Source organism: Phragmites australis, chromosome 3, assembly GCF_958298935.1.
Source record: "Phragmites australis chromosome 3, lpPhrAust1.1, whole genome shotgun sequence".
NCBI classification, from domain to species: Eukaryota; Viridiplantae; Streptophyta; class Magnoliopsida; order Poales; family Poaceae; genus Phragmites; species Phragmites australis.
In genome coordinates, this window is record NC_084923.1 from 24,814,502 (window position 1) to 24,886,590 (window position 72,089).

The 72,089-nt window shown below is 44.5% G+C and overlaps 2 protein-coding genes across 4 annotated transcripts; one reads left to right on the plus strand and one right to left on the minus strand.

Moving 5' to 3' along the window:
* The first annotated feature begins 17,172 nt into the window (after nt 1-17,172).
* Nucleotides 17,173-25,770, plus strand: LOC133912713 (F-box protein At5g39250-like). 3 transcript variants are annotated; one of them, XM_062355591.1, is made up of 4 exons: nt 17,173-17,495; nt 23,644-23,689; nt 24,425-24,550; nt 24,783-25,770. In XM_062355591.1, the coding sequence occupies exon 4, from the start codon at nt 24,844-24,846 to the stop codon at nt 25,594-25,596; it is 753 nt and encodes a 250-aa protein (XP_062211575.1). In that variant the 5' UTR covers nt 17,173-17,495; nt 23,644-23,689; nt 24,425-24,550; nt 24,783-24,843; the 3' UTR covers nt 25,597-25,770. The 3 variants fall into 3 exon arrangements, with proteins under 3 accessions (XP_062211575.1, XP_062211573.1, XP_062211574.1); XM_062355589.1 differs by lacking the exon at nt 24,425-24,550; XM_062355590.1 differs by lacking the exons at nt 23,644-23,689; nt 24,425-24,550.
* Nucleotides 25,771-33,835: 8,065 nt separating this feature from the next.
* LOC133911109 (acyl-[acyl-carrier-protein] desaturase 4, chloroplastic-like) lies at nt 33,836-35,578 on the minus strand. The gene is made up of 3 exons (XM_062353320.1): nt 35,395-35,578; nt 34,496-35,102; nt 33,836-34,408 (listed from the first exon to the last, which is right to left on the minus strand). The coding sequence occupies exons 1-3, from the start codon at nt 35,508-35,510 to the stop codon at nt 33,836-33,838; spliced, it is 1,296 nt and encodes a 431-aa protein (XP_062209304.1). The 5' UTR covers nt 35,511-35,578.
* Between the last annotated feature and the right edge of the window lie 36,511 nt (nt 35,579-72,089).

A 72,089-nucleotide genomic window follows, 5' to 3' on the forward strand; every position in this document is an offset into this window, starting at 1 on the left:
AGTATATTTCTATGCTCTTGTATGATTCCGAAGAGAATTTTAGTGTCGTCTTCCTGTTGTTCTTTGAATACACACCCTCGTTGGTTATTATCGAGATGTGTATTTGGATAACAGTGGGGAGATGCTACCAAAATTTTCTCTAAAAATGTACAAAGGCATAGAAACCTACTCAGGCTACAAATTATTGAATGAGATTAGGACCTATCTTTGCCTATGTAGAAAGTAGCTAGCTAGGATCCTTCACCTTAGATAAAAAATTGGCTTAATTTAGTTAATTTTAGTTAGAATTTTTATGCCTATTCAATTGTATGTACTCTATCATTTCTATTAATAATGGATATTTTTTGAATTTGTAGATGGCAGACTGAAGCTGGATGTACATGATTGTCGAACTTGTAACGAGTACATGAGCAGGGTGAAATCTTTCACAAGTGTCGCGGTGAAGGATATGGAAGGTTGCGGTAAACGACAATGTGGTGTCCATGTCCGGATAATGTGTATGATCACTTGTTAAGGCATGAATTCAAAGAGAGATATCACATTTGGAACAAACACGGCGAGAAAGGCCTTAACGAAGGGGAAATGGATTAGGTCCTCCTAGACAACAGTATGGATCAAGGACTACCGCCAGCCAATGATATGGATGATTATCTCAGGGACGCATACATATTAGAATTCAATGATAACTATGTTGATTTGGTGGAGAATGTGGACCAAATGATGCACAATGCTGAGGGGCACAATGAGTATAGTGATGGCGAGTATGCCATCTTCTAGAAACTAGTGTGAGACTCGAAGACACAATTTTATCCTGAATGTAAGGAGAAATAGATGCTCCTGTTTGTGGTGCTTACACTTCTACAATTGAAGGCAACCCATCGTTGATCTAATATGAGTTTCAAAGTATTGTTGCATCTACTAAGGGACATGCTACTAGAGGGATGTTGACACCAATCTTGGCATGATCCCAGAATACGTGAAACAATAAATAAAAATACCCTCTGAGATAAGATTAGGCAAAAAAATAATTTAATTGCAAAATAAATATTAATATGAATTTTGCATGTGCCACAAAAGCAATGGATGCGTGAAAATGAATTGTGAAATACCCATAGCATCAACAAGAAACTACGGCTTATTCATCAGAATACGTGGCTCACCAGTCAATTACTCCGAAAATAGGGACAATATATGAAAACAAAAATATTTAATTGACTAATAAAATAATAAGTCAATTAAATGGTATAATCTATATTATCATGTGAGTGACCCGAAAAGAAAAGAAAAAGGAAAGCAAAGAGTGATAAAAGGAAATGGATGAACTTGTGCATGCAGATATCAGTTTGGTTGCATGAACTTGTGCATGCAGATAAGCACCTCTTCAAATGGTCAAGTAGTTGACTAAATAATAGGACCCCACATACCAGCCATGTGCGGTGACGTGTCCTCAAGTATGCATGTGTATCATTAAGCAAGTCAGACAAATTAAAGTTTTGAAGAAACAATGTCGCCAGTTGTGCCATGCGGTTGCATGAATGCATGTATTTTCTCTTAATCAATTACTTGAATCATGATAATGACCATGGCCCATCCGCCAGCCAAATTGGATAGGACTTCGTCCTCTCTTTAATGACCGATTAGCAAATAAATTAAGAGAAAAGGAGAAAGGAATGACCAGGCCTGCACAATGGGAGTAGAAACCTCCATCAACTCCACGTCCTATGCTCAACGTGTGCTCCAACTGCTCCACATCCTACTACTGTTGCTTAAATCTTAATTAGAGAATAATAAACAAAGGAATAAAAATGAGAGGTGGGAGGTTACTGCGCTCATTTGGCTCTATAAATACAATCACTATGAGCATTGTTAGGGGGGATCGACATAGAGAGAGTCAAGCAGGACAGCACCTTGAGGCTGCTAGCATGATAGCTAACACCCAAAAGCAAAAACTGATAGAAGAGAGGCTAGAGAAGGGAGCGCTACTGCGCTAGCAAGCGCTGTTGTGTGCGGTTGTCCAGAAGAAGGTGATAAGTCTCATGGTGCTCCTCTAGTCCCCAGGTTATGGTTATCGGGTACAAATCAAGGGGCTTGCTTCCTCCTCCGTCCTCCCCTCATTTCTTTTGTTTTGGCCTCCCTCTGGTTTGGTCTGTTGATACAAATGAAGGGCAAGCACAGGGCCTCATTCGCTGGTATGGTCCATTGATACAAACCACGATGAGATGTGTGAAGGCCCCAATCTTCGACTTGGTCCGTTGATACAATGCAAAAATGGGAAGAGCCTTGTCTTATAAAAGCTAATTAAAATACGCCTTGGCTGCACTCCACATATGGGTTCTGTGATCATCACAAATACCATGCCATGAGTTTTAGTGGGCGTTCCCAAAACAAAACCAAGTGAATCAGGCGTTGCATCCATAGCAAACCATGCATCACCGTGTCAAGATCAAAAGCTAGTAATATTTTCCAGATTGCATTGTGCATGCATGCACCATGCCACGAGCCTAGCTAGCACCTGCTTTGTAAAATCAACAAACTACATGTCAAATCCTATGTGTATTGCATCTTGCATATAGGCATCATTCTAATAAACACCTAGTTAGCAGCATTAAGTATAGGCGAAAAGAAATATGAAATTAAATAACTTTCACTTCACAAATGCTCAAGCACATGGGTTCCATTAAAATAACACTATGTTGTAAGAAGTAATATCAGTTAGTAAAATTAACCCAAATGTTTTGAAGCATCAGGATCATATCCATAATGGTAATATGAGGAACCCATATTGCCCATGATTAGCGTAGCAGTGTCATACCCAGAAACACTGTAATAGCACATGAAAAATAAATAAATAGTATGTTAGTCACATTGTGTCTCTGAAAGTGCATCCAGCGCATATGTATCACATCATATTAGTGATATGTCATGGGAATAATAGAACTGAACGGATCATGCATCCTCATTTAGTCAAGTCAACCAGTTAATGAATTTCGCATATTGCATTTTTCATATGAGTGTCACTCTGACGTTCACCGTTCCTAAGCAGTATGCCTGGTTCACATAAACATGGAAATGAAAAGCTTTCTACTCACTAATATTCAGCCATGGGTCCTGCTTATATGGATAGCATGTCATGATGTGTGACATGGACTTGGTAGAAATCAACAAGTCGATCTTGATCTGGTTATGCTCATGGGAACTTTCTTCCTCAATAACATGTCATGGTCGGTAATACGGGTGATGTAAACATAGATGCATTCCACTGTATGTGCATGAGATCTTGAAAGTAATGAGCTCATGTTAGGTTTCAAGCAAGAAAATATATTTTCAACAAGCATTCATCGACAATGACAAGACTGAAGATTTCTTTCTTTTCTATTATAGTTTTGTAATAGCTAGCCATATGCTGTAATTTTTCCCTTTTATGTTGGAACTCTTAATCAGGGGTTTTCTCTTTGGAGATGTAATTAACATAATTTTTTATGCAAATAGAATAATTATGGAAGTATGTACTCGCAATACCCGATTTCCTTTATTTTGTCCATGTTAAATTCAAATTAAAATCAAACTTGTCTCTTTTGATGCGGAGGTGGGTTCACCCGTCCGTTTCCCCACCATCAAGGGAACAAGGTGCCCAAGACCATCTACGACGCGAAGAAGATAATTTGTTATTTGGGATTGGAAATAGAAAAAATGCATGCATGTAAGGAGGATTGTGTCTTGTTTTGTTGAGAGTATGTAGACCTGGATCAATGTCCTATTTATAAAACCCATCGATACAAGTATAGAAATGACGGTGGCGACATGGAGGAAGGCAGTAAGAGAAAAGGGCATCCTAGGAAGGTGATGTGGTATTTCCCAATAATTCCGCGTTTGAAGTGTTTGTTCATGAATGAAAAGGAGTCACAATTGCAGCAGTGGCGCAAGAAGGGTCGTAAGAACGACGCATTGGTATGACACCCCACAGATTCAGCTCACTAGCGAACTATTGATTCCACATTTGGTTGCTATGAGCACATATAGCATGAATCCAATCGGTACCATGAGTACCTCACATAGCATCTAGCCTGTTGTACTGTCTATCTACAACCTTCCACCTTGGCTTTGTAAAAAAACAAAAATACATTATATTATCGACTTTAACTCCTAGTTTGAGACAACATGGCAATAACATTGATGTGTATCTCAGCTCTTTGATGGATGATCTTAAAGCACTCTAGTCTGAAAATGTTGAGGTTTAGGATCAGTACAAGCTAGAATATTTCACTCTACATGCCATGTTATTCATCACCATCAATGATCTGCCAGCACTTCAGAACTTACCAGGGGAGAGTAAAAGCAAAAGTGAAGCTTGCCCCAAATGCTTAGATGGCACTAAGAGTATGTGGTTGAACGATTCAAAGAAAATAATATACATGCGGCATCGATATTTACTTCCCAGGAACCACCTGTACTAGAAAAGAAAGTATTAGTTTGATGGCACGATGGAGAAAGCATCACCTCCAAGGTATTTCAGTGGGTAAGATGTCTATGATAAGGTTAAAAATATCAATGTTGTCCTTGGCAAGCAAAAATGATCCTCCACGAGTGATGAAAATGGAATGTGGAATAAGAAATCAATTCTCTGAGAGTTTGATTATTGGAAATACTTAGACGTTCTTCACTCTATTGACCTAATGCACATAGAGAAGAATATATGTGACAGTATCTTTGGTACAATGCTCAACATGAAAGGGAAACAAAGGATCATGAAAACGCACGAGCTGATCTTGAAGAAATGGGTTTAAGACCAGAGCTTCATACCAAGGATACGGATAAAGAAAAATTCCTACCCCATCTTGTATCACCCTATCAAAGAAGGAGAAAAAAAGAATTTTGTGAGTTCTTACACAATATGAAAGTTCCCTCCGGTTACTCATCCAACATTAGAAGACTTGTTACGATGAAAGAGCTGAAAATGGTTGGAGACATGAAGACTCATGATTGTCATGTGATGTTGATGCAGATGATTGAGGTTGTAATTGAAAACATGTTGCAAATTAGTGCTGGAGAGGCTATCATGAACCTGTGCTTTTTCTTTAATGCAATTGGTCAGAAGGTACTCGATCCAAAAGCGCTAGCCGAGCTAGAAAAAAGACACTTTGAGACTCTATGTCTTCTCGAGATATATTTCCTACCATCCTATTTTGATATAATGGTCCATCTTAACGCTCACCTTGTGAAGGAGATTTATTTCCTTAGCCTCGTATTCCTGCATCAGATGTATGTATATGAGAGATTCATGGGTGTTTTTGTAAGGAATCGAGCTTTGCCTAAGGGTTGCATCGTGCAGGGTTACTCTACGGAGGAGGTAGTGGACTGATGCGTTAATTACACAGACACAGATAACCCAATTGGTGTGCCTAATTCTCGCCACAAGGGCAGACTCATAGGTCAAGGCGTTCTAGGGAAATATACAATTACTCCTGAGCCAAAGGCATATGACCAATCTCACTTCCTCATGTTGCAACAAATGAGCAAAGTATCCCTATATATCGATGAGCACAAGCAGTTGATTCTTCAAGAGAATTCAAGGTGGACCAAAGCTTGGTTAACGAAGCAACATACGTAAAGGTTTAACACTTAGTTTCAATATCGAATTAATCAATCAAGTACTCATACAAGTATTTGATTATGAAACTAACAGCGGGCCCTATATATACAATGACAACATATCAAGGGTGCAATATAAATGGTTACACATTTTACACGGTTTTCCAAGATCAGAAAAGTTCATACTAGAACAACAGTGTCCGTATAGATGCTTATGATAACAACATGCATAGAAGCACATACTATGGTCGGATAGAGGATATTTGAGAACTGGATTAAGTTGGGATTCAAGGTACCCCTACTTTGGTGTCGTTGGGTACACAAGACAAATGGCATTATGAAAGACAAGTACAGATTCACTAGCATTAATCTCAAACTTGTCGGATATAAGGACGAACCTGTCGTACTCACTAAATAAGTTGCTAGGTGTTTTATGTGACTGACACGGCAAATAAGAAACTTCATGTGGTTCTCACTGGAAAAAGACGGATTGTCGGAGTTGAAAATGTGGTTGATGAGGACGAGTACAATCAATTTGATGAAATACCCCCTTTTGCTATTGCAATCATGGCACAAGTTGCACAAAATAAGAAGACTTCATACCTGTGTTCCGACCATAACGAAAGGATCCATGTCAAGAAAGCACAGAAACAGCGGGTATAGGCCAAATGATGTATAAATCAATATAAACTTAAATTTTTAATATTTTTAATATTCAATTAAGTCTGAATTTCTTGTGGATTGACACCCTAAGTTTGAATATATGATTTTTTATGAATTTAGATTAATTTTTATTAATTTTGATAATATTTTAGGAATTTTGATGAATTTTCACGAATTAAATTGTGCACAATCGTAATTTTACAATTGTAAATAAATTCATAAGGGAAATAATTAAATCAGAAGGGAAAAAAGAAATTCCATTTTTTAAATAAAATATACCAAAATCCCTCGAAAAGTCACTAATGACTTCATGTTAGTGACGTGTCATAAATATAACGCTTCACTACTAACTTTCAGACCACACCTGTCCAGACCACAAGTCCCGACCACATGTCCAAACCAATCATTAGTGACGGGTGATATTAGTCATTAGTGATAAGTCATCTTTATAACCCATCACCAATGGCTTCATCATCTAACAAGTTCATTTTTTCATCATCGGATTATCTGGCATGCATATCTTAATGTTATTTTCCCCAAAATGGTATGACGTTCATCTCTCGCAATCACCGGATCATCCTGCACTCATATCTTCAAATCGACTCTTTTTTAGTCCTCCTGGACTTTAGTCCAGTGTTTTTTCTTGTCATTAGCGGATCATCCGCCATTCAAAAATTTTGTTGGGCCCACCTGTCGTATTTGGATTTGAGTTGTGGTCTCATTAGTGACGGGTGATAGGCTCATTAGTGACATGTGTATTGTTTTTCTCATCACTAATGTAAAGGTCATTAGTGACAGATCGAAGCAACAACCCATCACTAATGACCTGCCTATATAAAAGGGTGCCGGAACCTTAGCCATGATGCCTCCTCCTCCACAATCATCGCCCCTCCTTCTCGATGCCAGCCACCCAACATGCGACGCCACCCCCGGGCCCCCCCTCCGTCAACCCCGGAGCCCCGATCACCCTTACGCTGCCTCCTCCTTGACGAGCACCCCGACGCTGAGGAGGAGCCCACGCTATTGTGCTTTGCGCCATCGTCCACCGCCGTAGTCACCGAGGACTACCACCCTGATGCCGAGGAGCCCGTGTTGCCATGTTCTGCACTGTCATCATCCTCATCCTCATCCATCAAGGTAGGCCTCCCGGCTCCCCCCCCCCCCTCCTCCTCCTCCCCTCCGATTCCTAGGGTTCATTCTGCTTGATGATACTAGGTTCATACTAAAATTGCCAGTTCATACTGCTCGATGCTGCTAGGTTTGTATTGAAACTGGACTTGATCTATTAAAATGGTTGCTGATGATAGGTTCATTTTGGAATTAGACTTGATCTGTTAAATTGCTTGATGATGCTTCCTGTGTAGATATCAAGTAATGTTATCGTCATTACTTGATTTGATCTAATATGTTGATTAATTATCTGTTATGTTGAGTCCAATTAGTGATGTATTGGAACCTAGCAGTTAGGGAGCAAGATTGAAATATATCTTGGGGGCCAACTGCTCATATATGACTGAGAGCATATGGATCGATTACACTTGCAATTCTGTTTTTCCATATGCTATTATTTCACATATGTTCCATTGTTCCATATGTTGTTACTTCCTAATGTGAGTTTCACCTTGCCGTCTCTTCCATGTTTTGTTTTATTCTTGTTTATCTGTTATATTGAGTCCATTTAGTGATGTATTGGAACCTAGCAGTTAGGGAGCAAAATTAAAATATATCTTGAGGTTAACTGCTCCTATATGACTGAGAGCACAATGATCAATTACACTTGCAGTTCAAAAATAATTTTCATATGCTATTATTTCACATATGTTCCTTTGTTCCATATGTTTTTATTGCCATATGTGAGTTTCACCTTGCCGTCTCTTACATATTCTATTTTATTTATGTTTATTTGTTGTTATATATTCTTGTTTATATATATGCATATTACACAACAAGTTGATGATGGCTAAAACTAAATTTGTAAGAAAATCCTAAAAGTGAATCCAGTTTGCGTAATCTACGTCTCCCATTCAGGAGTGTTTGATTATAAATATGACTTGGTAACTCGCCATATTTATAAGAAGATGCTCCCAAATTGTCCAAAAACTTTAAACAGTTTGAGGATATGTGGTCCAAGTAGTAGGTTTTTATGCTCTTGTATGGTTCTAGTGAGAATTTTGATGGTATCTCTCTATTGTTCTCCAGATACACATCCTCTCAGGTCATTGTCGAGACGTGTATTTGCAGAACAGTGAGGAGGTGCTGCCGAATTTTTCTTTAGAACCGTACAAGAGCATGAAAACTAACTCGGACCACATATCCTCAAATGGGGTTATGACCTATCTTTGTGTATTAGAAATTAGCTAGGATCCTTCGCTTTAGACAAGAAATACATCATATTTTCATAAATTTATATAAAAATGAACATAGTTACTAATACTTATACAATTGTATCTGCGTATTCGTATCTATTAGATGTCTGCCAACGAGTCTTCATCAGGATCCTCTAATGAAGGACAAGCTCCCAGTTAGACATCTGCGCAACCATGTCCCAGTAGAGCAACATTACAAAGGCCAAGGGCAAAAGCAAAGTGGCCAATAGACAAGATTACCATCATGGAAATTGATGATGATGGCATGCCTACAGAGAAGAAGGTCCTGCGGAGGTTGTGGAAGCTCACATGCCTTAATGCTCGGGAGAGGGTGCCACTGACCCTTCCTAAGTTCGATGACCTCACTGTGGCTCAAAAGGATGTCTTGTTCAATAATGGCATCAATACGTTTTTGGAGTTCTCGGAGAACATAAAGGCGAAGGGTTGCAGGGCTACTATGAAAATAATCGCCAAACTTTGGAGAAACCACAAGAGCAAGCTTATGAACGAGTATATGGAAAAAGGGTTGGAGCTCTTCAGCAAGTATCTATATATGAAAAGGGAGGATTGTGAAGCTTTTGTGGGGTTGAAGAGCTCAGAGGCGTTCCAAACGGAGAGTTCAGCAAAGAAGCAGCTTTGGGTAAAGAACAAGCAGAATCAGAACCTAGGCACAGGCGGGTACGTGGGGAAAAGAGATAAATAGCATGTGGAGGATGAAAAGTTAGCTAACAAAGGCTGCGATAATCCTTGGTTGCAATACCCGAGACAATCATAATCGTATATGCAAGAGAGGGGTAAGCTGTCAGATAAGGGAGAAATTACCTTCAAATCTAGTGAAACCGAGGCAGACGCTGAAAATGATGAAAAAAATAGCAGCACAATCCACCAGAGGTTCATTCACTGGGGTTAGGGAACATGACAAGCTCTCCACTATGCTGGAAAACCCTGAGAACCTAGGCGCGTGTGAGATGTGTCCAGTTTCCAGGAATGGAAGTTAGGCTTCCACCGAACATGTTGGGATGTATAAGAAGAGGAAGAGGTTAGGTCTAATCGATGTGCAAGAATTGACCCAGTCAATCATGAAGAGCATTTATCAAGACCTAATGCAAAGGTTTGTATCATAGGGAGTCATAATTCCTAATACAGTAGCAGATGATAGCCCTATTGCTGGATGTAGGAGTAGTCAAGCCTCCAAAGAGGTGGAACAAACTGTCTTCACTCTATCCATGGAACCAGATACTATAGACCTTCTTGATGGGCCCACATCATTCTCACTGGTCATAAGACCCTGTGGCTACCAAATTGTGGTTCCAAAGGGTTAGGTGCATACAAAGGTCCATATGTTACATATGGTCTCGATACATCCTAGCTATGACATGGTCTTGGTGGATTTTGAATATACCAATGTCGTGGACACAGATTTGCCCGTCCTCCCTGCCCTCCCCCCATGATGAGATCCGCAAATTGGATGAAGCTCGTCTTCAAAGGATCCAATGGAAGAGAGGGACATCTTGGTACACACGGAACCATCTAGGAGCGATCCACCTATGTTCAAGTGCACTGAGTTCCCTACCCCAAGCTCATCCTCTAGATGAGTTAGCTACGTCACCTTTGCCCACTCAGCCATCTCCGGTTAGGGAACTTGAGGGCAGCCCAGAGAAGAAGAAGTCCAAGCCAGGGTCCAAGAAGCAGTTGACAAAGAAGTCCAAGTCCTTTGGTAAGGACTCAAGCACCGAGAAACGCATGATAGGACTAGCTTGGACTAAGGCTAACCCAAAAATTCAGCTTGGGAAGCCCTTGCTGATGGTAGATCTATTGCGGAAGACAGGAGAACCTTGTATCGAGTTGCATAATTACTACATGCAAGCTAGCTGAGCGAAGAAGAATTTCGTTGTCGTCTAGTACCAAAATCATCACTTCTTGAATGAGGACGGTTACTTCCTCGTGGGCTTCAATGACTTATTCGACCTCTTCAACCTCGATGGCCTAGACGTGAGGTTATTGTGATGCTTTATATTGTAAGCCCTTTCAAACTAGACATTCATTAATTATTACCACTAATTCTCCAATGTAACTACCTTCTAATCTGTAGACACTTGATGCAAGATATGAGAAAAAAGAAGCCCTTCGGATTCCTTGACCCCTAAATTATGATGATTTCTATGATGGAATAAGATATGGAATCCATTGTGGGATATGTGGCTAGAACAATGATCCACTTTTCGAAAAAGGGCTACCTGATGGCCACCCACAACACGGGTGACCATTGGATCTTACTGGTCATTGCTCCCTAGTGGAACTTGGTTTGGTACCTCGATTCAGCAAGGCCAGTAGTAGGACGTAACAACGAATAGGGAGTATGTGACTATACTTTGGTCAAACAAATCCTTGACGAGTAAGTTCTTCATGACTTAGGTTACATATTGAACTTTTCAAACTTTTTTCAAATGTTAGCTAATGAATCCCTCTTTGCATGTAGGGTTTTTGACACGTATATGCGCTGTGATATTTGAATGAGCTCCGCACACTAACACATAAGACAACCTTCAAGGTATGTGCCAATAGACATAATTGCAAATACTCAACTACTGCATCTTTTTATTTCAAAGTGATGGTTTCTTTTCTCTCCAGTGCCACCAACAACCACCAGGCAATGCATGTGGCTTCTACGTTGCGCGTCACATGCTGCTAGCCATGGTAGCAAAGGATATGAAATCCCCATATGTAAGATAATTGCGTATATTCTTTTCATAACTGCTTTCATTCATTTAATATCCGATAATAAATGATTTTGCTCAAGCTAATTGCATACTTTTTTCTATTACTATTTTCATTTAGCAGAAATTCAGTATACCAGATGACAACATTGAGGAGTATACACTCTTCAACATTCAAGGACGGATCCCCTCGTTCATAATGATAGAAGTCATCTCTTTGAAAGACGAGTTCCATTGTTGGGAGGGACATACTGGCTTATGTAATTTGTGATTCTATTTTTGACTCATGTAATTTGTAGTTTCATTTTTAATGTAGACTTACGCCGTTGTACGTTTTGATTATGTATATGTTGATATGTCATGACTTTGGTCCCTACAATGTGGATATCTTGAAATGCACAGTGATTATGATATGAATGTTATGAGTGGTTTCGATGTCGATATCTGTATGTGTATTACCTTGTTTGCAGGAGGAGACGGATGCCAAATCCTAACATTTTTTAAGGATGTAGCTAGGAAATTGGTAAAACCCCTCAGGGGATGAGCACATTAGTGACGGGTGAAAATATCACGCGTCACTAAAGAGGTCATTAGTGACAGGTTGTAACCTCACACGTCACTGATGACTTGGTCATTAGTGACAGGTGCATTTACAACCCGTCACTAATGACCGAGTCACAGTGACGGGTTCATTTACCATCCATCACTAATAATGAAGCCTCAATGATGGGGTGAAGTTAACAACCTATCACTAGTGACTGAGTCATCAATGACTCATGAGGTTATCACCTTTCACTAGGACTTAGTTATTAATGATAGGTGGTAAATGCACCTATCACTAATGACTATCATTAGTGACAGGCAACAAGTCTGCTCAGGCCATTGAAGACGCACATTAGTGACGGATCTCAACTGTAACTCGTCACTAGTGACGGGTCAGCACTCGTCATTAATGGGTCATCATTAGTGACGCATTTGGAGTGACAAATATGAGACCCGTCACTAATGACGATTATCACCCGTCACTAATGTGCTATTCTGGCATAATGAATCCTATATGTAGTGTTGGCAATTTGTATAATTTGCCTTTTTCCTTGGTTTATGACGATCAACATACTCTTCTTCCATGTCCAACTTAGCAATGTCATACTATTCGCAAAAGGAATATATTTTCTCCAACAAATATTCCCAACCATCATCTCTAATTTGTTAAAAAATTTGCTTGGTTGACTTTACCTCAGACGTGGTGTGAGGACCCGTCCAAACAGTATTCAAATTAATCATCAGGCGGATCATTATTCATAATCCAACCTCGACGATTAACCTGAATACTATTCCGGCAGTCTCGGCACGTGTTTTGTGCCCAAGGATCGGAACACATGCCTCCAACATAGTGCATCACAACATAGCCTAATAAGGAGCAAGTAATAAACATTTATATTACAAATATTAAGCATGCAACTGATTTCAACAATTTACAACAAAAGCGAGCTAGGAGGAGACAAAACCCCTCAACTCCTAACTAACAAAAGAGACTACGCAGCGGAAGAAAAATAAACTATACAACAAAAGGATATGGAGCCACATGCCCTTAGATTCCATACCAAAACACTGAGTTCCGAGTAGAGTGTGCTACTCCTGCCCGCCACCTTGATCGGCAGGCACAAAGTAGCCAAACACCGCCCGCTCCTCGCTGACCTGTGAACCTGTATCAACTTAAGGGCAGCACCCTGAGTATGAAGGTACTCGCAAGTCTTACACAATATGGGTATATAATATCCCAACTCCAAGGATTATGCATTGAGCTGTTAGCAAGAGTAGGCCACAAGGTTAAGTAAAACATATGCGGTAAGCAACCTAGACATATGTGTGAGCAACTAACTTAACCAACATATATGAAATTACCCTGCAACTACCAATTGATCATATAAAACTGAAACCACATTAGTATCAATGTATAACAAGTACCATCTCGACCACCTCTCACATATTTGAACCACAAACCACATATCCGAACCACAAACCATATATCCGAACCATACAACCGAACCAACCACGAGAACTCTACGACCGGGTGCAATTGAAACAATAGCATGCTCATGACCGAGAGCGCGACAGTTCGAACTGTTTATACACCCTGCAGGGGGATACTTTGGACCCACACGACTCGAGGACCATACGGCTTGTACCACCCAATAAAGTGCACACAAGAGGTACCCATGTCAACCTTTCCCAATCAGCTCCAACCGTGTGCGACATGCAACGCTCGGCGTGGCGGTACCAGAACTACTCCCGGAGCAAACTAGTACCGCTTACAAGCCCGCCCGCTCACACCGTCGTTGTTCAGGCCCCCACAAAGCCACAACTGCGAAGGTATTCAGCTCGCCTTACCATTATATCAGCATGTGGTGAGTAAGGTAAGTGCTAAAGCCAACTACCCCGATGATCGACCTTAAACGATGCAAGCGGTCTACGGTGTCTGGTCTTCCTCTACCGGCCTACCCAGGGGAACTCTACATCCGGACAGGACAAAACACCATCCTAGCACCGCCCACATCTCGTCTCATACTCACCACTCATACAACCAACACCAACAACCCAACACGGTAACTATTGTGAAAGTAATTTAACTTATAGCTCGCGAACGATGGGACGTTCCACCACTCGACTTCTACCGATGACCTATGCATTGCTAAGCATCTAGCATCACTTTTAAGTTAGACCTTATCATGAATAAACCCAGGATACAAGGATATACATCAATAATAATTCAAGGTATAGACAATACAATCAATATAGGTTCTACCCATAAAAGCCCGACATCGACTTCCTATACATGCAAACCTATACATAAGCATAACTTATCAATATTTAGACTTTATTCTATTCAACTGACAGGGTTCAATATGATAGATGCTTGCCTTGATGCACTGGTTCACAAAGGTGTGGTGTCTCGGGATCGACCTCGGTCTTCGGGATCGATGGATCGGCGTGCTCTAAGAAACATAACGCGTGCAATGATAAGTATAAATGAAATACAACAATGTAAGTCACAAGGTGCAAATGATGAAATACCATGAAAATATACTTTAAAATGTAGGAAAATATTTTTCCTAGCTAGAACAAGTCATAAGAAGACTAGCAAAATTGGTTTCATCCATTTTGGACTTGTAAAGAATTAATGGTGAATTAATGAAGCTTAAGCCTAATTAATTAGCCTCAAAAATTTAATTCGATATTTAATGGCTAGGGATATTTTTAATAGATAAAGTAGTTTATTATGAAACCAACAAAAGTTGTTTCATGATTCTCAGAGTTTGTATGAATTAATTATGAATTTTACTAGTTATCAGCAGAGGCTGATGAACAGTATCCACGGATACTCCGGTGAAGGCCGGATACTCCGGGGTACTGGAGAGTCCGGGAGACTCTCTGGCAGCACCCTATCGGTTATTTTTGGCTGGAGCTCACCCGGAGACTCCGAGGAAGGCCGGATACTCTGGGAAAGCTCCAGAACTAGACTGTTTTGAGGGGAAAAATGCCCGGAATGAATTGCGATCTTCCCCAAACCAAAAGGAACATGTTTGAGCTAGTTCAAGGGTTCTAGAACTCATTTAACAACCTAGAAACTCTATTCCTAACTCAAATTCATCCAATTCCTCAATTTAGGGTTAAACTCACAAAAACTCATGAATTTCACTCTTTTGCGAAATCGACCAATCGAATCACGAATTACTACCATGGGGAGCCTAAGACACTTACCCACAATACTTGTGAAGGTTAGTGGCCGCCGGGTGATGAAGAAAACGGTGGGAAATCGAAGAATTCCGGCGTTCTTCACTTTTCAACCCTAACACCAAAAGACATCCAAATCGGCTCAAATCCTTTGGGAATGAGCAAACAAATTGGAGGAATGGAATCCTTGTGAGCTTGTGATCGTAATGGTACCACATGCATACCTTGATTCGACTCCTAGAGCGCGAATTTGAGGGAGAAAGGGAGAGAGTGCTTGAGAGAGGAGAGAGGGGCCTGCTCCCTTGCTGGGGCTGGTGGGGAGCACGGGAGTGGAGAGAGAGAGGGGCAGGTGGAGCTGCTGCCTAAGTGGAGGGAGTGGTTGGCCTACATGTGGGGCCCACGCTTTAGAGAAAAGGGGCCATTTTGACTGCGAATTTCACTCTTTTCTCTCCCGAATTCGATTCTCTTATCCGATTGACATGAAACGAATTGTGCTAGAGTTATCAAACAAAATTACACAAAATTAAACATAATGCTTAAGAAGAATAATTATGCTTAATTATGTGATTATGGAATTTGGGACGTGACACGTGGCCTCCAATATATCCTGATATTTCCTTTACAAACAAAGTGATAAAGCATTTGCATATCCCAATATCATCAAAATCAAGTGCAAATGAAATACAAAATCAAAATCATTAAGATAATCTAGGAGCCCAAAGGCTTGACGTCTCTTTTTATCATTTGGGACATCTTTTTCGCATATTGGAGAACTTCAATAACAGATGGGAACAAGATGTTAAGATTCTTAAGAGTCTTATAATGAGAACACCACTGAGTGTCTCCAACCTATCATATTCTTTAAACCATTCAGGGTTAAACCGATATGATTTGCCTACTATGAGTGTTTACAGATACTTAAAACCATATTGTGGTCTATGAGGACCTCTAATCAAATATGTTCTCCTTATCTCATCTGTAGCTTAAGGCTAGGATGTTCGAGTATTCTCTATTTCTATCAGCCAGATCATAAGGAAGTTCATCTAATTTTACATCTTTTGATGACAATATCAAAGAAGGATGAGCTGTACACTAATGTTTGATGCGTGTGATCTCTGCGTGAAGTCCCTTCATCACTAGCCGATGGTAATTTTCTGTTTAAGAACCGTTCCATTAAATTTTGCCACCTTCCCAATTCATGAAATCAAAGTGTAAAACACTAATTAAAGTTACTTCATACACATGTGCACAAGTAAACAACAACACAATGCCACCACTAATTTTCTTACGTGGACCTAACATCATGGAAGAAGATTAGAACTTTAGAAGCCATCAAACCCTTGTGGTAATGCGGTCCAATCTGTACACATCAGCAAAGAAGAAAGAACCACCCTCAAAGGCTTAAAATCTCCATGAGTCAAAAGCTACAAAGTTCAAACCTAACAGATCATTCGAGATTATCAGATTAAGATAATAAATCAGAGTGGCCCCTCTAGGCGGTAACATGAGATCGAAATCGAGTTTGCAAATCGAATGGGAAATTGGGGTTAGGGCAATCCTCACCTGAATGTTGCGATGTTGCCGTTGGGTCTAGGTCATTGGGTGCGTTGTCTCATGTTGTGGTGTGCCGACGTCGGAGTGTTTGTTGAGAAGAAAATGACGATATTGTGAGAGGAAGAAAGAGTCGTGCAACAATTTTGGTCTAATCAAATAATGAGCAAAGTAAGGTTGCTTTTATGATCTGCTGCTATTATGAGACAAAGTTTATTGGTGTCACTAATTATAGAATAAAGAGAGATAATTAGATTAGTAGCGCCAGTCACTCAAGAGACTAAACAAATTAGAGGCGACAGACACCATGTGAGAAAGCGTGGAGCGGCTCGAGCCCTCTACCACCTTAAAGTCAAAGGATATGTCTAGACCACACAGATGTAAGTAGGTCCAACAGAGCGACGATTTGGACATTCTCCACGGTAGAGTAAAAAATATTAATTATTTTCATAAATCAGTTTAAGAATTACTGAATTTAACATTATAATAATATTAACTATTGTGAATAAAAAATTCGACATAAATTCACTCCCGTGAACTGCACCATACGTGGGACCCACTATCGTATCGAAGGAAACTGCTGGTTCTCCCCTCCCTGAAGCTTCCCCCTCCCGCAATAACCAACCTGTACGAGGCAGCGGCGAGATCCACAGCGGAGGCGCCCTCCGTGTCGGCTATCTGCGGAGGCGTTCATCCACGCCGGCGCCGGTGGGATCCAAGCTCGGGCGTCCTCCACGGTGGCGGCGGAGGCGCCGGGGGAATCCAATTGCCGGTGCCATCTACAGCGGCGACGGCTGGATCCAAGCGCAGGCGTCCATCGTAGGCGACAGGCGCCGACGAGCAGCGGTGGCCGAGAAGGAGCACTGGCTGGCAGGTGGGTCTAATTTCTTGTTTCCGCCATGACCCGATTCAATAATTTTGGTCCGAATCTTCCCTCCTCGCCATGGTTCGCCTTCTCCAGTGGTTTTGTTTCGATTCAACGAGGACACGTCGGACGACAGTTCGGAGATTGACGATCATGAGTTTCTCATTTGATGCATTGCAATGAAATCCAGCCATGTAGGTCCAATTTAATTTCTAAAGTATGTCTAGGAATCTAAGTACTTATAGTGATTGAATCAATTTTATAAATATAGGTATTTCTGCTATATATTGATATGTTATGGTTTTTGTTGGCCTGTTGGATTTGTTATTAGAGTCAATTTTGTTGCGTAATTATGATATTCTATTTCAAACCAGCGGAAATTATGACCTAGAACAAAGAACAAAAAATATCGCCATTTTACCTGATAAATGTAAATGCACTTCGCATGTGCTGCTCAACCAGTTCGCTCTAGAGTGCCTTCTTTGGTGTCTGTCCTTTTGGTTGCTTCTGAAATATTTTGGTGTAGCATTACAGTTAGGCTATATGTGAATCGTCTGCACTAGTTGTGGTTATAGCTGAGTTTAAGTCAGCTGCACAATCCTTCTTTAATCAGAACATAATTAAATTTTATGTAACAAGGTTATATTTAATAAGAAATACGGAACAGAACATAATTGTCATGATCTTCCAACTCATATTGGCTATTATTTTAACTAGGAGCCCCAGACATCTTTATTGTTCTTCTTTGGACTTGGTTTGAATACTTTCCACTTGGTTATATGAGTTATATAATATAACATGAAAAGAAAATATGGCTCCATATCTCAACTTACTGTCACACAAATTTCCAATTTCCCCGTCAAGTTTCTGTGAAGAGCCCAAGGTTTCTTCTGTACTGTGTTCAATGGAGTATCCTGTGCACTCATGCTGTAAATTTAGTAAAACTTGCTTAGTTATGAACAAGTGATCGTGTTTGGTTCTTTTGCTAGGTCAAGCAATTGCTCATCCATCCTTGAAAAACAATGTGTTTGGTAGGTCTAAAAGCCTTTGCTGATATGTGCCAGGAAAAGCTGGCCCATGTGGTTAACTTCAGTGGGCAAAAAGTTTACTTGCTTGCCAGTTTTCCATGGATCCAAATAAATGACATAGGTTAGTTTAAGCAGTTTGCTTTTTAAGAAAACATATACTTGTTTTACATTTTCAATGCAAAAGAAGTAAATGGTAGCTTTTCTAGTTTGCATCCATGTACTCACAGGAGCTGTTTGTTCCAGTCTAGCAGCTTAAAGTGCGCTAAGGGATCTATCTTCAGGATCTTAAAGATAGTGCACTCTTTGGGTTACAGAAATGTGGGGTTTTGCATCAAATGTTTGGGTGTCTAGGTTGGGGAGGAAGAGTCCTCCAAATTGCTCTTCTTCCAATGTTGCGTGTTCTGATGACGAGGCTTCCTCATGCACAAGTAGAGAAGAAGGCCTGGAGTGCCCCATATGTTGGGAGTCCTTCAACATAGTCGAGAACATACCTTATGTGCTATGGTGTGGCCACACCATGTGCAAGAACTGCATCCTAGGCCTTCAGTGGGCTGTCATCAAAGTTCCAACTGTGCCAATCCAGCTACCATTCTTCATCTGTTGCCCCTGGTGCAATCTCCTGTCACTTCGCATACTTTACAAAGGGAACATCATATTCCCACGCAAAAATTACTTCCTCCTTTGGATGGTTGAGGGGATGAATGGCGAGCGGGCAAGATCACGGTCTGCTGTTCAAACTGAGCAACATACGGCATGGCTCTCAACCAGCAGTAGGGCAAATGGAATTGCAGGTTATTCAAACCCCATTAGATGTCCCCTTCCACCACAGGTTGATACTTCGTCCTCCAGTGCAAATGGTGCCAACCATGGGGCCCCTCTCCTGAATGCAGAGAGGGTACAAGCTTCGCTGCACAAGTCCTGTCATTCTTGGTTCACCTGACTGCCAAATTTCCTCTGGTGTTCATCTTCCTCCTCATAGTGCTCTATGCGATCCCCGCCAGCGCAGCAGTCTTGTTATTGTACATCCTTATCACAGTGCTGTTTGCGCTTCCCTCATTCTTGATATTGTATTTTGCGTATCCGAGCCTAGACTGGCTTGTTAGAGAAATCTTTGCTTGAGATTTCCTTATGAGGCAAAATCTCAATGCTGCTGTTGAATCCGTGTAACTGAACTCTCTAGTATTTGATATGTGTGTAAGTGCAAATGTTATTACACAAGTTTTGGCTTTGACTACACATGTCATACGTGCACCTCAAATATCCATGGAAATGCGCTTCGCTGCAATGAAAAATCATTGGTTTTCACTGCGCTTTTGTGATCTGCTTCACTGCAACACTACTGTATATTTGGCATCAATAGCGTAACTATCGGCTATCATTGGAGTGTTTAGGTTGGCAGTGTGGAGTAGCTACAAATCTGTTCCTACAATTGCATATGAAGTTTCTCAAAGTTTCACTTTTTTTTTGGCAAATTGTAGAATCATTTTGTAGGCATTTGGGCCTCTAATTCAAGTTTTGGTGATTAATGACAACACGATCATCATGACTAATGTGTGTTTTGTAAGATTAGTTGAAAATTAAGTCACGATGATGATACTTGGGTATTCTCGACTCCTAAATTGGTCTTCATGTTTATGGATCAAATGATATGTGCAAAGATAAGGACTATCTAGTTCTAAGTGTTGTTTGGTACTAGGAGACACTTATAGCAGTATAGGTCTGTGTTTTTCCTTTGGCCGTACTATAAAATGGTTGATTATAGTAGTTTGACCAAGTTTAAGGTAGAGAGATAGTTGTGATGCATAATTGTCAAGTATAGCACTAAGTAGCTTAGAGGAAGCCTAAAATGTTGAAAAGTCAAAACTGGGACAAAGATTGATTGAATTGGATAAGTCTCTGGGTATTTCTATTCACCGGAAATCCCGGTGTGTGCACCGGAAGCTTCTCACTGGAAGGATTCTCAGAGGGTGTAGATATTTTATGCTCAACAGAAGCTTAGGTGAGCACCAAAAGTTTGCATCGGAGAATGATTACAGTAGGGTGATTTTCAGTGAAGATCAGGGCCCTCTACTCACCAGAAGCTCCATTGATCATCGAAAACTTGCACTGGAATAGGTTTACAGTAAGGGTCAAGTTTGGTGAAGTTCAAGTTGTTCTGCTCACCAAAGATTCCAGTGATCACCAGAAACTTGGACCGGAAATTCCAGCGAGTGCACTGGAAGCTTGTCTCCGAAGGAAAGTGACTGTTTGAGAAATGGTCGTGGAAGTTTGGTCTTTTGCTCACCGAATATTTCAGTAGGAAATTTGAAATTCCAATCGAAACTTCCAGTGAGTAGAAATAAAGTTAACGACTAACTTTATGAGGAAGTTGGAGTCATAAATACTTCCCTACCTGGTCCATTTCGTCTCTCTTGGCTAGTGGTTGAGCTCAGTTACATTATTGGAGAGTCAAGAGAAAGAAAAAGCACTTGAGTGACTTTTAGGTTCCTTAATTGTAAGATTAAGGGTTTGTTTGGTAGAGCTTCATCTCTAAGAATTTTTGGAGCTAGATATTCCTAGTTTCAAAAAATTGTGGAGCTAGAGCTGTGGATACACCGAGGGTGTTTAGATGAGCTATTTTATTTTTATTTTAGTCTAAAAATAGAGACTTAAATCACTTTATTTTGGCATACAAACGTAAAATCTGATATTGAACTGAGAGCTAGAGCTCTGGCAAACAGGGTATAAGAATATCATTAGTGCTAGAAGAGTTGCTAGTGTGTATCCAATCATCTCTTTGGCTTAGATTTTGATCAAGTGAGGTTTTTAACTTGTTATTCTTGGCGATTAGCGTCACCTAAATGGCTTGTTGGTGTTTGGTCTTAAGGAGCTTCACGGTGAAGTGATTGTTGAAGCCCCAAAATGATTATGTATTGGTTGGGAGTTCATTGATCTGAAGTGGAGGACTACCACTAGAGGATGCTTGGACTCTTGCGTGGGATCAAGATGGAGCTATACCCTTGCTTGCACGGGTGCTCCAATGAGGACTAGAGGGAGTGCCAACTCTTCAATATCGCAGGAAAAAAATCGAGTCTTCATACCCTTCTCTTTACTTTGAGCGATTTATTTCTAACATTTATTTTCCACATTTATATTCTTGCAATTCCTTTTACTTGGTTGCTTTGCTAGAATAGGGACAATGCTTGATTGAGCTTGCATGTCTTTCACCTAGAAATTAGTGCACATTTAGCTTAAGATTGTTACTTTCTCTTGTAATAGTTTTTAGGGTTAAAAAAGTTTTAGAACTCAATGTACTGCACTCTTGGGCATATTGATCCTACACATAACAGGTAAACTAAATTGCACTCTGAAAACCACAGGAACTTCAAAATACCAAGTATCTTGGACTATATAGGTTATTCTTTGCTGCAAAACGTCGTATGACGATTTTGTAGATCAAATTGAATTTAAGAGAAGTGTAGAAAACCCACAGCATGCAATTCTATTGGTCATTGGGTAATTTGTTTTATTTGCCGACAAGCATCATTGATGGGATACCCTCGGCCACTAGTTTTCCCGACGGTTAAGAAAGGCGGCCGACGTTTTTTCACTCTCGTGAGATGTTAAATATCTTGTAGTAATTTAATGATTAGGGAACTAGATTATCATTTGTGTAACACTGTATCACCAATAATCCTTTAAAAAAGCACTGTATCTCTTTTTATTTCTTCTAATTAGGGACATGAGAGAGAATTGCAACCCATGATTATTACTCGTCATTATTTTTTATTTGCCGTTATTGACTTTCACCGTCTTTTAAGTGCACATTTGACTACTACTTTTTGCAACTGTATATTTATGTGTACTAATAAGGTTATCCTTTTATGAGAGAATTTCAAGAGGCAAATCTAGAGTATGTTTTTTATATAATCAATCTTTCGAGACTTGAACCACTGAATTCCAGAATTAAAAAAAAAGAAGACTTGATAAGTTTCCCCGCCAAATACACACATGGAAAACTATAACAAAATGGAACTATTTATGTCAAAGATTCGTGCACTAGCCGACAATACCCTATTCAATGAAACCACCACCCTAGTATAGGCGGCGCCGGCTTCAAGGTAACAGTGTGGCATTGCATCTAATTCCAAAAGGGGCACAGTCGGCTTCCTGGGGGATTCAATGAAACCGCTACCCTTGAAGATGGGAACAAGGCGAATATGTCCAGTGACAAACCCCGTGGAAGCTTGTAAGGGGGGCTGCTTCTTCTTCCTCTTCTTCTTTCACCTCATCCATCTCCCTTCTTCTGTTGCAAAAAATGGAGGGGCAGGGGGGCTACCCCTTTTACACGAAGCGAGGATGGAAACGGAAAAGAGTTGCTATCCGTATGCGGGCTTGCCGTACAAGCAGGTTGGGTTGTAAGTTAATTTTAAAGGCAAGGTGTTTAAAAATTCTGATAAAATATTATGTAGTCACCGAAATAAAATAAAAAAGTGGCCCTTCAGCCATCCAGCCCTAAGCGACGCCTCTTCCTTCCGGACCTTCTCTTGTGACGGTGTCCAGGCAAGGCCACCAAGTGACACCTCTTCCTCCCGGTCTCACCGGCCCGTTTGTCCCAAAGAAATTCTCACACCACATCCAAGAAATTCCTCTTCGTCGAATACGCATGAGTCCTGGCCAGCCTCCTTCCATTCACGCGAAGCATTCCACCTCCAACACTTTCTCTCTTGCAGTCCTCCTCTTTCCCTTCCCCTCAAAGTCCTCAATTGCATCAGCGTGGAGTCGAGATCCATCCGGACCTGGATTCATTTCTTCTTTTTCTTGGTAAGGAAGCCATTACTTGCTTGGATGGTTTGCCCCAACTTGTAATTTTAGTTCTGTTCTGCAAGATCTTTTTTTTTTCCTGCGAGAAATGAGATCCGAATATTTCTTACTGAGGGGCACCGCATCGATATGTCCAATTTTTCACGGATCTTTTTGCTGTGTGGCAAGGGTACTAATAGCGTTGAATTCATCTTCCACAATGTTTGTGGGGCCAAACTGAATCCCCATGCCTAGCCCATGTTGAATCCGTCCCTGTTTCTTGATATGCCACCTCTAATTAGCTGGTCGCGATATGCCTTGTATAATGATTTCCATGTTCTATGCAGGAGATAGTGAAGTCTTGGATATTTTATATTCATTCAAGATATTCATGTAAGTTCCTATATCTTCTGAGTTCTGATCTACATTTTATTCGTATCAGCAAATATGAACATTGCTTTCTTACCTTTGTTGTTGTACCTTTATATTTTCTTTATGCAAGTTTTGTTCAATGAACTCAGGAGATGGGTGATGTACTGTTTCATTAAGCATCGTTCCACTTATCTATTCCCAAATTTAGCATACTTGCTTAGTGATGTTTGATGAAAATTGTTCTTATGAATGACTGTGAGTACCAGATGCATCAGACGGTGAAGGGTTTGTGCATTTGAGAAATCTACTCATATGCCAGCTGATGAACCACAAACCAAAGGAAAAGGAAGTGATTTTTAAACATTTGCTTTACTACACTAAAAGGGCATTATATTTGTGATACTGAGAATGATTGCTCAACAGCATAAATGAGACCTTATGTCACCCTTGATGTCGAAAGTTCTACCTCCGAGGTGTCATAAGTGGAATTCAGTTTGGTGCTATGTCCAAATCATGTTGCTCGTGTCATCTAGTTTTGGTGATGGTTCTTGTATTCTCTGTTTTTTTTTTTTCCATGGTTGGAGCACTTGATTCTGAGTTTATCACAAGGAACTATATTTTGCATTTTTTACTAGTATTATTTGCGTTAAACTCGTTACATATCTTATTGTTTGATCAAATTGGTTACTTGGAGACATGAATCATTTAGTTGTAACTTCTGTGGAACTTTACATTTCTAAACTAGTATCGTTATAGATTGTGGATGCTTCCATAGTCTTAGGCTGCTGTGACATTTGTCACGCGCTTCTGGGATCCGAGATTCTTGAAGAATCCTATCCATTCTTGGGTTATGTATGGAAAGATAGAAGTCTACAATTTTGGGTATTCACTTAATTTTGTTATTCTACATGGATTTTGTTCATATCAAGCACCCATCTGTCCTTGCTCTGTGAAGTGTGTTCTACATTTTACCCTGTTAGCCATCTTTATGCAATTCATATTACGGTGATATTGAACATAGGAGTAGTTCTGCTACTTTTGTTTGACTGCTCATGAAGTAATTAGCATCTTTTTTATCAACTTTTAATTCGTGGCTGGTTCCATCTTTTTTCAGACTCTTGTGTCTATCCTGAAGGAGTAGAGGACATTCCATCTCCTTTATTTCTTGAATAGGAATGGAAAATGAAGTTCCTGGTGAAGTTCTCAAGGCTGTTTTCCAATTATTGGACGGGAAAGACCTAGTGTTTTGCATGCTTGTATGCCGTCAGTGGCATGAAATTGCGAAGGACGATTACTTCTGGAAATGCATTTGCGCACGAAAATGGCCTTCCATTTGCAAACAGCCACCTTCTGATGCAAACTACCAAAAACTCTATTTAACCTTCTCCAAGCCACGGAAGACGCAGCACCTCCCTGTACCAAGGCTCACATTTGAGGATCTGGTGTTTTATATTGATATGTGGCTTGATGGGCCACTCATCTTTTCTCAAGCAGTTTCAGGCTGCACCCTTCGAGCAGGCCTACAGTGCGCACCTCGCGGCATTCCAGATATACTTGCTGCCCATATAAATACCCTAGACTGCATTATGATGATGGAAGTCGAACCCAAGCTGGCAATCCCTACGGGGCAAGCCATCACTGTGTCTGTTCTCGCCCACCGCAAGGATACCAACAAGATGGCTTGCATAATTAATGAATCAACATTTGAGTACATTGACAGTAATGCAGCGCGTGCACTGGCATACGAGTACCTCCAGTTTTCGCCGAGAAACCCATTCATATCAGACATCCGAGCATGGTTGTCCCTGCTGTTCCTGTCCAAAGGATCAAACGTCATTGAGGTATTTGGTATTGAGCTAGATTTTTGTGACGCTGCAAGGTCAGAGACCGAAATTCTGTGGCTCTTAGATATGCTTGATTGGAAATAGAAGTTTTCGTTTTATTTTATTTTTCTTGTGATTTGCCGCATGTAAAGACATGTTCATGGTTGGTTCATCTCTTCCTGTTGCATGTATGCTACGGAACTACTTTTGGAAACTTGGAACAAATTGCACCAGTTACTCCAGGTGTAGCAGAGCATCAATTGCTTCTGATTCTGATCATGTTGCTCATCTTCATGTCTTCTCGGTTTTAGAAATGAACACATGGTAATGCTTGAAGCATATTTCTTCTAGCTTTTGGATCATGTTCTTTGCTTCACCAGGCACCATTTTTTAGGATGTTTTTCTCATGTACCAGATTATACTGCTATTGGTCATGAGTTAAATAATATGTGATATCGTCCTTGGGTCTAAAAATGGAAAATGTGCTGAGTCTGTCTCCGTTCGTCCAATGTTGAAGGGTGGCATGGTATCGCGACCAACCATGTAAGAGTTTCCAAAAACGGCATCTGTTTTTGAAGTCAAGAAAATGACTCTTCATCGGCATCCTCTGTTTCTGCCGATCCGGTTTCTTTTTCGGCAGTACTCTCGTGCAGTCTATATCGAATTCTTCATGACTGCACCGCAGCCACATTCCCATGGTACTGCCTCCAATCTCGACATGTCAGGTCAGGGGAAAAACACATGGCCTGATCCACAATATATATGCAGAAAAAAAAATCCTACAGCTGGCAGCCTGCATACAATAATACCCAACTGATGCGCGATGCTGAAACGAACATCCCTAAGACTGAGACTTGCTTGAGTTCTGTGGATGTGTGACGTCACAGGTGACATCCTACGCCACTACATGCATAACGATCCGGCCTCTCGACTGGAGTACTGACTGGCGAACCTAAAAGCAGCAACTGCAGCTCACTTGTACGCTTACAACCACCTAGATAACAATATTGTTAGGGAAAAATAAGCTAGTACGAAGATAACGGTTGAAGATCACTATTTCGGTCCTTTTAATTTTTTGTTAGAAGCTCGATCTCTGATATTATTATATCCTTTCATGGTATCCGTTCGCACCTATAAAGCCTTTCTCGGCTCTGCCGGTTCAACCCCCGAAGCCTTTCAAAACACAGCATCTCGAAGCCTCGGTCCTCCGAAACTTCGGCCTCTCAAAGTCCCGGCCCTCTAAGGTTCCATTTCCCAACACATTCACCTCCCTGTTCTATGCCTCCCAAGGCCCTCGTCACGGGACGATTAAGCCACCTTCCCGAAGGCAACAGGGTGAGTTAGCAGACCCTGGAAAGATCTGCTGGAAGGGAAGTATTGGTCATGCTTTGCTTGCTAGGAAGTGACCGGCATTAAAGGTCTAGGCTGATGGGAACCACTCTGGCATCCTGGCGTGATGAGGACTATCCTGACACCCCTGACAATGCGGCGTCGGGTCGCAATCGGTAACCGGCTCGCCCTCCTCAGGGGGCAGACACCACGATAATTACCACGATGGATATTTATCTTCCGACAGGATAGAAGGTAGTTATCCGGGATAAGGTTCAGTAATTTAGCTGGATCCCGAATATTTGTACATTATGATAACTTGTACGCCAAGTTACGTATGGCCATATAAATAGGAGGAGATGGTCCTCGCCAAGGGGGGACCCAACAGAACGGCAAAAATAGAAACACACTACAGCGAACGCAGTGATACTCCCCTCCCAGAGTAACACATTTTTCTATCATCAATAAATTTGTGGTGTTTCTTCCTCTCAAACTTCGTCTCTAAACTTGAGTCTCCTCCTTAAAAGAAACTCTTGCCGTACTTGCTGGGGCAAGACGAACTCTTGCTCCAACAAACATAAACAACAAAAGCCGAGTTGCATCTCTGTTTGCAACAGATGGAGCTCGATTGTTGTTAGCTGCCAGCAATGGCCATTGTATAGATAGGTACATAGCAGAGAGAACAGACCAGACCGACGCAGAGGGGATCCGGAGGAGGAAGAAGCAGCTCGCTAGCTTAGCACAGGTGCAGCGGAAGAGGAACCTCGATGGTGTAGGCTACGTGCTGCCCTGCCCGTGTAGGTACCTCATCAGCGTGTCCAAGTTGCTCTTCGCTGCATCCACCAGCATGCCTAGCTGCCACTCGTTCGCCCGCCATCACCATCATCGTCTGGATCACCAAGTTGGAGTACATGTTGATCATCATGCCCTTGTCCCACCTGGTTCTAAGACTAAACCGAATGTAAACTGCATGTATTATTGGTCTGCCGACACCAAGCTGGATTATTAGATACTCACTCATGCCTCTAGACTCCATGTATAGTTATTTACCTGCACAACATAGTTTCCAAATTGGTCTGCCGGCGATTGGTAACAGCTTCCACAATCTATGACATCAATGTACGGTAGATTTCTGAATCATCACAGAACGCCAGCGCTTGCTCGGGAGTTTAGGATGGTAAACAAATGAGTGGGTGATGAACAAAAACTATACACGGATGAATGCAGATCAAATGATGATGCCAAATGAACAACCTGAATGACACGACATCCTCACGAATGGGTGGACTACGCCTTGGCCGTTCCGCAGAAGCTACTGGTGCTGAATGAACTTATACGCTGCGGTGCCACGCGCTCTATGCATTTCTGAACAACACGGTTTGCGTTCTGGTCGCTGAGCACATTTCAGCATCGTGCTGCAAAGCTCCCTGGACATCTCAACCTCCTGACCAAGGTCGCTTATTTCAAAAGCCTAAAGAGACATAGCAAATCAACAATATTCAACTAGCACATCATTGATGAAGTTCACCGCAAAAAGATAAAAAAAAGCGCTGTACTTTGCAGACAAGTAAAGAGCTTATGCACTTATTAGTCATGCATTCCAATTCACATGAACATTAAATCAGAGGCCACTCATAAAAAATAGATAAAATTAGGTAGATACCATCACAAAAGTATCCATATTATGTCATTCTTATACCGATGATATTATCTAACTTTTATGATTTTTGCGATGGTATCCAGCAAATTGCCCTTAAAAAATATAGTGCAACTTTCCAAGCTATACAAATACATAAAACACGTCCAAATATGAACTGATGTAAAAGGCACATTGTCTGGTTTACCTTCTGGATCACTTGATAACCGTGCATATGGAGGCTTAGGCCTAACACATGCCCACCAATTAGATGACCGATGAGCTTCCTTCTGGTAGAATGGCAGTACTTTGCAGATAAGTAAAGAGCTTATATACTTACTAGTCATGCATTCCAATTCACATGAACATTAAATTAGAGGCCACTCGTAAAAAATAGACAAAATTAGATGGATATCATCACAAAAGTGTCCATATTGGAAAATAATATCGATATGAGGATGACATGTGGGCCCATATGTCATCCTCACGCCGATGATATTTTCCAATTTTTGTAATTTTTGCGATGGTACCCAACAAATTGTCCCTAAAAAATATGGTGCAACTTTCCAAGCTATATAAATACATAGAACACGTCCAAATATGAACTGATGTAAAAGGCACAGTGTCCAGTTTACCTTCTAGATTACTCGACAACCTGCATATGGAGGCTTAGGCCTAACACATGCCCGCCAATTAGATGACTGGTGAGCTTCCTTCTGGTAGAATGGTGGTCCGTGCTCAAGAAGTCGATGGAAAAGCAATAAGAGATTAGCAATAGGAGTTCATGCTCAATTATATCCTAGAGCTTCAAAGATTCAGTTTATATAAAACAGGGCATCTCGAGCGAAAACACCTTAAATGTTGGAAATTTTGCAAATTTGTCAAAAAAAAACATACCTAGAAGCTTTCAAATTTCTCGAAAAAATACACAACTATAAGTGAGGTTATGGTACATCCATGCAAAAATTCATGAGCAACCTCAATTTCATTTGCAATATACAAAGATGACAAATTTCAGGTCCATTAGCACCACATCACAAATGTTGGTCATATAGTGCTATTGCACCGCAACTTTTTCTTTTTTTTCTTATCTCACAAAAGGAATCAAATTTGAACTTGAAAATTTGAATTAATATAGAACATAAGCTCACCTACAACTCAGGAATTTTAAGGTTTTTTGAGAACTATGTAAATTGTATAAGAAATTTGCATCATTTTAAAAAACTAGCCTATTTTCACATGAGGTGCACCATATGTAGAAGTTGGAGGAAACCTTCTGGACGGCCTGAATGTTAACAAAGACATCAATGGTCAGCATACAAATATAAGGCATGATTTGTGCATGACAATAATTTTTTTGGAACACTGCATAGACCATAGTTATCTCTTATTTTGTTGCTGTCTCAAGAACCTGATGCACAACATGGTTCCCCGTTAGATCAGCACTGCATATAAAAATTACAGTAAGGAATGGCTATATATGACTCACATAAATCACAAGTTGATGCTGCACTTGAGTGTTGAAATAGTTATATGCACCTGAAAGCAGGTACTTGACCCTTGATGTGAATGAGATTGAAGGTGCAGTTCACTGGAGATACTCATCTGTTATTGAAGGAGTTCAAAGTTCAAGTGCCCCAGCAAAAGTTGAGCAAGACACCCAAATCATGCTTGAGCATGATTTGGGAGTCTTGCTGAACTGTCGTTGGGGCACTAAAAATCGTGAACCTGAGGCACCACTACAAACAGACACATGACATGTTTGGTTCATTACCACACATTGTCACATCACCTTGCCAAATCTTGCCTAAGGTGTGGTGAACAAATTGTTAGCTACACATTAGGCAAGGTTTGTCTAAGGAATGCTTCTATTGATAGGTGGGGTCTAGAGAAAAAAAATGTAGAATGTAAATTTTTTGTCAATGATCTAAAGAGCTTCCACAAAAAATATTGGCAAAATTTGACAAAGTGTCGTAGCCAACCAAACATGCCCTTCATGATTGCTCATTTACCCTTAAAGATTGAAGCCAGCAGTTTCTTTCGCATTGTTGTCATACAAGTTCATTATTTGTGAACAACAGGAATTGATTCATGCCTTCAGCAAACACTGTTGCCAGGTCAAATTCTTCCTCTCCCAGTAGTAGCTCAAGAAAAGTTGGCTCTGTTTTGGCCAGAACAAGAAGTTTTGAATTCCGATCATCTGAAGGTTCCTACAGATCTATAGAAACATTCGGATAATCTGGAGTCAAAACTTTGCTGCTTGGATCATCCTGAGGAGGAAACAACAACCTTTTCAATACCATAAAGATAATATTTTCAGTAATATACTAGAATATATTGGTGCAACTACTAAAAGATGGTGCATATTAGCATGTATACTTGATGTACATTACCATGCACAAGTTACCACTCTACGGTACTGATTGTTCACTACTCACTACTCAATGGATCATATCCCATATTGAATCAAAGATAGACAAACTTCTCAAAGTAAATTTTCTCTACTAATGGTTTCTGCATCAATAGAAAAAAATAAAGCCCTACTTTTATTCGGACACATAACTATTTCATGCAATGTATGACAACTAGCAAAATGCAGTACCCTATAGCAGGGAAGGTAACTCATTATTAAAAATTAATACCTATTTTATCATTTAAAAATAGGTAGTCTACAGAATCATGTAAACAGCAAATAGTCTAAGAGTTATGTTAAACAGTGTACCTAAACTCTCCAAATGCATGACAAGGGTTCGCTATTCAGCATCCTTGACTTGATGAATCCACATCGGAATGTGGAAACAAAAGTTATACGTTCCCTTTTATGGGAGGCAACTACTAAAAATATATATTAGCTTCTTAAGCAAAAAGGATTACCTCCTCCAACATCTGGCTAGATCTGAGATCTATTCAGTCAAGAAACCCTAATGGGTTTATCAAACTTCAGTCTTAGATCTTCAATGGCCAATAGTCCTATTTGGGAAATTATTGGCTCCCAACAAGCAAGATTACCGCCTCCACAGTAATATATGTTATTAAATTTCTGCCTTATCAAAAGGCTCAACCCCAAATAGATAGGTCTAAGAAGCAGTAGTTTACCTTGCTACAATCTTGAACGAGTTGCTGGTGTTAAGTCGGATGAAAAAGAGGATAAATTGGTTGCCACCCAAGCCACAGATCTAATAGAGTGTTGCAGGCAAAGCCGGTAGAAAGAATATGATTGGGGCAGATCAGGATAGGATATGGTTGATCGACTCACAACAATAACTATAACAAAAGGGACGCAAGAAATCAGCAAGTTATGGTGATGCAAGTATGGAAGAGGAAGGCAATGGAAGGTGGTGTCAAAGGGGGTAGGTAGGGGTGGCGGCGAGATTGGGGGAGTGGCAATGGAGTGAGCAAGGAGGGGTATGTTATATATAAAGAAAACCCTAAAATATGATAAAAGTCCATTTTACCCCTTAAAGTATTTTGTGGTTTATTTAATCTTTTAAAGTTTCAATATCGGATCAATCTACACCTGAAGTGGTTTTGCTAGGAGGTTTTGATTACGTGGACAATGGTATTGCCATCTGTCCCGCCATATCAGACACAACCTTTCATGTCACCCTTTTCTCCCCCATCACCCACCCACACACAGAGATACCCAGTCATGGTCCCAGAGATTTAGGGAAGCCTGGGAGGACTTTTAGAGGAATATTTTATCAATAAAAATATGCTCTAATTAATAAAGCCATATTTAAATATTAAAATAGTGAAAGAAGAAAAATATGTTCACTAGTATATAATAAAATATAGATGAAGCAAATGCTAACTAAACAAGCCTACGGTTATGAGGCAATTGCTTTTTTCGAGTCTTGACGCTTTGGAAGCCGAAGAAAAGTGTAATGGAGGCCTTCAACTAAACATAAACACAAAGTGAATTCTTAGTGTGTTCATATGTACATCATAAAGACAACTTTCATCAACGACTACTATGAGTATTATTCAAGGATTTCAAGGTTATGAGCTTAGTTTGGATATACTTTTGACCACTCTGAATTCCTTAAATCTATTTTCAGTGAAGTATTTACCATACAACCATAAGCGAAAGGTAATTAACTTTGATATGCTTCTCAGCTAGTAGGATTTCCTCAACCATCAGCTTCATCAACGTTTTGTTTTGCTTCCTTCGGGAAGCATGAAAAGTAGGCGGCAACGTTTTTTCAATATAGAAACAGCCGAACAAGATGATTGGGATTGTCGAGATAGCTTCTACGCTTGGAAGAAACAAAAGAGAGCAAGTCACATAACCTATTAACTGCAATACTTAACTTATTGGCTGACCTAGTTAATGACTTAACATTGCATATTTTGTTGACAGCTTGCCCATATGTATAGTCTACAGACTTTTGGGGCCCGCCCCTCTGCCATGCCCGACGGCTGGCCCTGTCTACAAGCGCGTCCTCGTGTGGACGCTGCTGCTAACAGCGTCGTTCCTATTTTTAAAAACGTTTCTCCTTTTTGACTACTTTTAAAATTACGAATATTTTAATTCACATTTCCTACATCTCATACGTCCAAAATCTTCGAGAGATTTCAGGCGCCGTGCCGTATGAACACGTCGCCGCCGGATTAGGAGGTGGGGGTTCAGGAGGGTGGTTCGTGATGCCAAATTTAGAAGGAGGATGGAGGTGGCGGTTGGACCGGCGATGGACGGTAGCTTGGCTGTGTGGCGACGGGCGATGCCACGGGCGATAGGGGGGTTAGCGGCGGGGGAGCATAAAAATAGATTAATTAGTGCGGTAGAGATGGTGGGTGCGAATCCAGTAACGAGGAAGTCACCGAGATGGGAGGAGGTGGGAGGAGCGAGACAAGGTATCGACACCGGGCCTATGGTGCATGAGAAAGCTGTGGGAGATTGAAGATGACACCCTGACGGCTTGATCTATATCCATCTGTCCATGTTTATTGACTGATTTTTTTTAATTCAAGCATACAAAGAATAAGATCACCCATTTTAATTATTATAGATAAAAGAATATGGTATACGGAGTTGCCTGTCAGCGGCCAATCTAGCGAAGGGCAGGGGCAGAGACGAATCACGAATCTTCAAGCACAGAAGACGGTAAGAAGATCGGTTCGAATTATAAAAAAAATTACTAGTTTCATTGTACCCATTGCTCATACAGCTCGACAACGAAAGCATGCACGACCATAAATTCAGAATGTCCGTGAAAAGCAAGCTAGACAACAAAACAAGCACAAACTAGTTTTTTTATGTGAAGGATGGAGATTTATTCGTTCCAAATAGGGGATAGCATAAACTAGCTTATCATTGTTGTCGTGGAGCACAGGCCACGACCAGGCCCATGCAGCCTAAGCAGAGCAGATAGCCCGGGCTCAGCCCAGCACCGACCTGTCGAAGATCCAACTGAACCGGACAAGGCTGGGCTCGCTGCGGGCCGCCCTCCGGTGTGCCAGCTCCTCCATCCTCCGGATCTTGGGCGCCAGACCGCAAACGTACTCCTGCTCGCGGCGGCCCTCGCTGGACAGCCCGGTGAGCTCCGCAACTCGCCACCGGTGCACGAAGTGCTCCACGAGGTCGCCATAGTCGCTGGCCGTGTACACGCCGACGCGCTGCGCCACAGCGGAGAACCGCGCGAACAGGGTGTCGACGTCGGCGCGGCCGTCCGACATGAGCTGCCCCGGCATGGTCACCTTCCCGCGCATGACGTAGCCCAGCGCGCGCATCATGCCGTCGGGGTCCAAGTAGAACAGCTTGGCGCACGCCTTGGTGTACCCCGCCTCGTGCCGCCTCTCGTCGGCGGTTATGACACCGCAGATCTTGGCGAGCGCCCGGTCGCCGTGCTGCCCCGCGAGCCTCGCCGTGTGGCTGTGGGAGATGAAGGTGGCGCGCTCCTGGAACGCGCCGTAGATCAAGCTGTGGTATGGGCTCTTGGGAACCAGCATTTCCTTCGCGCCAAAACACAATTAAATCGTTCAACGCACGAAATTTAAAGGAGGTGAACACGCATCGCATGTATGTTTGCATGTACGTACCATGCCGTTGCGGAGGAGGTGGTGGATGGTGGTCTCGACCTGGCGCATGTCGACGCGGCCGGTGAGGTAGAGGTAGCGGTTGAGGAGGTCGCCATGGCGGTTCTCCTCGGCGGTCCAGCCGCGTAACCATCGTGCCCAGGGGAGCGTGCTGGAGCCCGTCTCGTCGCCGGAGCCCTCAGTGCGGTTGCCCATGCTCTGGTACGTGGGCAGCGCCTCCTCCGTCACCATGTTGCCCACCAGACACACGAGCACGTCGTCAGGCAGGCACGCCGCGCCTGCCCGCAGATCCGCCACTCCCTCCGTGAACGCGTCAAATGCCTCGGCCTCCGAACTGCCGGGCTCCGCGGAGGAGCGCGGCAGGTAGTCGTGCGGCTGCCACGCGGACTCCACGGGACTGAGCAGCGGGAGCATGTTCTCCGCCACCCACCCGTTCAGCGAACGGATGATCTCCACCTGCTCCCGCGGCACCGGCGGCCGCTCCATCTCCACCCCACCTCTGCCGCCTGGTGCCGCGACCGATGCCGACGCAGCCGTGGTAGCAGCAGTCCATCTCCCTGCCCCGCCTATGCTGCTGCAGCCGGATGCACATGCACGCAGGGCGTGCACACTGGTTGCCGTGCACGATGCACACAAGAAATCAGTACGTACTGTCTTCCTTCATATTTTTGTTTTATTTTCGTTAATCAATCTTTTTATGCTTTTTAGTTTACCCTTATGAGAAATTACATTCGCCCAGCTTTTAATTTGGATGCATTTATACAAAACATCAAGGAAACATATGTAAATGAAACAATTATTTTCAGATTGCAACACTAGTATATACTCCCGCCATTAAAAATGTAAAACATATTTGGTTTTGAAACACTAGTATACTCTCGGAGGGAGTACTTAGTATATACCTGGGGTATGCAGGGTAGAGAAGCCTGAGTCCTCCCAATCTCGCTGAGCTCGTGTTTCTCCGGTCGAGGGAGCAGAGCTTGACCGTTGCCACCGTAGTAAGCCCTTGAGTCGCCATGGCTCCTGCTTTTGCTTACAAAGTGTGTAGGATGCTGCAAATGCATGCAATGGCGCATATATATATATATATATACATATATTGTTTAGGTTTAACTCTAGTTATTACTACGTTACCTCCACACACGTATATATATATACACACACATACGGTGAGGCTATTATGCGTCTATGCGTAGTTGTTATTCGCATTGCGTACATTCCCAGTTACAACCTGAAATATTGTGAGTTACAACTTGTTAGCTAGACCAGTTACAACTTCACGTCCAAAAATATATAATTGTAATACGAGAAACTAATACTGTGAGTTACAACTTGTTAGGTAGATCAGTTACAACTTCACGTCCAGAAATGCATAATTACAACACAAGAAACTAACAATATGAGTTACAACTTGTTATTTGCACTGCGCATATCCCCCAGTTACAACTCGAAACACTGTGAGTTACAACCCTAAACACTGTGAGTTACAACTTGTGGGGTGTGCGCAGACATGAACTACAATAAGCATACCTGCAGAATATATATACAGTATATATATACACACACATACATACATATATATACATACATACATATATATACATACATATATATACATACATATATATATATATATAGTCTAGGCTCAACTTTAGTTATTGTTGCATCACCTCCGGTTACAATTCAAAAAATAGCAGAGTTGCAATTTGCAAGACAAAGAGTTACAACCAGACGTAAATTAAAAAAATTAAGTTACAATTGCATTATAGATGAACGTAACTCCTATCAAATTCTTTGTCTAATGATATATAACCTAAGGAATATGATTCTAATTATATATATAATATAATTGATTGTAACTCGTTAGTTTCTCATGTTGTAATTATATATTTATGGACGTGCGGTTGTAACTGATCTACCTAGCAGATTGTAACTGACAGTTTTTGACACTACATAAAAAAACATACAAAGAAGACACTGCATAAGTGATAAAAGTGACGGGTCGTAGTTATGACTCATCGCTAATGACGACTCATCAGTGACGGATCATCCTAGGTGAATAATTGGTGACGGTTGAAAACTTTACCAATCACCGATGATTAGTAAGGGGTTATTCTAGACCAATCATTAGTGATATGGTCAAATTTTGACCCGTCATCAATAACAAACTTATTAGTGAAGCGTTTTCTAAGCCAATCATTAGTAACGAATCAAGTTATGACCTGTCACTAATGATAGTATTCACAAATATTTGAGTCAGTTTCAGTAGTAGAATAATTTTGACCCGTCACATATATACTCTACAGTCTTATACAATATAATCTGACACAACACTAGCCTACTACCGTACTGATACCAGAGTAACGTAAGGGCCACAAACTTCAAGTATTATCGAGTTAGAAGTTCCATATTTCAAATTGAAAGTGTATTAAAAAAAGTCAAAAGTGTTTGATTTTCAATTTAACGCGTGTTTAGTTTCAAACTAAAAGTGTTTAATGGATAGCTTTGAAAGTGCTATGAATTCCCTAGAAGAAATAAATCTCGAGTTGGAAGTGTTAATTCTTCGTTGGATTTGCTTTTCATATCTTGCTTCAAGTGAAATATCTTGAATTCAAAGTAAAATATTTTTTTATTTTTATCTTATTTTTCTCTCTTCAGCGGCATTAGAATAGAAAATATTGCACATTTTTGCTCAAGTTTAATATAAGCGGTGACGGCTATAGACACAAATACGTATTCTGAAACAATGCAGAAAGTTTCCACAAAATGCAAAGTATGAAAACAACGTGAAAAATTGCAAAGGACACGTGGCGAGTGGTGATGGCACTGAGTTAGGTTGGCTCGGTTGAAAAAATATTTTTTTTTTAATTTTTTTTGTCCAAACAACATAAAAACGTTCATTAGTCATTAATAATAGGTTAGAGTTGCGATCCATCACTTCTGAGTTTTATTAGTGACGAGTCAAGTTTTTTTAATACGTCACCAATAACTTAATTGGTAATAGGTTCTTACCCTGACTAGTCATTAGTGATGACAAGGTACGAGATTCATCACCTACGACTGTTATCATTTGGCGGTTATGATATTTTTCAGATAGTATGAGTTATAATATGTTTTAATGCAACAATAATTGGAAGGAGAATTATCCAAGACCCCAACGCCCCAATCCATCGACCAAATCAATGCTATTAAGTGCGCATGAATGGTACGCATGTACCGCCTTCATTGTTCTATTTACACATTTATGGTATGCAACTAGGCATGCCTGTCTGAAGACTCTGAACTAGCTTGCTAGCTGCTCAGATGGCTAGTCGAACTTTACATGCGGCTAAATTTCGAAACCATAAAACGTATAATTTTTTTTAGAAATTTAGTTTGAAAACGTAAAAAAATTATATATGGATGTATTGAAAAGTATTGTAATATATCCTTTTTCTTGACAGGCCGCAAGTTAACTTTCATCACGATGGCCTTTAATCGCCAAGGAAAAAAAAATGGATTCTAATGGTGCTAGACCATCCACTTTGCTTTAAGATACGTGCTTGCTTCATATTGCATTGATGTAGACATCCAAGTTTAAAGATTCATTTATTTCCTGTATTACCTAGCACATGGGATATGTGTAGTGACAAATGTTCGGAAATCTATTTAATATATATTAAATGGTCAAGAATTGGAGCAATTCTAGGGATTAAGTTACTGTAGCTACTTTTTATGCGAGTCCCACGAATGTGTAGTATATATATGGATGTGTATATATATGTACCTTTATGTATATATACGCATACATATATGTATTCATATATATATTTGTACACATAAATTTTTTGCAGAATTCCAGAAAAATAGCGAAGGAATAATAGTTATATTGATAAATCGGCTGAAATAATCTAAAATACATAGAAAAATATCTAAAACTCAAAATAGCAAAGGAATAATAGTTATATTGATAAATCGGCTAAAATAATCTAAAATACATAGGAAAATATCTAAAACTCAAAAAATATAAAACAAAATTTAGTTAGATTCATATTACTATCGTGTACATGTTAAAATTATGTGCATGTATGAAAGTACCATTATTTTTCTATAATTAAATGAATCTAGTACATATATTAAAGGGAAAAAAACTGGAGCATTCTAGGGTCAAGTAGCTACTGTTCCTGCGGGTATGTATATATATGGATATAGATATTATTTGTATATATATATATGTATATATATGTATATAGTGTGTATATGTATGTATATATATGCATAGTATATGTATCCATATATACGTGCACATAATGTTTTTTGCAAAATTCCAGAAAAATAGTGAAAGGAATAATATTTATATTGATAAATTGGCTGAGATAATCTAAAATGCATAGAAAAATATCTAAAACTCACAAAAATATGAAACAAATTTAATTAGGTTCGTATTACTGTTGTTAAAATTATGTGCATGCATGAAATTATCATTGTTTTCTCCATAATTAAATGAATATGTTAAATATTAAAATTTATAAATAAATATTAAGATGTCTAAAAATAGTGAATCTATTTTTTAATTTTTTTATTATGCTCGGTGCAAAAAAATAGAAAATAGGTGTGGCGTAGACGCTCGAATTCACCTAGTTTTAATGATTAGGCTACGGCTTCTGTGTTCCATTATCCCGTAGTGTGCATTTGTTCATGCCTTATCGGTACGTCCCTTACACATGGCGTCCGTAAGTTCCTTCAATTCTTACCTTATTGATGGATCGTACAAGCCACTACCCTTCCTGTACACTCTACAATCAGCAATGACGGCAGCTACATACTACTGTGCACTGTAGCCTTATCCTTTCGCTCCTTTGTGAAGCCACGCGCGCGGTGCTTTTGCATGCAATGCGTCACCGGCACCGCCATGGGGAGATACACAAATTAATTGCAGGCTGTCGTCAGGACTGTTGGAGATCTCGGCGCCGACGGCAAAGGAGCAGGAAAGCAGAAGAACATGGGCCAATAAACGGTGGCCGTGTTCGCGAAAGAGGATGCAGCACATTGAACGTTGAGAAAGGAAAAGATTTTACTGTGGTTAGTTTTGTTTGGACGGACAGAGTTAACGGAGCAGAGCGTGCAACCCGGGTGGATCTAGATTCTCTCACTTAAAAAAGGTGTGAAGTTAAGGATGTACAGTAAGGTAGGAGAGCGCTCCAATAATCTACAAATAATGAATCGACTTTACTGTTCACAGGTACTATAGCAGCCGTCGTTTCCGATCCAACAGCTAACGGGAGTGAAGTCTGAGGATCTGAGGGCCATGTTCACCGGCTCACATCGTGTTGTTCGACGTCATCTGCTCATTTTTACTTGTCATTGGTGATTTGTACATAAGAGAAAAGACATCACTAATTTGTTGTTCACAGAATAACATGATTGTTTTTCATGAAACATGCATGGCAAAAAAAATCACCTTCGAAATGTCTCCGCCGTTGCTGATGTAAAGATATGAAGGGAAATGATTTTTATGGTCCACCAATATGCTAGCTAGGCAAGAAGGAACCGGTGGATGCCAGCGAACATGGACGGAGAACCGGATCGTAAGAGCACACTATAGGATCGCATTCTAGACATAAGAACTGGAAATAGCACCTCCGTTGACGCACCCTGTAGCCTGTTGCTGAATATGATTGATGTATGTCATTTATTCATTGTAATATGAATAAGTAGAGATCTTTCATTTGTAATCATATACATATAGAAGACTCATGACTATAAATCATTTGAAACAAAAAGATGTTTCTAACAGAAATCTTGACAACCAAAGTTTGGATAGCACAATATATTAATTACATATTACATGTAGTCATATTACAATATGTTTAATACTTATCACTAAAGATAGGTAAACAGATAAGCTAGCTTCAATAGATAACGAGTTAGGGATAGGTCATTGCACAAATGTATTTCCATTTGATTACAATGATCTAAACTTCATCCTATAAAGTTGACCATAGGAAATGTAACAGAGAATGAGTTGGGGTAAATCAAAAGTGAAACAATGTAAAGGAAAGAGTAGATGATAAAGGAAGAACATATTTTTAAAGTGCTTACGTCTAGGTGATGATCTCCATCAATGGTATTATCGGTAGCGCCCCCCCCCCCCTGTTACTGAAATACTCACAATTAGTGGCAATCAAACTTTAGAAACTATAAGTAGGGCTTATAATTGAATATACCTCAGCCTGAATGACTGGTGATGGGTTAACATATTCTATTTCTCAACCAAATAAATAGGTTAGGTAAAATTGCCTAAGTTTGATTACCATTGAATAACTATATGCACATTCATCGTGTATTTGAACAAGTAGAGATCTCCCATCTATAAATTGTTGCGATGTGCAAAACTTTTCTTTCTTTCAAAAACCTTCTCAACCAAACATCTGATACAAATATATACATAAGCAAAACAAGAATATATGTTAGAGTAGGTAGTTTCATGATAACAGATTACAACAACAACAAACTATGAAGAAATTATCTAAATTAAAATGGGTGAATGCTAGAAATGCTCGGGACACCTGAAGAGCATATCCGACCATCTAAAAAAGGCTAAAGACAACGCTTCTAAAATAATTAGCATTGACAGATATGCCGCTGCATTACTTACCTCTCAGGATTTGGTGACATGGCAGCAAGCCCACAGTCAGACAAGTGTGGATTATACTCTACATCAAGGAGGATATTTTATGACTTGAAGTTTCTATGTACAATAGGGGGCAGGCACACCTCATCCTGGTACCTAGAGAATTAGAAAGGTAGACATTACATGGTGTTGGGGGATCGCCATCAAGGACCCATGACGTCTCCTGTCTCTGCCAGTCTAGTTCGAAGATCATCAGACTCAGAATCCCTCCGAAACTCATGGGCTCCAGAGCAACTACAGAGAACAAAGCCTCTAGAGCCCTTGAACCCTCGGAGGCTTGGGAAGGGGTGGGGCCCCATTACGACCAGCGGGATGGGCCCACCAGCCATGTGGTCAGCCACAACATGATCGGCAATTAATACTGGTTTAGTGGTGGCTACCCTGACACGTCATGCAAGTGGTGGCTGCCTTGACATGCCATGCAAGTGGTGGCCACCTTGACGCCTGGTGCAAGTGGTGGCCGCCCAAGCATGCCGGAAAAGATTGGCACTATTGTCTGGCGATCGACCAAACATTGTGACCACCTACAGCCATAGTGTCCACCGTTGTTAGGGGAGGTCACTAGAGTGTCTGATATTTTGATCTGTGCTTGGGCTATATCTTACTAGATTAGCCTTAGGTCCTAGTGGTATAGTGGCAACTTGCATCATGACCCCTGTAGGGGTAGGCTTGTACACTTACGATCTAAAAAGCAATATAAATAAGGACTATGGGCACACGATGCCAGGGGACCGATTTGCTAATTACTCTATACACTACTGTCCTCTCCACCTCTTCCCTAAGCTTGAGCCACTCCAGTGACTTGGTTCTTGTCGGAGGATTAACTCCTGTCGCAGGGATCCCGAGAGACCCCTTTTTAGAGATTCGGCCGGGGGGATGATCCTGAATAAGTTCGTCGGAGAAATAAATGGGAATGAATGCAATGGCCGGTGGTGGGGGATGTTGACCTAGTGTAAGAAGAAGTAAATGCACCGGAATTTAGACAGGTTCGGGCCGCACGGGGGCGTAATACCCTACTCCTGTATGGATGCTATAATTGTCCTGAGGAAGTCCCTCCAGGATGTTGCTGGTTACAAGAATATTGGCCTATCTAAGAGCTTGGAGCTCCTTGTTCTTCGGCTGGAACTGGGCTCAGCCTTCCTCACAGTGTTTCTCTTGCGCTGTGTTCTTCGTGTCAGCTCTTGGTCTCTGTTTTGCTATTCTTCGTCTCTTGTTCTTTTTTCCTCTCTTTTTCTCTGTCTACTTCTCCATCGTCCCCTTGCTTATGTGCCGTCGGCTGTTTTAAGTACCCGCTGGCCGCGACATGCCCCGAACGGAAGGAGGGGGCTCGAGTCCCGAGGCACCATAAATGGAAAGGGCGTCATCATTTCTTCTGGGTGAAGTGACCGGGAATGGAAAATGCGTCGCACGCCCAGTCACCCGTCACCATAAATGCCCAGGCAATCGGGTGCCGTGGAGAGGGCCCACCGGGCAGCCGTAGAGCAACCCGATGTGCTCGCCCTGTCTTGTTCCCCTGCCACAGCAGTGCGGCAGACGGAACGCCTTGATCCTTACGACGTTATCCCGAGACAAGCCGGATGGCACGGGACGGGACCCGTGCAATTAATGACCCCACGCCTCTGTGCCAAAACATGGCAGGAACTGACGCTGAGCGCGGCGGGAGCAGTTGGAGGTGTCAGGCCACGCATGCTCATTAAATGCGGCCTTGGGCCTCTCACTGGTTGACACCTCATCGGTAGGCCCCTCGGGGGTCTTTCTGGGTCTTCGGGGTACCGAGTGCTCGGGGGTATTGTTCACATCCCCGAGCACTCTCTCCCGAGAATGCCTATCCTTGTCCTCGGGGTGCCGGGTGCTCGAGGGTACTGTTCACCTCCCCGAGCACTTTCTCCTGAGCACTCTTGCACAGACCCTCGGGGAACCGAGTACTCGGGGGCTGCCGCGTGCAGCCCTGAGCACTCTCTCCCGAGCACTCTTGTACGGATTCTTGGGGAACCGAGTGCTCGGGGGCTACCGCGTGCAGCCCCGAGCACTCTTGTACGGATCCTCGGGGAACCGAGTGCCCGGGAGCTGCCACACGCAGCCCCGAGCACTTTCTCCCGGAACTTAGCTCTTCTGATCGTTGGAGGACTAGGGTGCTCGGGGGTGACCATACACCTCCCTGAGTACTTTCTTCCTGGTACTTGGATTCCGTGGATCATCAAGGAACTGGGGTACTTCGGGGGCCACCGACTGTGGCCCCGAGCACCTTCTCCCGAGACTTGACCTTTTCTCATCCTACAGGAGAGACCTCGCGGGATGGTGCCATGTGGCGGATGGCTGGCCTGGCCTTGGGATTCGGGGACCCCCGGTTCCTGATACACCGACAGTTCTCATCACACCTTGTTTGTGGAAGATATATTTCTTTAACCAAAAGTTGGCGCAGTTCGTGGGGAAGAACGTTAAGAAGCATTAGAAGAGGTAGGATACCACCAAAGAAGTAGACTACCAGGGCAGTGGCCCTTGGCTCCACAGCCACACTTGTGTGAAGGTCTGCACAACTGTCGTGACTAAGCACATGATATGCCAACGCCAGTCCCCTAGCCGAGCAGGACGAGGGCCAGGTAACCACTGCTGATTCGACCGCTTCCCTAGCTATGGCTGGTGCGGGACCTCCTGCCGATACGGATTGTTGGGGAACGGGTTGGCTATGCTAGCATAAAAATAAATTTTCCACTTCATTCACCTAGGAAATCATGTAAGTAGGAGATCATAGATCGTTACCACTTGACGCGCAGTGCAGCAGAAAAAAGTTGGAGTACACCAATCCAATGTCGTGTGTGTCAAAATCATCGAGCAGCTTCTCGATCAGATCCGCGACCAGCCCCATGCAATTGGTCACACTCCTCGACCAGCTCCGAGTAGGTGGTCATGCTTCTCGACCAGTTCTGACCATGGGCACCACATCCTCCACCAGCTTCAAGACCATATAAAGGAAGTAGTCAATCACATCGACCACCTCATCGACCCCGAACAGGAAGCCTTGACCACGTCCTTGATCATGATGAAGAAGTAGTCAAACCCGTCCTAGTGTCCTTGTTGCCGATCAGCACCATAGCAATCACAGTAGTGCCTCCACATTATTCACACGTACAGGGATGGAACATTGTGCGTCGGTGTGCTAGCATCTCGCGCCCGACTAGGGTTTTGTGAGGAGTTCAGGAAGAGGTGGCGAGCAGAGTTTTGGTGGCGAAATCAACTCTTGTGCCCACGACCCCTGCCTCCTCTTATATAAAGTACGCTAATAGACTTTTAATCTCATTAAAACCCATCGTGACTCTAAACCCTAATGGACATTGAATCATATTAAATCACATTTGCATATCCAATATGCATACGTGATCGCCTCTAGGGTATATCACTAACACGAAGGCCTTTCACCACAGTATAGAGCGGACCTCACTGTCCCTCAAGGGGCTGCTATCAAGGCCGCAACTGTACATACCGCCACAACCAACCAGCAGGCGCACATGACTGCCCTTCAGGCTGAGGAGTTGTATGCCATCTTACGGGCCGCATAGCCATCTGCAGACGTACCCATCACCGCTCCTTTGACGTCGTGCCAGCTGATGCCGTGCCGACTGATGCCGTGCCGGCCCGGGCTCTGGGGGCCAGCGAGGGCGTCTTCCCCGCTGCTCTTTGTTCCTAAGCACCATCAACGATCTATCCTCAATCACCTAAGCCCTGGGCCCATCGGCGTGAGGCTCTGCTCGTGAACACCTGTCACACCCTGATTTTCAATTTTCATAAATTTCTAAAATTTTCCAAGATTAGATTATAGGTTGAATAATTAGAATAGGAAAAAGGCTATTTTCTAAATTCAAATTCAAATTTGAATAGGGTTATTATTTTGTTTGAATGCATTCATGCTGGAAATAGGCATGTATGGTTGATTTGTTTTTTGTTTGGAGTATATTTGTCTTTGTTTGTTTTGATTTGTTTTAGAATAGAAATAGATTAGAAAAATAAATGAAAAAAAGAAGAGAAAGCCTAATTCTACCTAGCCCAACCCTCTCTCGCTCACCGACCTGCCCGACCTGTTCTTTCTCTCCCTCCTGACCCATTTCCCCTTCCCTCGACCTACCCAGCCACTAATAGGTCGATGGAGGAAGTTTTGCATATCTTCTCTTCGTGCATGCCTTCAACTAGCTCTGCATTCTGTGGGGTTGGCTCTCTCCAGCTCTGAGGCTCCTTAGGGGTTCAATGGGGCCCCCTCGACACTGTGGGCCAAATAGAGCTTCCAGTCACCTTCGGTGAGGGCTCCGTTGCACGGACCAAGATGATCACCTTCGATGTTGTGGACGTACCCTACGCATACCATGTTATACTAGGTCGGGGCACCCTGAACAAATTCGAAGAGGTCTCCCATGACAACTACCTCTGCATGAAGATGTCAGTATCCCAGGGGCTGATCTCTATTCACGGCTGTCAACACATGGCTAGACGCATCAAATGCGGGAACCCCGTCCCACTCAACAGCCGCCACATGCATAATGTGGCTTAAGGACCTCTCGAGCCCCCCCTTCGGCGTACCTCAAGCACCATGGCCCTCTAAAGTCTCAGTCGAAGGGGGATATAAGGAACATTCCGTTGGGTATGTCAAACTCTGATCGAACCTTTCAGATTGGGATGGACTTTGGCTTTGGAGGAAGAAGCCTAGCTCCTAGACATCCTGCAGGCCAACATCAATGTCTTTGCATCATCTCCTCAGGACCTCTGTCGGAGGATAAATTCTAGTCGCAGGGATCCCAAGAGACCCCTTTTTAGAGATTCGGCCGGGGGGATGATCCTGAATATGTTCGTCGGAGAAATAAATGAAAATGAATGCACCTGCCGGTGGTGGTGGAGTGACCTAGTGCAAGAAGAAGTAAATGCACCGGAATTTAGACAGGTTCGGGCCGCACGGGGGCGTAACACCCTACTCCTGTATGAACTCTATGAATGTCTCGAGGAAGTCCCTCAAGGATGTTGCTGGTTACAAGGAGGGTCTCCTATTCTAAAGCCTGGGGCTCCTTGTTCTTCGGCTAGGATTGGGCTCAGCCTTGTCTGGTCTTCCATTCTCTTGTTTTTTCTATCAGTTGCCTCTTCTTTCCTTTCTTTTCCTCTCTTTTTCTGTTGTGCCACCGGCCCCTTCAAATACCTGCCAACGGCGATACGCCCCGCACGGGAGGGCGCGAACTCCAAGGCACCACAAATGGAATGGGCGTCATCATTTCCTCTGGGCGATGTGACCGGGGGTGGAAAAATGCGCCCCACGCCCGGTCACCTGTCGCCATTAATATCTGGCAATGGACACCGTGGAGCGGCCCCGCCGGGCAGCCTCAGAACAACTCGGCGTGCCTGCCCTGTCACGTTCCCCTGCCACAGCAGCGCGGCAGACGGAAAGTCTCGGCCCCTGCGGCGCCATCCTGAGACAGGCCGAATGGCACGGGACGGGACCTGTGCAATTAATAACCCCACGCTTCCCCGCCAAAACGTGGCAGGAACTGACGCTGAGCGCGGTGGGAACAGTTGGAGGTGACGTGCCACGCCTGCTCTTTAAATGCGGCCTCGGGCCTTTGACTGGCTAACACCTTATCGATGGGCCCCTCGGGGGCCTTTCTGGGTCGTCGGGGTACCGAGGGCTCGGGGGTACTATTCACCTCCCCGAGCACTCTCTCCCGAGAACGCCCTTTTTTGTCCTCGGGGGACCGAGTGCTCGGGGGTACTGTTCACCTCCCCGAGCACTCTCTCCCGAGATCGCCCTTTCTTGCCCTCGGGGGACCGAGTGCTCGGGGGTACTGTTCACCTCCCCGAGCACTCTCTCCCGAGAACGCCCTTTCTTGCCCTCAGGGGACCGAGTGCTCGGGGGTACTGTTCGCCTCCCCAAGCACTCTCTCCTGGGCACTCCTGAACGGATCCTTGGGAACCGAGTGCTCGGGGACTGCTGCCCGCAGCCCCGAGCACTCTCTCCTGGAATTTCCTTCGATGGGTCCTCGGGGTTCCTGGGTGCCCAGGGGTCACCGCTAGCGACCCCGGGCTTGCTCCTCCCGGCACTTAGCTCTCCTGGTCGCCGGGGGACTAGGGTGCTCGGGGGTCGTCGTACACCTCCCCGAGCACTCTCTCCCTGGGACTCAATCTCTTTCACCCCTGGGGAGAGACTTCGCGGAATGGCGCCACGTGGCGGATTATTGGATTGGCCTCGGGATTCGGGGACCCCCGGTTCCTGAAACACCGACAACCTCCCTGGACTTGATCAACAAATCATCGAGCATGCCCTCCGAGTCCACCTGTAGGCCCAACCTGTACGCCAAGGGCTCCGCAAGTTGTCCTTGGAGCGGGTAGAGGCCACCAGGGAGGAAGTCCAGGAGCTGCTAAAAGCCAGTGTTATTCGAGAGGTCAATCACTCTGAGTGTCTGTCAAACTCCGTCCTGGTCAAGAAGCCTAATGGAATGTGGTGCATGGCATTGACTTCATGGTGCTCAACAAAGCCTGGCCCTGAGATCCATTCCCACTACCTTGCATAGACTAGCTAGTGGACTCCACCACCGGCTGCGAGCTGTTGAGCTTCCTAGACGCATACTCCAGATACCACCAAGTGTTGATGGCTGTAAAAGATGAAGGCAAAACTAGTTTCATTATCCCCTTCATGGTATATTGCTGCATCCGGATGCCCTTTGTCCTCCGGAATGATGGAGCCACCTTCTCCCGCCTGGTGCGCAAAATCCTAGAAGAATAGCTAGGCCACAACATCGAAGCCTATGTTGACGACATTATCGTAAAAACCAAGCTCAAGGCCAACCACGTGGTGGGCCCTTAAGAAACCTTCGATAGCCTCCGAGCCATAGGCGTGCGTCTCAACTCAGAGAAGTGTGTCTTTGGTGCCAAGGCTAGAAGGTTGTTAGGGTACCTCGTCTCTAAGCAGGGCGTCGAGGCTAACCCTAGCAAGCTCAGTGCCATCACAGAAATGGCACCCCCCACCAATGTGAAGGGGATCCAACGCCTAGCTGGTCACCTCATAGCCCTCAGTTGTTTCCTCGCCAAATACGCTGAGCATAATCTTTCATTCTTCAAAGCATTGAGGGGCTTGAGCCATTCCAATGGACAACAGAGTACCAAGACGCCTTCGAAGCCCTCAAGGCCCACCTTTATGATCTCAAGACACTCACAATACCCCTCCTTGGCGAGGGGCTCCTCTTGTACCTATCCACCTCTGCATTTGTCATGAGTGTTGTACTTGTGTGAGAGGAGATGAGGGAGGGCCACTCTATTCAGAGGGTAGTTTACTATGTTTTGGAAGCCTTAACCAGAGCCAAAACACGCTACGCCGAGCTTGAGAAGATGGCATACACCCTCCTAATGTCCACCCGCAAACTCTGGCACTACTTCCTCACCCATGACATCACAGTACCAATCTCATACCCACTTAGCAATATGTTCCATAATCGGGAAGCAACGGGATACATAGGCAAGTGGGCTATGGAACTAGCTCCATTCGCGGTGAAGTTTGTGTCTCTTATAGCCATCAAGTCACAGGTCCTAGCTGACTTTACGCCGAATGGACTTCCCCACCCACAGGGCCCCCAGTGACCCGTCCCCAAGATATATGAACAATATACATTGACGGAACTTATGGGTCCAATGGGACAAGGGCCGGGGTAGTACTCCTCTCCCGGACCAGGCAGCGAGCTGAGTTCGTCGCCCGCTTGGAGTTCAAGACAACTAACAACATCGTCGAATACGAAGCCATCCTCTTGGGGCTCCACAAGGCTCGAGCCTTAGCAGCCGCCAGACCTGTAGTCAAGATAGACTCACAGGTTGTGGTTGAGCACATTGACAAGAGTTTTCAGGCTTGGCATTCAGACTTATTGAAGTACATCGAGGCCATCTACAAAGTTGAAGGATCTTTCTGGGGCATATTCGTGCGAAGCATACCACACACGGACAATCAAGAGGCAAATGCCTTGGCCAAAGCTATCGTTGTGAACAGAGCCCTCCAATTGGGGGCCTTCTTCGAAGTCCTCCATAAGTCAGCAGTAGGTGCCCCTCGACGAGGCTATCGCCACCATCCTCCTCATTAGACTCCTGGACTGGAGGGTCCCATCCTCTCCTTCCTAAATGGGATGGAGGAGCTAAACGACCCTATCGAGCTTTGCTGCATTGAACTACACGCCTGGGGCTACCTCTTGGTCGACGAAGCCATGCAAGGTGGGAGTCTGCGCCCCCTCCTCTGCTGTGTCACCAAGGAGCAAGGGGACAACCTTCTTCGAGAAGTTCATGAAGGACTCTGTGGCAGCCACGTCATGCCGCACGCCCTTCCTGGTAAAGCACTCCACCAGGGAATATACTGGCCCATGATCATGTCCGATGTGGACGAACTCATCCACACCTGCTAAGGGTGCCAGTGGAAGTGGCGTCGAAGCCACTAGCCTCCAACATCCCTGCAGACAATCGCTCCCATCTGGCCCCTGGTACGTTGGGGAATGGACTTGATCGGACCTTTTCCTCGTGTCAAGGGAAACCTATGGTATGTGATGGTGGCTTTGGAATACTTCTCCAAGTGGATAAAGGCCGATCCCCTCATGGCGATTACATCCAAGAATGTCGAGAAATTCTTCTAGAAAATTATAATTTGCCGGTTTGGCATCCCGCGACAAATCACCATCGACAACGGCATGTACTTTGACTCCAGCCTATTCCGAGAGGTCTTCAACGAGCTTGACATCGAACTGTGCTTCGCCGTCATTCGTCACCTACAGTCCAATGGGGCTGTCGAGTGCACCAATGGCAACATCCTCTCAGGCCTAAACCGGTGCCTCGTCGGCCTCAATAAAGGCCTATGGGTTGAAGAGCATCCAAAGATGTTGTGGTTCCTTCGCACCATGGTCACGCGCCCTAGAGGGTTTACTCCCTTCCGCCTCCTCTTCGGCAATGAGTCTATGACTCCAACATAAATCAAGGGCCACTCACTCTGGGTTTAGGTCCTAGAGACTGTCAGAGACAGAGATATCTCCCTCAATCTCACTGAGGGCGTGAGACTCCTTGCTGTCCAAAACATTCACCACTACGTTGTCGAAACCAAGGCTTGGTACAATCCCAACATTGCACCTTGAAACTTCGCATCTGGAGACCTTGGTCCACCGACGTACCCTGGCTCCACACAAATTTCAAAATAAGTGGGTAGGTCCCTACCTGATCCTCGAGTCAAACAGGCCTGGCTCCTATCACTTCGTAGACACAAAAGGGACCATGCTCGAGCACACATGGAATGTGGAGGCACTCCGCAAGTACTATGTGTAGGATACCGTTATATGTGTAAGTAGGGAGCTAATATGTTTAAATGGCAATGGTCAAACCCTTGTCTGTGTTTTGTAATACACGAAACATTACCCATGTCTACACAAGCTAACTGGACCTCGAGGGTCACAAGCCTCGATCATATCAAAGTGCAAACCCTCTATACCTGGAAGGCCATAGACCTCGATGGCGTCGAGGCTCCAACCCTGTGCCGAACCTAAGACCCGAGCATGCAATTCGCATAGCAAGACTCAAAGGACTTTGGGACCCCACTGTTGGGGCCCAATCCGTGTGAGGTACGCCCCACTGATGCCATTCCCAGGTCAACACCGTTGTATACATTCGACCTTTACGTAGCATACTAAAAAGCCCTGGTGGGCATGTGCTAAGATCAGCCAATCAAGCTAGTTATATTTTCTACTGAAATTAGCTATTCAATGACAACAATACTCACAAAACTTAAGTCATATCTTTTCTCAATAGTGCCAAAAATTGCACAGCGAGCACAAACCCACAATGATGACATCAATAAGCCAATCGCCGTGGCACCCCTCCACCACCTCGTAGGCACCATGCCTAGGTCGTGTTGAGGTACCAAACCTTCCGCCACCTCGAAGGCACCATGGCTCAGTCGCGTTTAGGTCCAAAACCCTCCATGACCTTGAAGTCACCATGCCTCGGTCGTGTCGAGGTCCAAACCCTCCATCACTTTGAAGGTACCATGCCTCAGTCGCGTTGAGGTCAAAACCTTCTGTCACCTTGAAGGCACCATACCACGGTCGTATCGAGGTCCAAAACCCGCCGCCATGTTGAAGGCAACATGCCCCGGTCATGTCGATGTCCAAACCCTCCATCACCTCGAAGGCACCATGCCTCGGTTGCATCAAGATCCAAACCCAATGCCATCTCAAAGGCAACACGCCTCGGTCGTGTCAATGTCCAAACCATCTGCCACCTCAAAGGAACCATGCCTTGGTCACGTGGAGGTACAAACCCTCCGCCACCTCGAAGGTATAATGCCTCAGTCGTATTGAGACCTAAACCCTTTTGCTACCTTGAAGGCACCATGCCTCGATCGCGTCGAGGTCCAAAATCCTCCACCACCTCAAAGGCACCATGCCTCGGTCACGTTGAGGTCCAAGCCCTCCGCCACCTCGAAGGCACCATGCCTCGGTCACATCGAGGTCTAAACCCTCCGCCACCTCAAGGCACCATGCCTTAGTCGCGTCAAGGTCCAAACCCTCCACTACCTCAAAGGCACAATACCTTGGTCATGTCAAGGTCTAAACCCTCCGTGACATCTAGGCTCCATGCCTCAATCGCGTTGAGGTCCAAACCCGCAGCCACCTCGAAGGCACCGTGCCTCGTTCGCCTCGGTTGCGTCAAGGTCCAAAACACTCTACCACATCGAAGGCACCATGCCTCAGTCGCATCGTGGTCACATAAAGGTCAAAACCCTCTACCACGTTGAAGGCACCATGCCTCAGTCACTTAGGAGTCCAAACCCTCCGTCACTTCGATGGCACCATGCCTCAGTCACATCAAGGTCCAAACATTATGCAACCTTGAAGGCACCAAGCCTCGGTCGCGTTAAGGTCTAAACCCCAGCACCTCCAACGCATTGTGCCTTGGTCGCATTGAGGTCCAAAACCCTCTGCCACTTCCAAGGCACCATGCCTCGATCGCGTGTCGCGTTGAGGTCTAAACTCTCAGCCACTTTGAAGGCACCATGCCTTTGTCGCGTCATTGTCCAAACACTCTACTACCTTGAAGGAACAATGCCTCAGTTGCGTCGTGGTCCAAATCCCCCACCACCTCGAAGACATCACGCCTCAATCACGTTGAGGTGCGAACCCTCTGCCCCATCGAAGGCATCATACCTCGATCGTGTCGAGGTCCAAACCCTACACCACCTCAAAGCCTCTATGCTTCAATCGTGTCAAGGTCCAAACCATTCGCCACCTCGAAGGAACCATACCTCGGTCGCAACAAGTTTCAAACCACATGCCCCTTTGAAGGCACCTTGTCTCGATTGTGCTGAGGTCCAAATCCTCCTCCACCTCGAAGGCATGAAACCTCATTTGGGTCAAAGTCCAAACCCTCCACCACCTTGAAGTCAATAGGCCTCGTCTGCATCGAGGTACAAAACCCTCCCCCACCTCGAAAGCACCATACCTCGATCACATCTAGGTTCAAACCCTCCGTCACCTCAAAGGCACCATGCCTCGGTCGCGTCAAGGTCCAAACCCTCCGCCACCTTGAAGGCACCATGGCTCGGTCACATCAAGGTCCAAACCCTCTGCCACCTCGAACGAATCATGCCACGGTCACGTCATGGTCCAAACCCTATGCCTCTTCAAAGGCATCATGCCTCGGCCACGTCGAGGTCCAAACCCTCCTCCACCTCGAATGCACCATGCCTCAGTCACATCAACGTTCAAACCCTCCACCACCTCGAAGGCACCATGCCTCGGTCACATCGAGGTCCAAACCCTCAGCCACGTCGAAGGCACCATGCCTCCGTCACATCGAGGTCTAACATACTTGATCACCAGTGCGAGGCCTAATTGCTCTAGTCACACCTAAGGAACCTAAGCATATCTCGGCCACCAATGACCACATTGTGTGAGAGGCTAAGAAATGGGAAGGTTCCAAAGCATATATGTGAGCAAAATTAAAGGCAAGAGGTAAAGTCAACAAATTACAATCTTATCTGCATGCATAAATCACACTCGGAGATGTGCCTTATAGTTAATCTAGACCTAACAAGCGTGCTAAGCCTCCATGCCTCCCTTAGGTATGATGAGATGCGGAGGAGTGGCTCTGCTTACCGGAGCCACCAACCACGTGCCCATAGCAACGCATGGAGTGACGACATGGGTAACCTCGGCGCGAAGACCTCCTACCAAAGATAGAATCTCCCCAAACCTAAGGAGATGAAGGTCCTACCTCGAAGGGGTAGGAGTCGAAAGTAGTAAAATCTAGCTCACATGACTACGACGATGCCTTCGCATCCTCCGCCTTGACCCGAGCCATGATATCCTCAAGGATGTCTACTGGCACCATTCTGTCAGGGCCCCATGGGAAAACAAAATGCCGAGAGTCACGTAGGCCAACTGTCTCAAAGACCCTCCACCACTCGTCTACCCCTATGGAACTTGGGCCAATATCCAAAGTACAAGCGGAAGGGTCCTCCAGCTCCACCTTAACCAAGACATCAGCGGCCACCTATAGGTCCACATGTCCGTGGGAACCGAGGGAAGGATGAAGTGCTCCAGCTGCAAGGAGGGTGGCATAGGACCAGAGGACTAGGACATGCTGGGCCCTCCTTCGGAGGCGGCAGCTCGAGCACTGAGGAACGTTTCTGTTGCTTCGGTCGCTAAACCTGGATGCTCAAAGCCTGCTCAAGGGTGTACAAGCACATCACATAGATAAATGGACAATGCACAAGCTAGACATAGCGCACCAAATTGTGGCGAACAAGGTCAAAATACATAAAATGGGAGTGCTAGAGTGACACATTAGATCCCCGGGCCCCGCCAAAAGAAGAAGAGAAACAAAAAACATAATAAAAGCCTACTCATGGCTACACCTCAAAAGGTCGATCCTACGGAGTGTCACCCACATGCAGAAGCTATTCTAGCAAAGCGTTGTCTGGACGAGGAAGTGACCATGGTGGTAGTGGTGCGCTTGATGACACATCCAGGCACGAAGCATGACCATCTACAGCAGAGTCCACACAAGGAGCCCCTCGACCACTCCACTTCATGCGATCTTCCATAAAATGTAGCATCGCATGTTGGCCATGTTTCGCCCATACTACCTACACGGAAGCAGTGTAAGGCTGCGAGGATCTCCGCTAGAGGTGCCTCGGGCTAGATGTCCTCAACCACGGAGTCTGAGACTAGCTGCTCCAATGCATCGAGCTGGCGGAGCCCTGCACAGTGTAGCTAGACCAACTGGAACACCATGGCCACTTGGACGCTCGAGTTATGAAAGGCCTCAGCAGCGCTAGCTGCCACCCCAACTACAACTGTAACATCCTAGTTTTTAGCCAAATTTTGAATTTCAAAATTAGTTCAAAAAAAATTCAAACCAAATCCAGATAAATTGCAAAACCTTTTCTTTTCCCTCCCTTCACCTTGGGCTTAATCCCTTTCGGGCCAACCTTCCTCTCCTTCTCCTTCTCCCCCCCCCCGGCCCAATCTCCCTCCCCCTCTTTCTTTTTCTCGACCGGCCCAACTTCTTCTCCTCGGGCCATCACCTTTCTTTCCCTAGCCCAGCTCACCCCATGGCCTTCCCTTCCTTTCCCCCATCCTGCTCCCCCTCCTCTCTATTCTCCCTCGCGTGCCAGACTGGCTCGGCCGCCTCTTTCTTCTTCCTTCCGCCGCCTGCGTGCACCTGAGCTCGCTGTCGTCGGACCTATGATCCTGTGCCACCCACACCATCCACCTACCTCTGCCACCGCCAACAACGTCGTTGCTCCTCTCTCGCAGTCACCATGCACCACGACCGAGGACATCACTGGCCAAACCAAGCACGCGCGAAGTTAATACCTCGTCGCCGCCTCGACTGCCGAGCGTGACTTCTCCCTCCCCGTGCCGTGCAAAGTCCATGCCTCTACACCACCAGCATTTAGACACCTTGACATTTCCTTGCATTGTACCATGTGTGCATTGCCGCCGGACCTCACCGCCGGCTCCACTGCTCCCCCTCGCCCGGCTATAAGAGCCCCTCCTCGCACTCCCTCGCAACTCACTGCCGCTCGCTGAAGCTCACAAGGCAAGCTTTGGCCACCTCCACCCTCACCTCTCCCTCCTTCACTGCTCTCTCTCTCTCTCTCTCTCTCTCTCTCCATCGAGCCAAGTTTTTCCACCTCTTCATCGATTTCCATCACCGACCCAACTCTACTGCCATCAAGCTGCCCAGAGCATCCCCTTCACCTTCTCCACCCTCCCATGTACTTCCCTCCCCTCCTCCGGCCTCCACTGAGTCTCCCAACAAGCTCCTCGACCCACTCCAATGGTAGCACACCACCAGTTGCACCCGTCGCCTCCCTCGCGTGGACTCTACTCAAAATCGACTCACCGTCCTCCCCTCTCTCTTCCGATGCACTCGTCATCGTAAATGAGCCCACCATCGTAAGCCATCAACCGAATGGTGGTGTCACTCGGTACCATTCGACCGGGGTAGTAATACCCCTGGGTTGCACCGGGCTGCCACGACCCAATGGCCTGCAAGGCCTAGCCTAGTATCAGCCAACCGAGTGGCCTATGGAGCCCAGCCAAAGCCCGTCTCCACAAAACTGACCCACAAAGAACAGTAGCATTTCCTTGTTTCCGAAAATCCAATTTTTTAGAGAATATTATAGGGAATATTCTCCCCTTTTCATTTTCTCAAATTAAATTGCCTACCAACTTTGAAAGCCCATCTCCTCCGCTTCAACTCCGATTTTGATGATTCTTCCACAAATATTCATCTAAATTCAAATCTTATTTATTAATATCAGTTTTATATTTCTTTGAAATTTATTTATATTTATTTGTATTTATTTGTTTGTGTATTGGTAATGTTATCTTGTGTTGCATTTTAAAAACCGGAGAGTCCGAGGAGGAGGAGCCGGGAACGCAAGACTTCGAGCATGACCCCTTCAAGGACTTCAACAAAGGCAAGTATCAATCCATTTTCCTTTAGATCATACTAAACCCAATTTTATCACCCTATCCTGTAGCAGCCATTTTTCACAGATTAATTGCATGAAGTATTATTTAAAGGCATAATTTAAATTGTTGACCAAGTTATGACCTACTATAGATTAGCCAACCTATTTGTTACCATCCTGAATATAATCTTGATAAACTTAGGAGATTTGTCTCAGGTACTCTAATTACGCTAAGACGATTACCTTGATAATAGTATGCTTCGGACTGTATACTTGTTGTTACTTCATGTGTAATCACTGTTAGTTTTGTAAAATGGGTGAAACTTGGTGCTTTGGTGTTGCGTGAGTTGTGGGATGGGATAACTTGTTAGAAATTGATAACAACCAAGAACTGGTTAGAGCTGGGGTAAATCAGGGTTCCATTGGAAACGCCTTGGGAGTTGAAGCTCTACCTATGTGGTAGGCTTCATGAGGAGAGCTGCCTGTGTGGCAGACTACATGTGGAGATGTTTACCTTGGCTTGTTTAAGAACCGAGTTGATGTGACATCCTACCTAGTCTTCACAGTGTAGCCACTCGACCTTGTATGTGGCAGGGCTTAGCCGAAACCCCACCAGCTAGTCAACTGGTTGTCTGGAGACAGTTGTGCAATGGGATACCATGCAGCAAGTGCAAGCAGGCGCAAGCTTGGTGACCCAGTTGGAGGCCTAGTTGAAGGTCAGGAACCCCTGGTTAGCTCCTGTATGTGACTAGTGAGATGATGTTGTGGTGGGCAATGGCTTTGTTGAGTCGCACTACCACGACTATGGTCTGTACCAAACTTAGCTTGTGGGTAAAGTGTACCACTCTGTAGAGGTTAAACTATTCGAATAGTCGTGTCTACAGTCATGGATGAACTATGGTTCAGTCATAGCAACTAGTTTGTGTTGCATGTGTTTCCTTGATGAGTGTGTGGGGAAGATGTGCCAATTTTCGGAAAATAGGTCCAGCAGTGTGACGTGGATTTCCGCAAAGATTAACCTTACAGCTTATTCCTTGTCGATATCAAATGCATGTATTTATACCCTGCAGTAGGGCAAGGGTTGAGACTTCCTGAGTACGTTTATACTCACTCTTGCTTGTGCTCTTAGAGGATGATCCAGACTTTACCGAAGCAGACAGTGAGGCTGACAAGTAGGTCTTGGTCGCGTCTGCCCCCGAGTTGCCTGTGGAGGGGCATGCCTTCATGCTGTTCCTACCGCGCACTCTAATAACGTGCATTTTGTTGATCGTAGGAATCCTTTATGTATTTTTGAGATGGTGGATCCTTCTCACCACTCCCCGTGTTATATGACTGTGGTATCATATGTTGTAAGACTCTTATTTACCAGCAACTGATCTAAGGACTAATATAATAATGGTTTTAACCACCGAGGGTAACTCGGGGTGCTTCAGCAGTCCGAAGCCAGCAGAGAGTCAAGCCAAGGAGATCCAGGTCGGAGGGCATTGGTGTGCCATTGGCGCCAAGACCACTCAGAGCCATCTCGATGTCCTAGGCCGCTTTCGTCGCTCGCTCAACCAGTGCTTAGCGCCCACCACACAACACTTCCTCCGCTGCATGGGCTTCCACCCGCTCTTGATGAGATATGGCCACCACTAGATGGGGATGTCCCAGGCCACTTTTGTCACTCGCTCGGCTAGCGCTTGGCGCCCAGCACATAACCCTTCCTCTATTGTGCGGGCTTCCGCCCGCTCTTGCTGAGATATGGCCACCACGAGATGGGGATGTCCTAGGCCACTTTCGTCGCTCGCTCGACTAGTGCTTGGCGCCCAGCACGTAACACTTCCTCCGCTATGTGGGCTTCTGCCCGCTCTTGCTGAGAAACGACCATCGCGAGATGGATGTCCTGGGCTTCTCCTTTCGCTGCCTCGTGACTCACGTTGGCCTAGTTGATAGACGCCTTTTCCGCCTAATAGGCTTCAATAGCTCTTGAGCCACAGCATCCGCACTCTACCGGTGTCCTGTCTCCTCTTGCAGATGACCTCCACAGCCTTTGCATGTTTCATGTCTCCTTCAGGGCACGATAGAGCCATGCTGCTTCATCACAAGCTGCGTTGTGGGCCACTGCGAGGGCCTGGAGCTACGAACATTGTAGTTCTCTAGTAAAGAGCAATTGTTGAAAAGCGCATCAAGGGAGAGATAAAGTTTAGCAGTCCGAATTCTAGGACCATGTAAGCCTCAGGCAACAACATACCTACCAGGCCGCCGCCTCTAGACACACCACCATTTCCTCCAGAGGCCTTCGACCATAGATAGCTCGATCTTGCCACACTTCAGGAGAGATGAGGTGAAGGCAAAGGCTCTGAATAACCCTAGGTGAAGTGTGAAGTCATCTAGAGTTAGGGCTTTGAAGCTCAAGCCCCAATCTAACAGTGTGGAGGTGGCCACTACAGAGGGTCCATCTCACCTAGACTCGGACACAAGAGCCAGGTCCTTGATCAGAGGGACGTCCCGAGGTGGCGAAGCTATCACCTCCAGAGTGGCAACCCCTGGTATCTCTGGAGGAATTGCTAGGTCCTCCGGGAGAGCCAAAACCCCTGGATCAGTGGACAAGGATGGTTCCTTTGCAACAACCCTTGCACCCAGAAAATACGCTGAAGTCAGAATCCTTAAGTGCAAGAACGACAAGAGTAAAAGAGGGAAACCATGCCTCACCCCTGCCAGCAGGAGCGGCCTCAGGGGTCCCTGTGACATCTTTGTCATCGGAGGGGTCAACAATCGCCCATGCCATGTCATGTCCCAAATCCGTAATCACATAATTAAGCATTATGTTTAATTTTGTGTGATTTTGTTTTGTAACTATACAGCAATTCATTTAAAGTCATTCGGATGAGATAAACTAATCTGAGATCTGAGAGAGAAAAGAATAGAAATAGCATTGGAAATACTTTGTTTCTCTAGCATGTGGGCCCCATTGGAGTTGGCCAACCATCCCTCCCTCTACCTCACGTGCAACCACCTGCTCCCACCCTCACTCCCGTGCTCAACCAGCCAAAGAAGCAAGGAGCAGCTCCCTCTCCCTTCCCTCTCAAGTACTCTCTCCATCCCTCCCTCAAATCAGCCCACAAGAACTTGGATTCGAGGTGAGCATGTGGTACCATCATGATCCTTAGCTCATAAGCTTCCTATCCATCCAATTCATTTGCTCTTTCCCGAAGGATTTGAGCCGATTTTGGTGTCTTTTGGTGTTTAGGGTTGAAATGTGAAGAACACCAGATTTCTTCGTCTCCTGAGCGATTTTCTCCGTTTCCTTCGTCACTCGGTGGTCACCAACCTCCACAAGCACTGTGGGTAAGTCCCTTAGGCTTATTCGTGATTTCGTTGGTCGATTTTGCAATGGAGTGAAGTTTATGAGTTCTTGATGTTTTGATGGAAATAGCTGAGTTTTGGTCGATTTCGGCTTATACGTGTGGTCCTATACAGTAGAGGAGGTCAAGACGATGCTCTAGGACCAAATCCCCACCCCAAAGGTCACCGGAATCATCGCTGGTGAGCTCACCAAGTGCCTCCGGCCACTCCCGACGGTTTGACCGCTGTTCCAGGAGTCTGATTGCCCCTCGGGCCGGTTTGACCGTCAGAACCCAAACCTCTCTATATGTTGGCAGTTTGACCGCAATTTTACTGCCGACCACGATTTCCTGTGGTCTGACCGTAACTCCCGGCGGTCTAACCACGGTCAACTCAGACAGTATCGTTTCAGCGTAGTTCATTGTTTGCTGAAACATGTAAAATTCATAAAAAATTCTACATAGCCCCAAAAATTATGAAACCAATTTCGCTGGTTTCATAATACCCTAATATACCTATTAAAAATATCCCTGTCTATGAAATAATTAATTAAATGTCTGAGATAAATTAATTAGGTTGAGGCTTCATTAATTCATTGTTAATTCTTACAAGTCCAAAAATTGTGAAACCAATTTTGCTAGTCTTCTTATGACTTGTTCTAGCTAGAAAAAATGTTTTCATGCTTTATAAGCATATTTTATGGTATTTCCTCATATGCGTGTTGTAGCATACATATTTGCACTTCATTCATACTCATCATTACATGCGCTCTCCCTTTTAGTGAACAAAGAACTAGAGCGTGATGCGGGTGTGAGTGAAGGTGGCAGTGAGCTCCCGCATTTCTGTGAATTCTGTGCGGGGAGTGTTAGGCAAACCCAAGTGCAGCAAGGCAAGCAACTAAGCATATTGCACCTTTGTTCAATTGAATGAAGTCTAAAAATGATGAACTATGCTTATGTATATTTGCATGTGTCGAGTCGAGATCGAGTACAAATGGGTAGATCCTATGAGGAACCCGGACACCGTAGACCGCTTGCGTCATTTAAGCATCGATCGTCAGTGTAGTCGGCTTTAGCACTTACCTTACTCACCAGATGCTGATCTAATGGTAAGGCAAGCCGAATACCTCTATAGATGTGATCATTTGGGCGTGAAAATCGACGGTGTGAGCGGGTAGGCTTGTAAAAGGTGCTAGTTTGCTCTGGGAGTAGTTCTAGTACCTCTGCGCCGAGCGATGCATGATCCAAATGGTTGGGGCTTAATGGGAAAGGTTGACATGAGTACCCTTTGTATGGACCTGTGTGGTCATGCAAGCCGTATGGTCCTTAAATTGTGTGGGTCTAGGAGTATCCCCCTGCAGGGTGTAAAAACATTTCGAAATACCGCACTCTCGGTCATGAGCATGCTTCTGTCCATTTGCATCGGTCGTAGAGTTTTTGGTCGATGATTGGATATGTGGGAGATGGTTAAGTTGGTCTTTGTTACATATATGTTCAATGGTTCCAGTTGTTTATGTTCAGTTGGTCATGGACGGGTAGAATTATGTTGTTGTTGGTTAAGTTAGTTGCTCGCATCTATGTGTCAAGGTTGCTTACCGCTTATATTTAACTTAACCATGTGACTTTTCCTTGCTAATGGCTCAATGCATAATCCTTGCAGTTGAGCTATGTATATGTGCTCTATATGGTTTAAGTCTTGCGAGTCCCTTCGTACTCATGCCTGCATTTTTAGGTGCTACCGGTGAGGAAGAGCCGGTATTTGGCTACTTCGTGCCTGCCGATCAGGGTGGCGGGCAAGAGTAGTTCATCCTACCCTCGGATGTCGTGCTTTTGGGGTGGAGCCTAAGGGTATGTGGCACCACTATCTTTTGCTGTATAGGTTTATGTTTCAACTACGTAGATGTTGTTGTCTTTTGTTGTAAATTGGTGTTAATGGTTGCATGGCTAAAGACTTGAAATATAAATGTTAATCACTTGCTCTTTATTAAGCTTGGTTGTGATTGCTTATGTTAGAAAAGGCATGTGTCCCGATCTTGAGAAAAAAATATGTGCACTACTCCTGCCCGCCACCCTGATCGGCAGGCACAAAGTAGCCGAACATCGCCCCTTCCTCACCAGCAGCAACTGAAACGCAAGCATGAGTACGAAGGGTACTCGTAAGACTTAAACCATATAGAGCACATAAACATAGCTCGACTCCAAAGATTATGCATTGAGCCATTAGCAAGGATAAAGTCACATAGTTATGTTAAATATAAGCGGTAAGCAATCTAGACATCTATATGTGAGCAACTAACTTAACCAACAACATAATTCTACCCTGCATATACTAACTGAACATAAAGGTAACCGTAACCAACATAAACATAATACTAGAACCAACATGAGCATATATGTAACCAAGAACCAACTCGTCCATCTCCCACATAACCAACCACAACCACAATCGAAACTCTACGACCAGGTGCAAATGAAACAATAGCATGCTCATGACCGAGAGCTCGGTATTTCGAAATGTTTATACACCCTGCAGGGGGATACTCCTAGACCCACACGACACGAGGACTATATGGCTTGTGCCACCGGTCCAAGTACACACAAGGGGGTACTCGTGACAACCTTTCCCAACCAGCCCCAACTATGTGGGGCATGCATCGCTCAGCGCGGCGACACTAGAACTACTCCCGGAGCAAACTAGTACCGCTTACAAGCCCACCCACTCACACCATCGATGTCCACGCCCACAAAGCCACAGCTGCGAAGGTATTCGGCTCGTCTTACCATTAGATTGACATGTGGTGAGTAAGGTAAGTGCTAAAGCCAACTACCCCGACGATCGGCCTTAAACGATGCAAGCGGCCTACGGTGTCTGGGTTCCCTTTCCAAACTACCCCGGACTTTCCTTGAGGGCAGATGACACCCCTAACACCGCCCACATCTCGTCTCATACTCACCACTCAACCAACCATCATCAACCCATATACAACATTGTGATCATAACAAAAGTAAATAATGCCTATGCTTGCGAATGATGAAACCATTCACCGCTCGACTTCTACCGAAAGACTTATGCATTGCTAAGCATTTCGATTAATTTGTAATCTAGACAACAACATATTCAAGGCTACAAGGGTATGGATAAACAACATCTCAAGGTAGAGGATATGCAATTCAACATAGGATCTACCCATTTATACCCGACAATGACTCACTAAACATGCAAACATACACAAGCATAATTTATCAATTTTAGACTTTATTCAATTCAATTAAACGGGTGCAATATGCAAACATAATAGGTTGCTTGCCTTGGTGCACTGGTTCACAAAGGTGCAGCGCTTCGGGATCGATGGATCGGCGTGCTCTAAGAAACATAACGTGTGCAATGATAAGCACAAATGAAATGCAACAATGTAAGTCACAAGGTGCAAACGATGAAATGTCATTAAAATATGCTCTAAAATGTAGGAAAACATTTTTACTAGCTAGAAAAAGTCATAAGAAGACTAGCAAAATTGGTTTCATCCATTTTGGACTGGTAAAGAATTAATGAAGCTTAAGCCTAATTAATTAGCCTCAAAAAGCTAATTAATTATTTTCAGGATGGAGATATTTTTAACAGGTAGAGAATGTTACAATGAAACCAACAAAATTTGTTTCATGATTTTTGAAGTTTATATGAATTAATTATGAATTTTACAAGTCATCAGTAGAGGAGAAAAAACCTCTGATGAACAGTGAACCCGGATACTCCGGTACCCGGAGACTCCGGGTGATTCTCCGGCAGCGCCTCTCTGTTATTTCCGGCTGGGGCTCACCCGGAGACTCCGGACTAGTCCGGAAACTCCAGGTTAGGCCCAGAAACACCCGTTTTGAGCCGAAAAATGCCTGTTTTGATTTGCAATTTTCTCCAATCCAAAAAAGGAATATGTTTAAGATAGTTCAAGGGTTCTAGAACTCACTTAACAACCTAGCAACTCCATTCCTAACTCAAATTCATCCAATTCCTCAATTTAGGGTTAAACTCACAAAAACTCATGAATTTTACTCTTTTGCGAAATCGACCAATCGAATCATGAATTTCGGCCATGGGGAGCCTAAGGGACTTACCCACGGCACTTTTGAAGGTTAGTGGCCACCGGGTGATGAAGAAAATGGTGGGAAATCAAAGAATTCTGGCGTTCTTCACTTTTCAACCATAACACCAAAAGACATCCAAATCGGCTCAAATCCTTCGGGAATGAGCAAACAAATTGGAGGACGTAATGGTACCACATACTCACCTCGAATCCTTCTCTTGAGCTCGGATTTTGGGAGAGAATGAAAGAGGATGTGAGAGGGAGAGAGAGCTCTTGCTCCCTTTGCCTTGGTTGGTGGGGAGCACGGGTGGGAGTGAGGAGGAGAGAGAGAGGAGCAGGTGGGGCTGCTCCAAGGGAGTGAGTGGGGTGGTTGACCCACATGTGGGGCCCACATATTAGGGAAAAAGTCTATTTTGACTGTGAATTCAATCATTTTCTCTCCCAAATTCGATTCTCTCATCCGATTGACATGAAATGAATTGCGCTAGAGTTATAAAAAAATACACAAAATTAAACATAATGCTTATGAAGCATAATTATGCTTAATTATGTGATTATGGAATTTGGGACGTGATAGGGTGTGAGGTGCTAATCCGTAGCGGCGTCATGCGACTGCGTGATCGCTAGCGATGGATTCTGACTAAGGTGGCGCGAACGCGGAACCGGCTGTACACAGTGTCGTTGAGCGTCACACAGCCCATTTGCATGTCAGCGACGATCGGCCACGACGAAGCCTGGCAGTGGCACACCCGTTTCGGGCACTTGAACTTCGATGCACTGCACAGGATGGCGAGGACCAGCATGGTGCACGGTCTCCCGTGCATTGAACAGTGGTCTCGTCGGGAAGCAGAGGTGTGCTTTGTTCCCGCAAGACGCCAAGTACTGAGCTCAGGATCGCATCGACCTCGTGCACGGAGATTTGTGCGATCCTATCACGCTGGCCACTCATGGCGGAAAGATGTATTTCCTCTTGCTCGTCGACGACATGAGCCGATACATGTGGGTGGTGCTGCTCCAGTCCAAGGATGAAGCGGCGGTAGCAATCAAGAAGTTTTAGGTCGACGTAGAAGTGGAGACAGGGAGAAATCTGCACGTGCTCCGTACTGATCGGGGCGGTGAGTTCACTTCTGTGGAGTTTGGGGAGTACTATGCTAATTGTGGAGTGCAGCGACAACTCACGACGCCCTACTCGCCACAGCAAAATGGTGTCATCGAGCGGCGAAATCAGACGATCGTGTCCATGGAACGGTGTCTGCTCAAGGCGAAGAAGGTGCCTGGTCCATTCTGGGGGGAGTCAGTAAGCACTACCGTGTTCATCCTAAACTGCTTCCTAACCCAGAGCTTGTCCGGCATGTCACCGTACGAAGCTTGGCACGGGAAGAAGCCAACGGTGCATTTCTTCAGAACTTTCAGCTGCGTCGCACACGTTAAGGTAACATGCCCCAATCTGAGGAAATTTGATGATCGCAGCGCCCCCATGGTGTTGATCAGCTATGATGTCGAGTCCAAGGCTTATCAGGTGTATGACCCGGCGAGCAACCGTGTCTGTGTTGACACGCGATGTTGTGTTCGACGAAGTGGCATGCTGGGACTGGGGCAGTTCCAAAGCGGCTCCGTCCTTGTTCGCCATGGAGTACACATCACCCATCGCAATAGTGTGCAGAGGCATCACCATGCCAGTACAAGGGGGAGCAGCATCACTTTCTGCATCTGAGCCGGTCACGTCACGTGCACAGACACCCGAGCCAGACACGCTCACGCCGACGTGCGCTCCACCAACCCCTGAGTCTGATGCCGTGGAGTTTGTGTCTCCTCCGCCCGATGTGGTACCTGCGGCCGTGATCGGTGACGACGAGGCGCTACGACGCTACCGTCAACAATGTGTACGCCACGATTGACGAGCATGTGCTGGACCCAGAGGAGCTCCTGCTCGCTACCGGTGATGAGATAATAACGTTTCAGGAGGCCAAGCCTCATGCTTGTTGGCAAAAGGCAATGCTCGATGAGCTGGGCTCGATCGTTAAGAACCGCACTTGGACTCTTACCGAGTTGCCTGTAGGGAGGAAGCCGATCGAGCTGAAGTGAATTTTCAAGCTGAAGAAGAACAATGCTAGCGAGGTGATTAAGCACAAAGCTAGGCTTGTGGCGAAGGGCTATGTCCAGCATGCGGGGATCGACTTTGATGAAGTATTTGCTCCTGTGGCTCAATTAGACTCAGTCAGAGTGCTATTGGTAGTCACGACGCATTGGCATTCTTGAACAGTGACCTGGACGAAGAAGTGTACGTGGCGCAACCGCCTGGTTTCGTGCGCGACAAAGACGAACACAAAGTGCTACGCCTGCACAAGGCACAATATGGGCTTCGCCAAGCTCGTCATGTGTGGAATGCCAAGCTCTACGATACTTTGTTATCGCTTGGGTTTCACAGGAATGAGTCAGAGTACGCGATGTACACTCGGGGCACCAGCGACGAGCGGTTGCTACTCGGCTTGTATGTGGACGATCTCATCGTCACGGGGGCACACACCGGGCGATTGCTCGGTTCAAGGACGAGATGAAGGCTCGGTTTCAGATGAGCGACCTCGGCAAGTTGAGCTACTATCTCGGCATAGAAGTTCAGTAGGGCGCTGGCGGGATCACTCTGCGCTAGAGCACGTACGTGGCCAAGGTCTTGGAGAAGGTCGGCATGACCGGATGCAATCTGGCTCATGTGCCGATGGAGCCATGGCTGAAACTAAGCAAGGTGAGCTCAAATCCGTTGGTGGACACAACCATGTACCGGAGCATCATGGGGAGTCTCCTATACTTAGTCCACACACGGCCAGACATCACGTTCGCCGTCGGCTATGTCAGCTGTTTCATGGAGTTGCTGACCACCGAGCACTAGAGCGCCGTCAAGCACATACTCAGGTATATTGCCGGCACGTTGACCTATGGCTGTCGTTATGTTAGGGGCAATGCAGAAGCCAAGCTCATCGGGTACAGTGACGCCGACATGGCTGGCGACATTGATGATAGGAAGAGCACCACCGGCATAGTGTTCCTTCTTTGGGGGAGCCCAGTTAGCTGGCAATCACAGAAGCAAAAGGTGGTTGTATTATTGTCCTGTGAAGCGGAGTATATCGCTGCGACCACGGTAGCATGCCAAGGTGTTTGGCTCGCGTAGCTGCTCAAAGATTTGCTCGGCAAGGAGACCTGCGACGCTACTCTGCTCGTCGACAACAAATCTGCTATTCAGTTGTGCAAGAATCCAGTATTTCACGACCAGAGTAAGCACATTGAGATGCGCTACCATTTCATTAGGCAGTGCGTCGACGGCGGCAAGATCGACGTCGACTACATCAACACCGACAAACAGCTGGCGGACATACTTACAAAATCACTCGGGCGGGTCAAGTTCCAAGGCCTGAGTGCGAAGCCCGGCGTCGTCAACACCTGAAGCAACTAGATTAGGGAGAGTTTGTGAGTTAATTACGTTGCTTCAGCTATTTTCCCGTTAGCTAGTTTTAGTTTTCAGTCTAATAACGCACGAGGGCACGATCTGTGTGCATGCCGTGTACGTAGCTAGCTGTGACCGTGTCAAGCGCATGATCGTTTTTCGTGGGATGGCACGAAGTGCGGATCGTGCGCAAAGCTTGGCATGGCCGTCTCTCTGGTTAGTTCATCGCATGCATAAAAGGAGACAAAGAATGAATAGAAAAGCTGCAACGTCTTACGCAGCCCAAATCCACCGAGTTCTTGTGTTGTGATTCTTGCGAGAGTTCGTAGTTAGGGTGAGCATTCTTTGCCTTGTTAGTTCTCATGTAATGGAGACTCTCATAAGCTGAGATGATATTATCCGTGATTAATCTCCCTGGTACAAAGGCTGACTGCTCTAGAGAGATAATATCCGAGAGAATAAGCTTCAACCGGTTGGCCAAAACTTTTGAGACAATCTTATATATAACGTTATAGGGGCTAATAGGTCAGTATTGGCTCAAAGAAGTAGGATTAGTAACTTTAGGAATCAGTACAATGAAGGTTTTATCAATTACCTCAGCACTATCCTCTCCACAGAGTACTCGCAGCACTGTATCCGTCACCTCTTCACCACATACACTCCAATGTCGTTTGTAGAAGTGCGCCGGGAAGCCATCCGGCCCGGTGCTTTTGTTGGGAACATTTGGAACAGGGCTCATTTGACCTCATTGGGTGTATATGGTTTAGCAAGATCATCATTCATTGCTTCTATTACCTTTCGTGGGACTGCGGCTAATAGAGCTTTCAAGTCCTCTAGTCCTTCGGAAGTATACAAAGAGCTGTAAAAATCTCTTGTCATGACTCGGAGTTTCGTGTCATTCTTAGTGATCGACCTGTCCGGGCAGGCAAGCCTTGTGATCTTATTTTTCTTTTTCCTCTGAGAAGCACACTTATGAAAAAACCGAGTATTATTATCACCCTCTTTTAACCATTGGACTCTGCTTCGCTGTCTCCACATAATCTCCACTCTATAGTACATTTCGGCTAGCTTGTCGAGGGTTTTAATTTCCTCACGTGACGCACCAAGGCGTCCTGACACACGCACGTTCTGCAAGTTTTTCTTTCAGGTCCTTTATCATCTTCACCACACTACCAAAAGAAGAGCGACTCCAGGTTTGCAAGTTCCCTGAGAGCCTCTTCAATTTATCATGTATGTCACCTATAGTGTGTACTTTTCCTTCCACGGGAGGAGAAAGGAAGAAGGCTTTGCCTATAGATGAACTAACTGCTCAAGAACCTGGAACTAAAGGACGAGGAGCTCGAAGACGTGGTTCTGGAGGATGAAATAAAGGAGATGAAGCAGGAGTCGAAGTGGCTAGCGGTGGCTAGAGTGAACACTTGCAAAGGGTTCATCGTTCCTGCCTTCTACTCTACGATGCGCTTCGACTGGGCGCTTGCTCGCGACGTCAATGTTCCGTGCATGGGTTTTCTGATCCCCTCGCGCCGGAGCTCCAAACCATAGCAGTTTGGGCTCAGGTCCATGGCGTCCCGGAGGCATACAGGAAGCCGGCAGTTGTTGATAGGCTGACAGCGAAGGTTGGAAAGGGCAAGGTTATCCAAACGCAGATGAACAATATTCGCCGTAACGATGGAGATTACGTCAGGTTTCGTGTTGAAATTGACGTTCGCAAATCACTGACTAGGTTTGTCCTTCTGACTCCCCATGGTGAAGAGCGGATGCTGCTACCGATCAAGTATGAGAAGATTCCGGATTTTTGCGAGATTTGTGGTATTCTTGGGCGCAATCACCTAGCTAGAATGCGGTACGGGAGAACACGAAGAGAAGGAATTTCAGTACGGTGATTGGCTCTTGGCTAACAGGAGCTTCCGTGCTAACGCTAATCCTAATTCGAACCCGACTCAAAGCCCTAACCCAAAGCCTTACCCGCAGCCAGCGGGCAGGGGAGGGGCTCACGGTGGGAGAGGCGGGCCTCCTGGTGGACGTAGCACGGGAGGACACAAGGGGTGGAGATACGAGCCTAAAAAAACGTACCTCCGCGGAAGCCGGGCTTGATGAAGAACATACGGAGGAGGAGCTTCATGACACAACTACTAGCCCATTAAAGACAATCCAGGACAAGGATGGTAATGCGGTTGAGTCGTCAGCGAACAGGCAGCTTGTAATACAGGCTTCAGAGAATGTTGGATCATCTTCAGGAACCGGAAAGTACAGCTGCGCGTACTTCGCAGCTCCCTAAAGAAGAATACTGTATCGGCGGGCTCCCTCGAGGATTGCCGGCGGTCACAATGAGTCTACTATGTTGGAATTGTCGCAGTTTGGGCAACACCGTGACAATTCGAGAACTTCGCCAGTTTCTAAAGGAGTTTGCCCCAGCGATTTTTTGCGTTGTTGGGACCCAAGTGTCGAAGAAGGAAGCGGTACTACTGTAGTAGATACTGTAGCAGCAGTAGTGTAGTATACTGTAGCAGTGCAATTTTACTGTTCGTAGGTTACTGTAGTGACAGATCTGAGCTCTCCATTTTTTTATCGGATGGTGCACGTTCACATTAATGCAGAGGGCTGTAGCCTCTCTGCATTGGCTCTAATGCAGAGGATCTCAATCCGTCGAAGAATCGTGTGGAAGGTTTGACAAGGACAGAGCATATGACTATCCTCCATTACATTTTTAACAGCTGCGTACCGATCAATAAAGTACTTATAAGTCTCATGCAAAATGCCTTCTACATTTCCAACAAGTGGGAGAGACTTCATTCCTTGTATGACCCAGTTATAAACCTCAGCAAGATTTGTTGTCATTACTCCATATCTTATTCCACCAATATCGTACAGCAAAGCCCATTTTTCATTTGGCTCATTACGTATCTACTGTGAAAAGCTCCTAATAGCTGACTCTGACCTCCTTACTATCTGCGGAGTATCTGTTGGGAGAGGTCCAAGAGCTATTGGTTCATCACCAGTTGGTGCAGCCTCTGCTGTCTGTTTTAGAGTTAGTTCGTCTAGTCTTGCCCATAGGGTATTAAACTTTCGTTGTTGGTTTTGACTACACAACTTTTTGAAAAGCTTCATCAACTCTTTGTTTTTGAACTGTCTGTAGAAGTTCTCACTCATATGGCGCATGCATCACCTGCTCTTCAAGTCGGGCCACTGTGCTGCTACACCTCGTCGAACACTACCATGAATCAGACACACATCTGGCCGGTCAAGAACAATAGCATATTTCACCCGCTCAAGGAACCAATACCAGCTATCCCTGTTCTCACTCTCCACGAAAGCAAATCCCAGTGGCAAGACTTGGTTGTTACCATCGACCCCAATTGCAGACAATATCTGTTCTTTGTACTTCCCAGTCAGAAATGTTCCATCCAGGCATATGATGGGTCAACAGTACCAAAATGATTTGATGGTTGCAGCGAATGCAAAGAAAGCACGCTGCAATACTCGTTTCTCGCTGTAATCCGCATCAGTCGAGGGGTAATGCTTGATATCATAGTAGTTGTCTGGGTTCCTTCCACAAATTGTTCCTTCCTCAATAGCCTTCTGTTTCGCCCTCTATGCTTTCACATAGTTTATTGTGTACTGGAATCTTTGCTCAATAGTATGGATTATTGATCGTGGCTCATATCTTAGGTTGTCCACAATCTCCCCGTACATCACATTAGCAATAAAGACAGATGATAAGTTCCGGTGGGCGAACTCTATTTCCGCAATATGACAATTATGTTCCTTGACTATTGAGCACTGCTAGTAGTCTATCCATTTTCCTCTGAATGTGTGCACCCACCAAGGACATTGAGGCACCAAACACTTCACATCATACTCCCTTTTACTGAATTTAACAACCTTGAACTGCCTTCGAAGAGACAGCAACCAGAATTTAACTACATCAATAACTGCCTCCTTTGTAGGGTACATAGCACCCTGAGACACCTCATTCTCATGGTACTGTCACGGTGTCCAATCAGTCTCGCTAACCACTAGCTTTGAAAATTCATGATCTCTCCACTCTGCAGGCACTGGAGCATTACCCTCCTCGTCAGATGAATCCCCATCGGCAAGGCCTTCCTCCAACTCCATCTCTTCAATGATGCTAGAGATATGCTCCCCCTCATCGGCTACACCCATCGATTGTATCTCAGGAATATCCCCAACATCTGCCCTGGTCCTGACATTAACCAGATCTGATTCATCTTCCACTGTCTCACTTGGTCCCGCTACTGCTTCCGCAGAGTTCACCTCCGTTTAATCTTTCAGGTACGCCTCAGCTAATAAAATTAGAGGCAGGCCACATTCACAAGATATATCTATATACTGCCTCCAAGTTGATGTGGCTTCGATCGGAACAAACTCGCCAAAGTATCCATGACTAGCACGGCTGATGACAGCTTTCAGCTTAAGCTCATGTTGCTACGGATCCAGTTTGAAAAACCGGCAAGTAGCAGTGGAAGCAAGCAAAGCAAGTAAAGCAATCAAATCCTATCTTTTTCACTAGTTCCATGGGATCTATAACGAACGGATCTGCCACGAGCCACTTGCACACATCCGCAATGGTCCTCTCATTAGTTTTACTAAGACTCTTCATGACATAACGAAATCCAGACAGATCTACACCGTTAGGACCGTACCTAATTTCACCCTCACCATAATATATCTGAAAAATTAATTTATCTGCCATTCCTGGAAACATCTGCAAATATAATTAATGTTAAGACCGACAAACTATATTTCTCAGTATCGGAGATAAAAAATTTACCGACACCGATTCATACATAACAATAGGTTTTTCAATAATACCCCTACCCAAACTTACCTACAAATATTACTCTATACAATATACATTTAATAGCTATCCTACCATGTCGGAATTAATATTCACAGTATACTACCATTTTCTAAACGCTACATCCTAGGTCATACTATTATCATACAGTACTAGTTCCTATATCACACAATACTATCATACAATTATTACTCTATACAATCTATATATTCAAAACTAACATACTACAAATAATATTCTGTATTTCACCGCTATCCTACCATGTCATAAGTAAAATTGACAATTTT

What these genes read in the sequence shown, in the direction of transcription:
- LOC133912713 (XM_062355591.1), top strand. Translation starts at nt 24,844, where the DNA reads ATGGAAAATGAAGTTCCTGGTGAAGTTCTCAAGGCTGTTTTCCAATTA.
- LOC133911109 (XM_062353320.1), bottom strand. Translation starts at nt 35,510, where the DNA reads ATGGCGACTCAAGGGCTTACTACGGTGGCAACGGTCAAGCTCTGCTCC. An exon ending in CTCTACCCTGCATACCCCAG is followed by an intron (nt 35,103 to 35,394) that starts GTATATACTAAG and finishes CACGGCAACCAG; the next exon opens with TGTGCACGCCCTGCGTGCAT. An exon ending in ACCTCCTCCGCAACGGCATG is followed by an intron (nt 34,409 to 34,495) that starts GTACGTACATGC and finishes TTTGGCGCGAAG; the next exon opens with GAAATGCTGGTTCCCAAGAG.